Source organism: Mustela nivalis (genome assembly GCF_964662115.1).
Source record: "Mustela nivalis genome assembly, chromosome: 4".
Classification (NCBI taxonomy): domain Eukaryota; kingdom Metazoa; phylum Chordata; class Mammalia; order Carnivora; family Mustelidae; genus Mustela; species Mustela nivalis.
The window spans coordinates 148,237,771-148,309,140 of NC_139023.1; the positions used below are offsets into that span (position 1 = coordinate 148,237,771).

The 71,370-nt window shown below is 46.4% G+C and overlaps 1 protein-coding gene and 2 long non-coding RNA genes across 4 annotated transcripts in view; 2 read left to right on the top strand and 1 right to left on the bottom strand.

Annotated features, from left to right (window-relative positions):
- LOC309862692 overlaps nucleotides 1–2,555 on the top strand; it is a 10,658-nt gene extending 8,103 nt beyond the window's left edge. Inside the window, exon 3 of the long non-coding RNA XR_014310656.1 lies at nucleotides 146–2,555. This is a non-coding gene — a long non-coding RNA (uncharacterized lncRNA). The remainder of the gene's footprint in view (nucleotides 1–145) is intronic.
- Nucleotides 2,556–5,374: 2,819 nt separating this feature from the next.
- Nucleotides 5,375–56,306, top strand: SCARA3 (scavenger receptor class A member 3). Of its 2 annotated transcripts, none has more exons than XM_082726836.1 (6): nucleotides 5,375–5,645; nucleotides 24,442–24,540; nucleotides 25,752–25,871; nucleotides 29,389–29,487; nucleotides 30,627–31,670; nucleotides 54,411–56,306. In XM_082726836.1, exons 1-6 carry the CDS (start codon nucleotides 5,639–5,641, stop codon nucleotides 54,860–54,862), a joined length of 1,821 nt encoding a protein of 606 aa, XP_082582962.1. In that variant the 5' UTR covers nucleotides 5,375–5,638; the 3' UTR covers nucleotides 54,863–56,306. The 2 variants fall into 2 exon arrangements, with proteins under 2 accessions (XP_082582962.1, XP_082582963.1); XM_082726837.1 differs by having other exon boundaries at nucleotides 24,484–24,540.
- A 10,545-nt stretch (nucleotides 56,307–66,851) lies between these two features.
- Nucleotides 66,852–70,435, bottom strand: LOC309862693. The gene is made up of 2 exons (XR_014310657.1): nucleotides 70,301–70,435; nucleotides 66,852–68,212 (listed from the first exon to the last, which is right to left on the bottom strand). It is a non-coding gene; the product is annotated as an uncharacterized lncRNA (long non-coding RNA).
- Nucleotides 70,436–71,370: the final 935 nt, after the last annotated feature.

Below are 71,370 nucleotides of genomic sequence, written 5' to 3' on the forward strand. Positions count from 1 at the left end.
GGTCTCACCAGCATCCACATTTCCCCCTTTCCTGGTGGTGACTGGGCTAAGGGATATTTCCCTGTCCCCTTGCCTTCGGTTGAGGTCATATGACTGAGTTCTGGTGGCTGGAATGGGGCTGATAGTGAGTGTGCGCCTCTTCTAGGTCCGTGCCGTGCTCACCTCTAACCCACAATCCTCCCATCTCTTCCCATTCTCCATCAACCTGGGATGCTGCTTACTGAAGATGGCAACAACACAGGACAGAAGAAGACGTTTGTAAGAACCAGCTAACCTGCAGCGGATTGTGAAATTCATGAGAAATGAACTACTGCTGTCTGTCCTTGAAGTCTTGAAGTTACTTATCGGAGCTAGTGCTACTTGCTCTAACTACTACAGAAACTCTTGAAATGGGATGCCACAATAACAAAAACATAAATATGTGGCATTGCTTAGCAACATGCTAAAGGGCATTTGTTGGATAGAATCAAAGTGTATGTTCTCTGCTATTGGTTGTATTTGGCAAAGCAATCTAAGAAAAAAGATGGGCTCAGCAGAAGTGGATGGTTTGCAAAGAGAAATTAAGGGGAATAGAGAGAGTTTAGAAAATTTAAACCTAATAGGGAAGAAAACACCAAGGGCTTCTCAATCCCAAGTGGCAGAAAAGCCCCATCAAGACCCAGCCTTGGTGAAAAGATCAGATTTAAGGATATGACATTCCCAGTCAAGTCTTGTAGCATCCAAGTAGCATCCTGCCCCTTGGGAGATAGAAAGAAGCACAGGGGACAGAAACAAGGAAATAAAGCAGGTTTGGAAACTATGTCTAGGAAAAACTCTAGGTGTGGTCACTAGCCCATGGAATCGACTAGAAGTAAATGATAAGACTTTGCTAAAATTTGAGCGACTTTGATCATATACAAACAGACACCCAAAAACCCAAAACCAACCGAATACATAAAAACCCATATGCCCAGACTTTCACCTTTTATCTCCACTATTAGAGCGGTAAAATAACCCTGCTCCAGAAGGAAGTGTGCTGGGAGAACTGAACAACTTCAGGGAAGACTCAGCCCCCAGCACCCACTTCAGATGTATACAAAACAGATAGTGGGCCAGGAAAAGCTTTCTAAAGAGCATAGCCTAGGGTGTAATAAGCAAGAGAGATCCTCCAGAGAGCTGAACAAGGCCCTAAACAAAGACCTGCCCCCATCCCAGGGTTAGGGGCCTTTACAGAATCTGGGAGGGTTTCAAAATATCCAAAGACCTTTAGCTACTCTGTCTCTCTCTCTCTTCCCTTTTCCAAATGGGTGTTTTTACTTGGTTATCTGATCCATGCTGCTCCATGTGAGACTGGAGCTACGTCAGATCTAAGGAAATACAGAATCACAGGGAGGCCCTGGACTGTGAGCTGCTGGGATGTGGGGTTGAACCTCACACCACCCCCGGTGGGGAGAATGAGCTTTATGTGTGAAGGCAAGGAAGCAAACCAGTATTTGGTGGCTGCGGGGGTGAACTGTGCAGAGAATGCCAGAGCCCACTGATCTTGCTTCATTCTCCATCCATAGCCCATGGCTCACTCTGTTTTCAACCCCTTGCTGTTAGGCAGGCTCTGGCCAGTGAAATATGGGTCAAAGTGCTTTACACCAGCCCAACCCATAAAATCCTCCGATGCAGGGCCCTCCATCCTTTCTTTCCTTTTGCAACAACCTTAGAGCCCCATGTTGAAGACAGTGGTAAAACAAGATGGGAGGTCCCTGGGTCCCTGAGTCACAATGTGGAAGAGAACTGCCCAACCCATCCAGGACTGTGATGTGAGTGAGAAATAAACTTTTGTTGTATTAAGATAGTGGGATATAGGGGTTGTCACAGCAGCAAGTGTTACTTACATTGACTAGTGTCAGGATAGGGAATGCCTATATTTATTTAGAAAATATACCAAATAAGAGAAGCTACCAGAGAAAGAGAAGTCAAAGAAGCTTAGAAGAACCAGGAGTATGTAGGATCAGAGAAACCAGGGAAGAAAAGAGCTTCAAGAAGAAACTGCTAATGGTGTTTGTGATGGTTAATTTTACATGTCAACTTCGCTAGGCCATGGTACTCAGGCATTTGTTCAAGCATTATTTTGTTGTTGTTGTTGTTCAAACATTATTTTAGATGAAGGTGTTTTTTCAGTTGAGATTAACATTCAAGTCAGTAGACTTTGACTCAATCAGATTCTCCTCCATCCTGTGGCGGGCCTTATCTAGTCAGTTGAAGACCTTAATAGAAAATAGAAACTGACCTCCCCCAAAGAAAGAGAATTCTGTCAGTAGACTGCCTTTGGACTTAGACTGCAACATTAACTCTTCCTGGGTCTCCAGTCTCCTGGTTATTTGTTCTGTTTCTTTGGAGAACCCCGACTAATACAGTGTTAAGTCTACAAAATGATTGAAGAGGATACAAGTTTCAAAAAGGCTATTATTGGGGAGCCTGGGTGGCTCAGTGGGTTAAAGCCTCTGCCTTGAGCTCAGGTCATGATACCAGGGTCCTGGGATCAAGCCCCGCATAGAGCTTTCTCCTCAGCAGGGAGTCTGCTTCTCCCACTCTCTCTGCCTGCCTCTCTGCCTCCTTGTGATCTCTCTCTCTCTCTGTGTGTCAAATAAATAAATAAAATCTTTAAAAAAAAAAAAAAGGCTATTATTCTGGCAACTAAGAGGAAGGAAGCAATTTTAACAAACTTTGGGGCTTGGAGCTACAACCAAAGAAGGAAAAGTGGAAGCAATGTCCTAATGCTGGTGAAGAACAGGATGGGAGAGGAAGCTCTCAAAGGCACAGAGGGAGGAATTGAGCTTTAGGAGAAAGAGATGTTTAGTGCCTGAAGTAGAAAAGACAAAAGCAAGTTCTGGGGGAGCTCCCTGGGGAATTCTGTTCTAAGCAAACCACAGCACTGCTCAAGAAATGATGTGGGACTCTAGCTTCTTTAATACAAATGGTTCCAGCATTAGTGATCTGGTTTGTTTTGTTGTTGTTGTTTTGTTGTTGTTGTTGTTGTTGTTTTCCCCTCTAAATGACCTCTGCCCTATAGCAATTTCCTTTGGCTTCTAACAGAGTTATGACTCATGTGTCCCAGTCAAATGTACCCACCCCTAGCCCCAGTTTTAAACAGTATTAAGCATTTCTCTCTATCCCACCCCACCACACCTGCCTGTGCCATCTGTGCCTCTGAGCACATGTCCCAGCCTGAGCTCCTTCCTGATAGCCCCTCATCTTCTGGACTGTTGAGGCAAGGCTGGGGTGGGGGAGCTAAGAGTTTCTTTCAGTTGACCCTGGGTCCATACCTCTGGCTGTTTTTGGCAGGTACTTGAAATTGAAGCTGAAGGCTTTCACCCAAGGGGTTGTGTACTCTCCAGGAAATCTCTGTCTCCTCCCTTCTTGATCTGTGGTCTGTGATCATCTTGTAGTCTCATCTTTCTGCTTTCCCTTTGAACTATTTCAGAGCTGTGACCCCTCCTGCCTGCCAACTCCTCTCCAGCACTTTCCTGCCACTCCGCAGGGCTGAGCCCCATCTCCCCTGTGTCCTTTTGGAACTGGGGCTCATCCCCTGAACATCTTCAGGGCTGGAGTCCAGCCCTGCTCACCCAGGGCCCATTTGCAGCCAGACACAGGCTTATTTCATTTCTTTGCTGATGCATTTGCAAATCATAACAATACCATAGGCTATACACATCTTCTGAGTCCAAAGGGTCAGGGACAGGGGTGGGGGTACTCCCTCACATCAGGGTTAGGACCTTTTTGTCACTAAACATCTTGGATCAAGCCAACTAAAGAAAGCATGGAGAAGACCTAAGGTCATTTGCTTGTTCTTCTTGTGGATAAATATCTGAGTGCCTTCTGTGAGATGCAGTGTGGTAGCTATACACACAAGTGCCTGGGTTCAAGTCCCAAGATCTCCACTTCCTAGCTACGTTCCTTACAGTAAGCACGTGATTAATCTCTCCTTGTCTCATTTCCTCCACTGAGAAGTGAAGATAGTAGTTGTGTTTGTCTCCTAAAGCCACTGGGAAGGTGAAATACATTAACACACAGGTAACCTACAAATCCTACAAAGGATTCCTTTGATGGGACTACCCCCCTGGTATTTACAAAGCAGCTCTCCTGGTCCATGCCACAATCCCAGGAGGCTGAGGTGGACTCGGAATCCAGACTCAAGGAGTACAGCGTGAACTACTACAAGGCAGGCAACAGCCTCTCTGAACCTCAGTCTCCACTTCTGTACAATGGGCACCATTGTTCCTGGCTTCAGCTCTAGAGGCTGTAGTGAGCTATCTTGAGAAAATGGATAGAATGTGCTTTATATGTGCTTTATAAACTGAAACTTGTCCCTCCTCCGGGGGTGGGGCCTATTAGAGATAGATGAACATCACCCTTTCTGATGGGCTGGGATTCCTGAATGGTAACTAGGGCACCTTGTCGGCTCCTGGCTTAGAAGAAAGTGTCTCTGCTTGAGCCCTACCTCCTTTACTCTAAGGGCCAAACGGGGGTCGGCATGGAAGTGTGGGGATGTGGGGAAAGGCTAGGCGGGGTTGCCCCCACGCTGGGGTCCCCTCTCTCCCTGCACTACGCTGTTGTAGTGTTCATCACACCTCAGCACCCTGACTTGTTTCATTGCTGGCTTTCCGCACCAGAGGCAACCTCACAGAGTATCCCTCACCCTCCCAGAGCTGGGGCCAGAAGCTGGTGCATGGAAGGTGGCCAGGGTATGTTCCATTAATGAAGAATGATATGTGAGGACCCCCAGAGGAGAGCCTCAGACAAGAGTCACAACTCCTGACTCGAGGTCACTCTTCCTCCGATGTCACTGTACAAAACCACAGAATCTGGGAGCGCCCGGGGCCCAATTCTCTCCTTGCAGAAAACCGAGGTTTGGAGACCGGGAGTGGCCGCTCAAAGTCACTCACCCAGCGCGTGGGTGACCAACCTTGCTGGCCTCCCCGGGACTGAGGGGATGGCGGGGATGCGGAATTTCAGGGCTGAGGCGGGGACAGTCCCCGGCAACCCGGGGCTGGAAGCCGGGGACCCTGCGTTGCCCCAGTCCATCTGCCTCTCAGGCGGGTGAGGAGACCGTCCGGGGCTGAGACTTGCTCCCAGCCACGAGGCGGCCCCCAGGGCGGGCGGCGGCTGCCAGGGGAGTGGAGGGGTCCCCCGCGCGCTCCCCGGGGCTCCACGGCCTCAGGGCGGGCGGGCGAGCTGGCGGGCCCGGCGTTGGGGACCCGCGGCGGCACAAAGAGGCCCGGCCGCGGCAGTTTTGAACCTCCCGAGGAAGTGGATCTGGGCCGGGGCCCAGGGCGTGACGGGGAGGGCGGGAGCGCGCCCGCGAGCGAGGGGGAGGTGGGAGGCGCGGAGCGCGGGGCGCGGGGCGGCCGCAGACCTCGCCGGCCTCCAGCGGGAAGCGCGCGCGCGGGCGGCGGCGGCAGCAGGATGGGCGGCCCGGGGCCCCTCGGCGGCGACCCCGCGGACCCTCCCCTCGGCGCGCCGCCTCCGCAGCCGGGCGCTCGAGCGGGCGGCGTGTAGGGAGGCGAGCGGGCGCCAGCCGAGGAGCCGCCGGCTTCACCCCACCCCTGGCCACTCCGCAGCTCGAGCCGCCGCCCCGGGGCGCTCCCGAGGCCCCGCAGGAGGGACCATGAAAGGTAAGCCCGGCGCGCGCGAGGGCCGAGGAGAACCCCCGTTGGCCCCCCGCACCCCCACCCCACCCCGGCGGCGAGGCTGCGGAGGGGACGAAGCTCCCGGAGCGAGCTCTGGGCTCTCGCGCCCTTCTGATCCTCCCGCGGACGGCGTTGATGAACAGGACGGAGGGAGCCCTGATGTTTAGAGGAGGGGGAGAGTTCACACGCAGCCCCCTTCACAGTTCTCTTCTCACTCTGCGTTGCTTTATCCCCCCAAATAGTTGTAAATTCCAGAGAAGTTTCTGATCCCTTTAACCGGGTCAGTGCAAAAAGATGCCACCAGCCCAACTTTCTGGCCGTGTTAAAGCCCCATCCAGGCGACCCATCTCAGAGGCTCCTGCAGCCCCTACCTAGACTTCTGCGCCCGGGGCCAGGCGTAGGACTCTCCTCCAGGAGCTTCAGTCCTTTCCTCAGGAGAGACCTGTTGTGTCCAAGTCCTTCAGCCCAGACCTTGCCCTACCAGACCCCTGAACCTTGGCTGACCCACCCGGTGACCTCCCAGGGACACAGCACCTGGGGAGGGCCCCTGGTCCAGGCCTGAGCTTTCCAGAGGGCACTGGGTCATCTCCACCATAGCCCTTGCAACCAGGTCCTGGGATGGACACAAGAACAGGACTCGGTCCCAGGTGCTCATACCTGGGCCTGGCTTTCTGGAGGCCCCGGAAAGAACACACTTTGTCTTAACACTCATTTCCAAGCTAGGGGAGCAGCAGGAATTGGAATCATCCTACGGGACAGGATGATTTAGGTTTTGAATGCTCTCTTCTGTGCTTGTTAATAATTCCTCCCTAGCGCCTCTCTCAGGCAGGTGCTGAGCTCCTGGCAGTAAGAACCTCCCTACTCCTTTGACTTGTTGAATGTGGGGACTGAAAAAGACCTTGGAGATCATCTAAAGGGCTTTAAACTCTACTCTCGGGTGTTGTTGAAGAAGCAGCTCTGTTGGTGTCCTTTACATAGATGGGGATGAAGAAAGGGTTCACAGGCAAACCTCGGACAGAATACAGCCAACATGTTGTATAGTTGAAGAAACTGAGACCAAACAGGTGGAAGCGGCTTCATGGGTATGCAAACCTGTGCCCCCCAACAGGTCCCCGCACTCGGAAGGCCTCGTACTAGGTTTAATGTCTTGAAATTCGTAAAAACTTTTAAAGAGGGTCCTCTCATGCTTTTGTTTTGCACTGGGCTCTACCAGTTATGTTTCTGGTCCTACGGCTAGAAGAAGGAACTTGCTTAAGAGTCACAACTAGTCACGGGGACCAGAGCTCAGGGGCCCGACTTCCAGGCCAGAGCACTGGCTAACATACCCTTACCTCTCTGTCGCTTCCTTCCCTCTGGCCTCTGGCCCCTCTGTGCTTCCGGATGGCCTCACTATGTCTTGGGCTGTCTGGGATGAGACAAGCAATTTATAAGCAACCCCAGGGAGTTCCCTTGGCTGCAGAGAGCAGCCTCGCCCACAGAGCTCTTGCTCTCAGCTACCACATCTTACAGAATTGCACCCACCCCCGTTAGCTGGCCTGGGGCAGGTCATTACCCAGAAGTCTCTGGAAGGGTCTTAGACCACATCTCACCACAGGATCGGGGCCCACACTGCTCTGGACCTTAATGATGATGGTAAGATGCTACACGTACTCAGAATGGTTTGGCTTCACCAACATTCTTGACAAACACTGTAAGAGAAAATCTAGTGAGGGAAAGACGAGACAGAAGTCCTCTGAAATGGTGGAGACATCCTGCTCCCATTGAGGAGGGAGTTAGGAGCACATGACCTGCTTTCTGAAACCCAGCAAGGCAATTCCAGTCTTCTGAGTGGAAGAGGAACAAGCTGGTATGGATGACTATTTGGTGGAGAAAGGGCTGGCTGGAAGTCTGTGGGCTCCCTCCTGGCATTCCTAGGGTCTGCTCCCCTCACCTCCTTTTCCCCATTCTCAACAACAGCCTCACCAACCAGGTGGGGCCAAATTCCTGTTCATTGAGGCCTTTGGGGCAGCTCTCGTGTTTTTTTCCTCCAGCCTCCGGGAAACCTTCTGTGATCTCTTGTAACACCCCAGGGGCATAGGCTGCAGAGCTTCGGGGGAAGACAAGGCTTGATTTCCAGTACACCTCTCTACGGGGTCTTCCCTCATCCTCCCTAGGAGCCAGGAGGAGCGACCACCTCTACCTGACATGGAAAAAGCAGGGCAGACAGCAAATATTTGGCCTTTGGATCATGGAGTTTGAAGAAGCAGGACTAGATTTCACCCACACGGAAAAAGTAAAGTGCCCAGCAAAGCAGGGCGGCCCTTCCAGGCTGGCCCTTCCCCAAGGGGAACCGGCTTCCAAGCCTCCTCCAAAGGCCCACCAATCTGAGAAGTACATCTGTTGGCCAACATTCACCTCCCCCCTCAAAGCCAAACACGGTGATGTTATGCTTTGTGGGGGAGAGGGGTGTTGGTGGGGACGGCACTTAAGGAAACGCGTGTGCTGAGGAGCACAGCCACCAGTGGCCAGGAGCCAGGCCTCCTCTGCCAGCCAAGCTGTTTCCACCCGAGGGCCCCTCCTGCCTGCTTGCTTGCCTGCCTGCCTGCCTGCCTCTGGCCAGGCCTCCCAGGCAGCCGCATTTTTCCATGCAGGCCGGTACCTGGCCCCAGGTGTCCCTTCTCGCACCCGAGGGCATAGAGCTGCCACCAGCCCATCTTGGAGCTTCCCACTGGCTTGTCTGAGACGTTAACAGCCACCTGTGGGATGCTGTGCACATCTGTGGTGAAAGCCCTCCCAGCTCTGTCAAGCCCCCACCCCCACACGCTGTAGGAACAGCCTGGTCCCCTGGGATTGGAGAGTCGAAGACCTGGGCTCTAATTCCTGGCCCCATGTGAGGCTCTGGTCAAAGTGTTTCCCTCTCTGGGCCCCGTTCTCCTCCTGCGTGGTCCCTGAGGCCCCTCATGTCCTGACGTAATGTGACCCAGCCCCCAGGAACTCTAAGCCTGAGGACCATTTGGGGAGCGGAAGTGACTCGGTGGAGAGATGGTTGGAAGCAGGCCCACCGCACGAGCAGATCTGTGCCCCTGGGAGACTTGTCCTCAGCTGCCATATACCGGGCAGAGCCACACCCTGCTGTTCTCCCAGCGTAGGAGGAACAGCCCCTCCCTACAGAATCAGAGACCAGTGCCCACACTCCATGGACAAAAGTGTGGACAGGCAGAGAAAGGGCTGCAGAGTACAGCCATGTGATCTCAGGAAAATCTACCACGTGCAGCTTAGCAGAGGAGATTGTCTCCAATCACAAGTGGGTAGACTGTGCCCCCTTTGAAAGCCTGACCCCCATCCTCAGACCATGGCTGCTAGAAGGAACCTGATTCTAAAAGAAAAGGAGCTGATGTGGTAGGGTGTAAAGAGGCATTAAACAGCTCACTTTTTTGGGGGGACCTGAGGGCTCGGATGATGGGGATTAGTTCCAAACCCTCGGGCACACACACACACACACACACACATGCACGTGCACATGTGTGTGGACGCACTGCTGACCTTCCCCTCCAGCTGGGGTCATTTTGATACTCGAAGACTCACATCCCAAAGCTAATTTGAGAGAAAAAAGAATTCTGCTTCTCAGTAGGTGTTCGCTGGAATAGCTTAGCAAGTTTCCTGGAGGACAGGCAGCTGTGCTAGGTGTGAGGCCTGCGAGTCCAGCAGTGGGACGGACCGGGCTCCTCATCACTCACATAGACGCTGCCCGTGTTTGCTTATGTTTCGGTTAGCAGGTGCATGGGTGTGTACATGTGTTGTGAGCGCTGAAGCCCAAGGTTAGAGGGAGCCCTCTCACCCACCAGCTTTATAAGCTCGTAGCTATAATGGAGTCATTGATGCTCTCCGGCCACCTCCTCAGCAAGTACATTGGATCATCTTTAATGCTCGTTCCAGCTCTAACATCCTCCTCTGTGGTTTCTCCTTCTGATAGGGTGCGCTTATTTATTTATTTTATTTGAGTCATGTTGACACACACTGTTAACTTAGTTTCAGGCTTAGGACAGAGCTGTGCTCACCAAAAAGTGTAACAGCCATGTCACCCTGCAGCACTGTTACAATATCATCAGCTCTGTTCCTTGTGCTGTGTCTTTTCTGCTCAGGACTTACTCACTCTGTAACTGAAAGCCCGTATCTTCTACTCCCCTTCACCCATTTTGCCAGCCCCCCCCACCTCCCTTCTGGCAACCATCTGTCTCTTCTCTGTATTTATAGATCTGATTCTGTTCTTTGTTTATTCATTTGGTTGTTTTTTTCCCCTAGATTCCATGTATAAGTGAAATCATATGGTATTTGTCTTTCTCAGTCTGCCTTCCTTCACTTAGCATAATATTCTCTGGTTTCATCCATGTTGTTGCAAGTGGCAAGGTTGCACCCTTTTTTGTGGCCACATAATAGTCCACTCTATATACTGGGTATATATACATTTCTATCTATCCAGCTATCTATTGATCTGTATCTATTTTTCTCTCTGAATAAGACTGTGGAACCCACAGAGTAGTGTTAGAATGAGAGGTGAATGAATATGGTGACCCTGGCTGCCTTCTTCTCGCCTCACTCTCTCCCGGTGGCTGTCACTTAGGAGGTATCCACTACATCCGCCAGTGTGTAAATCTTAGTCCCCCATTACGCTGAAATCCTTAAAGAGGAACATCATGGGATTCCCAGAACCTAATGTTGGTCTCCAGTAAAGACTTGTGCTTCTATTTCACATTTACTGACCATCTGCCGTATGTCAGAGTTTGTATGTCTATCTGTACCTAAGGGCCAAGGAAGATGCAAAGAAGGGCTCCACATCCTTTCTCTTAAGGAGCTTACCCTTTGCTGGAACTGGTTCTTTCCCTCTCTCCCGCCTTTGCTGCTCCTCTTCTGGATGACCCTGGTAGCAGCTGTGGAGCCTCTGGTTTTTAGGGGGCACCCATTCCTGAACAGTCTCACCCAGCCGTGTGGATTTGACATATGGGGAGAGGCTGGTGTAGCCAGCTTTACAACACTGGGCTCTGGACACCTATTACAAAGAGGATAACACCTCTCGCTAGAGACCTGCAGAGACCTCCTTCAAGGCTCAGATGAGATACCTTCACGTCCACCTGAACCCTAAGCTAAGCTATTCTATATTCTGGGATGTTGCCCCATACTCCAGTGGTTTCTGCCCTGAGGCAGACAAGACAGACACACTTAAGAGGAAAACCAGATAATGAAGGGAGAAGAAGATACCAATCAGATGACAGGTCTATACAGTGGATTCGGTAGGAATCCTGTGGAGAAAGAGCATTAGAAGTTGGCGCACCTTGGAGAGGATTTCAGGAAGAGTTGAAGGGTAGACATAGACTTGTTACATTTAATCATTTTATAGTACATATGCTTTAGGAAAATTTTTGAAAAATTTAGTAACACGGGAAAGAAAAAGTATTTATGTGAATTCCTACTCCTCAAAAAACAAAAAAAAAAAAACAAAAAAAAAAAACATTTGACAAGATTTGGAAGAGCATTCTTCCAGAAATCTTTCTGGGTGTGTTTGCACACAGATTTTTTTTTTTTTTTCATATGGATAAGTCTATACTTTCCATGTTATTCAGTATATGTATTTTTTTTAAAGGTTTTGCCCATTTGTCAGAGAGAGAGGGAGAGCAAGCACAAACCAGGGGAGCAGCAGGCAGAGGGAGAAGCAGGCTCCCCACTGCGCAAGGAGCCAGATGTGGGACTCAATCCCAGGACCCTGGATCATGACCTGAGCTGAAGTCATCAGATGTCCAACTGACTGAGCCCCCCAAGCATCCCTCTTTATATGTTCTTTAAAAAATTCAACAATAGAACATAGATATCGTCCCTGGGCCAAAAATAGAGATCTGCACTATTTTTTAAATGGTTGCATAATAGTCCATATATGCCTTTCGATCATTTATTTAACCAACCCCTTCTTGATGGGCATTTGAGTCATTTACGTTTTTCCTTGGATTTAGCATAGCATGCAGTGATAATTCTTACACATCCATCTTTGTCTCATGGTGTAAGTATCCCCTGAGGAAGAAGCTCCTAGAAGAGGGTTTGGGGAGTCCAAAGGCACGCTCATCTGAAGTTTGGAAACAGAGTGCCACACTGTTCCACAGGCACAGCAGGCCCTTCATTCCCATGGGGTCTGAGGTGTAACACCTGAAGGTGGAGAATTTTGATCTTTTCAGGAAAGGAGGAAGTGAGTTCATCTTTGGGGAATAGCGGGCTGAGAAGAGGAGGGGTGGTGGCGACGATCCAGGGGCCAGGACTTGGCTGAAGGCAACTCCACACCACTCTCAGCTCCCCAAAGGGCTCCTCTCCAACCCTGCTGGGTTTCCCCTGGGCAGTGCAGAGAAAACAGGCTGAGGGGCTGAAGGCGCAAGGGCCGGAAGAGAAAGGTAACGGCTCCAGCAAGCTGAAGCTTATCCCGGGGGGCTCCACTGATGGCAGGATGGAGTAAGGAGTAAAAAGGCTTAGTGCAGCGGGGAGTGGGAAGAGCAGTGGGAATGGTCCTGGAGACCCTGCAGATGGACCGGCAGGGAGCTTTCTGCTGCAGAGGCTGAGCTGTGTTTGCAGCAGAGAGGAGACCCATAGATCCTGCGTCTAGGAGCCCCAAGGTCCAGAGAACCAAGGGACTTTCAACAAATGTTTTCTCCATTAAAGTTGATGGGAGGAGACAGGATAAAAAAGTAATCCAGCCCAGGCAATGGGCTTATCCAGAACAGTGTTCCCCGAAGCTGGTGCATTTCATTCCTAAGGTCATAATAGCCAACTCAATACCTGAATACCGGTTCCACGGGATTTATTTTTTTTTTTTTTTTAAGAATGTCAGGAAGTTCTACAATCAAATGTTTAAGAAACATAAAAATAAACACAGATTGAAGCAGGCTTTTTTTTTGGTGGGACTTGTCTATATCTTCACTATATTAATGTGAGTTTCTAAGATGGTAAATAGTGTATGCAGCATTTTCTAGACTTACTTGATCAAAGAACTTTTTTTTTCACAAAGAGTAATTTGGAATTCCAAAGTGTTGCATAGGACATAGTTTGAAAAATAGGTTTCTTTTCCTTCCTTCCTTCCTTCCTTCCTTCCTTCCTTCCTTCCTTTCTTTTGTGTGTGATGGGGAGGGACAGAGGGTGAGAGAGAGAGAGAAAGAGAATCCCAAGGAGGTCCCACACCAAGCGCAGAGCTCAACAATGGGCTCGATCTCACAACCCTCAGATCGTGACCTAAGCCGAAATCAAGAGTTGGATGCTTAACTGACCGAGCCACCCAGACACCCTGAAAAATGGATTTCATGAAAGTTGGAAATCGGTCCTGAGCATAAGTGGCACTGAGAAAGGACAATAAATGATAGTAACAATTCCAGTAGGATTGAAAAAGAACCCCAATAAAAATGACAGCTACCATTTATCAGTATTCACTGTGTGCCAGGTACTTGTCATTTGTCACCTCGTTGGGTTTCCACAACAGCTTGTGAGTCTAGTTTGCACATGAAGCTGAGAGAGGGAAGAGGGTCCCCATGAGAAAGAGAACAGGGACTTCAAACAGTGAAACACGGGGAGAGTGAGGGGTTCAAAGATCCAGAAATGTCAACAGAGACCAAGGAACTGGTGATCTCCCCCATTCCCATGGGATTTGGGGGTTCAAGGGGAGGAGCTACTGTCTGCATAAAGGAGGACCAATATGTATGTGATGGTGGGGGAGGGTTGGGTGTCTTGCATGGAGTGGATAACGAGGGTCGTCTTCTCGACTGGAGGTTACAACACCCTTTGAAGTGGTGTCTAGAAATGGGGTGGGCATTTGAAATTATCACAGTGACCAGGGATGGCTGCTGACATTTAGGATGCCAAAGTCTGCACAGCGTGGGTAAATGCTGTCTAACGAAGAATTGCGCCCCCCAGAGGCTGAGTGCTCCCTCCGGAAACACAGAGGGTGAGAAAGGGGAGGAAGGTCACTGGGAACAGAGAGGGCTTAGGAGAAAGGGCCAGTTTCCCCTCAGCCTTTGTGGTGACCAGGAGCACAGTGGAAGGCAGGCTGTGTGCTGGCTCAGAGGATTCAGACGGAGGTGGCAGGAGGAGAGAGAAAACCTGTCCCAGAGCATTGAATGGGAGTTTAGGAACGAAGGAGCAGAAAGGAGGTGATTGTTACAAGGAAGCAGATCATGACCACTGGAAGAGCAGGAGAATTGAAAGGGAAGGACCAGATCCATTAGAGCAGAGAGGGGCAGACTGATTCCCCCCAGACTGTAGATGTGTCCACAGAGGAAGCCTGTGGGGTGGGGGCAATGGCGGGAGGGTTCTAATGAAAACAATTTTGCAACCTTAATTATAGGATTCTGAAATCTTAAACTATAGCTATTTTGTAACTTTAAATATAGCATTGGCTCCTGAGAAGACTCTGAAATCTTTATTTTTGCCGACCCAATTGACTGTTTTGAAAACCCACTCTGTGAACTCCATAGAAGATAATCATCAAAATATGTTCCTTGAAGTTCCCAAAGAAAGCCCTTTTATTCAGTTCCTCGAATCTCTCCCCCTTGCTGACTCTGACGGAAGATTGCAGTCCCAGAAAGGCTGAGGAGTGAATTAACTCCATATTTTTGGTCAACCGAGAGAAAGCCGGCATCGGCAACCACAGGCCAGTTCACAGGTCCGGGCAGTTTTCCACCTCCCCCGGGGGAAGGGAACTAAGTTCAACCCCGACAGAGTCAGCAGTCACACCTAACAATGTGCCAAGACACGCACCTTTGATCACACTTTCTACGTGGCTCTGTGGGAGCAGAAGCTTAAAAAAAAAAGTGGTTTCTCTTGTGGCTATCCTTCTGATATCTGAGTCGGCTATTATGACCTTAGGAATGAAAGGAACAAATGCTCTTTCCAGTCTTCAGTGAGTCTGAGCTTGCAACTTTGGCTTTCGAAGGCTGTTGGATTGTTTGTTTGTTTGTTTGTTTGTTTTAAGCACACTGCCTGGACTTTGAGTAGAGAGCACTAGATGAAGCCTGGTGGTGCCTTTGGTATATCTTTCACAGGCCTGGCTTCTTTATCACGTGACCGGCATATTCCCTTGTGACAGATGTAAATCCTTGGCACCTCTGGACCGGGGGAGGCAGAAACTGGCTTAGATGTTTGCTAACTGGAACAGCTTGCTGTCCCAAGTTTGCTGTGAGAGAGGGGCCTTCCCAAAGACTTACCATCCAGGCATTGTCATCGCTTCTCCAGTGTCCTTTGCCAAGCCTACCCTTCTTGTCACAATTTATCCTGGAGTCAGCAATACGGGAACGGGAAGGAAAGAAAGAACACGATGGAGTCTATTTCCCTTTCTGGACACGCAGTCTCCCTTCAGGTGTCCATGGCTTGCAATACGGCCTCTCCTTCAGCCACTGCAGACACTTGGCAGCCCACCATGTCTGACATTCAGGTCCCCTCAGTTTTCGCTATTACCAGACATACTCAGTTGTCACGGATAACATGTATGGCACAGGGAAGAGTCGCAGCCTTATTTTAGAGGGCTGTAAGATGCTGCTGGTATTCTAAGATTTTTAATTGGGACACCACTGGGAAAAAATACCCATGCCCCTCTAAGAGAGGCCTTTTAGCTTTAGGAGAGGAATATCCTATCCCTTGTTCTAGTTCTGAGAGAGACAGGGAAAGCAGACCCGACATTCTCCTGTGCATTCCGGCTTCTGCTTCGTTCTTTTTCAATTCAAACACTAGGTTCCGCCTGCTTTTAAGCCTTTGCATCCTCAAAGCGTTTGCACTCCCCAGCACTCCCTAGTCATAGAGAACTAAGAATAGACCAAATTTAAACCATATTTGAAGTCATTAATATTTATTTTTTAATAAAAATGACCTCTTAATCGAGACAGCGGAAGTTGAGAATTAACTAGGGATGCAGACCTTCTCATAGAGTCAGCAAACCTCATCTTTCTTGAACACCCACTCCATGATCAGCCCAGGGCTGACCAAGGCTGGAGGAAGATTTCAGACCTCAAGGAGATGTAAACAGATGTCAGGCCTGGATGGAGAAGGCTGTATGCGGCCCTGTGAGCCCTGTGTACGTGCGCTTGGATCTGCCTTCAGATCCCCGGACTTTCAGGAACCACAAATGGGCTCTGCAGCTTGTCAGCTCCTTCCCACACTCCCTATCTCTGAGAACTGGAAAGCTGGTATATCCAACACTAAGTCAGATCTCAGCACAAGGCATGGGAGACCGAGAGGGGGAGGAAAGTCGCTTCCTGTCTCTATCCACTCCACTTGGCCCTGCTTGAGGAAGGAGTACAGACTCCTGTCTAATCAATCATGCTCTGATCAATCACAGCCTCTGGATCCTGAAGCCAAGATTTTCTCAGTGCTTTCCGTCTGTTTCTTCTTCTGTCCCCAACCGGAATAATCTTGGTGTAATGTGAATATAATGAGCCTGTACTCGCAAAGGGTTTGGCTTTTAAAAGCCTCCCAAATGCTTTGGATTATGTTCCCATTAACATGAACAGGGGTAAAGTGGAGAGTTGCTAGAGCACTCCAGACATAGGTAAATTAGGGGTCCCCAAGGCCCATGGCTCAGGGCCAGTGAACAGGAAGTCCAAAGGATTAGAGAAAGGAGGAGACCGCTTTGGGGATCAGGGAGGGCGTGAGCTACGGAGCTGAGATGTCAACAGAAGGAACAGTGCCAAATGCTTGTGAACCCCTCATCTGCAGAGAGCCAAGTTCCGGGCTGGCAACTGTCATTTCCCTGCCTGTGGGCTGCAAAGTACCGGAACGGGGTCTTTCTTAATTCCCACTCACTAACGATTGCCAATTTGGGGGGGGGGGGCTCAGTGGGAGAGCAGAGTGATGACAAAGCTGTGTGCTTTTGTTGGGGGGCGGTGTTTGCTGAAGGTCAGTGTCAGCCTCGCTTGATTTAAGTCCTCCCAGCTCCCTTGCAAAGGCTACAAAGAGCGAAGTGATGAAATTGGCCTTGGAGCCAGAACAGGGAGGAGGCCGAGTCCCGAGGGACTGCAGAGAAGCACCATCAAGGGGTGGGGAGAAATGAGAAACAGGGGCAGGAAGGCCTAGAAGGCATTTCTGCTCCAGCAGATGGAAGGAATACTTCCCCCGGGGACCACGGCTGCGGTCCATCCGACAGCACACAGCTTGGTTCCGGCTGAGATCATCTGGGGCTGGGTGGGCACGGCTGCTTAGGGTGAGGTGTTGGTCAGAGGGGAGCGCAGAAGGCACCAAGGGATCTGAGCTTACGGCTTATGTTTATGGGAAAGGGATGGGAACCCTGATAACCCCCCCAGGCATAGTTACCCTCATAAACAATTGGCAGATTGACAACAGGATGGCAGCCTGAGACACAGAGAGGGGCTGCAAAGATTGATTTCTCGGGTTATTGATGAGGGGATCTGCCTCATAGTGGTACCTGCCATATAGACCTCCTTCTCCCACTCCCAAGACCCCAGACCGCACACACACACTCACGAGAGCCCACTAGCTCCATCAGAGAGTGGCTCCCTGCCGTCCATTATTGGGGAGAGGAAAACAGCCAGAATTCAGGAGGTTTTGCCAGTGACTGGCTCTGTGACTAGCCAGGCATGAAAACATAACCCCCTGCCCTCAACTCAGTTTCCTCACCTGTAAAATGGGGAGAATGACTTCCCACCCTGTTCCTCTCTCAGGCTAGCCATAAGGACCAAAGGCAATAATGGATATGAGCCCAGCTCTCCACCCTGTCCCATAGATTGACTCCATCTTTGAAAGTGGGACACTAACCTTGGTCTCTTGACCAAGCTTCCCGTGGATCCCACATCAAGCATAGACCAGCTTAGGACTGGGAAGCATAGTGTAAAATCATAGATTGATTTACAATTGTATTTGTTGAGCAATTTCTCAGTGTCATCCACTGCCCTCGGGTCTTTGGGTAAAGCAGAGAACAAGACAGGCACATTCCCTGCCCTCAGATTTAAACACTGGGGAAAAGAGCTGCCGAATAAATAATAAGAGATAGATTGCCTTCTACAGCAGGAGGACACAGACCATGCCCAAGTTATCTCTAACAAGGGATGGGTCCAGTTGGGAAGCTCAAGGAAGGCCACTGAGGAAGTGACGTCTAAGCTGTGACCTAGAGGACAAGCAGAAGGCATTCTTGGCAATGATGATGGCATCTTTAACTTGGGTTTATCTTCATCCCTTACCTCCTGAGCTCATTCTCGGCTCCTTTACTTACCTAGGGTCCTTGCCCACTTTGCCTCTTGGCCCCCTTTTTGATCAGTGGTCACAACTGCACAGCGTTTGGAAAATGAGGTCTCCAGGCCACTCAGCCTGCCTCAAGGTCATGGCCAGAGCCCATGAGCCCCCATCGCATGCTCAGTTAGCACCAGCCCCCTGCACTTCTAGCCACTCACTCGTTACAGAAGCCAGGTTTCTTGGCACCTGTGGGACCTTTGCTCTTTTCTCTGAGAAGGCAGTAGGCATGGCAGAAAAGATTTCCGAATTCAGATCTCAGCTTCACTGCACATTCTGTGTGCTGTTAAGCAACATTCTTAACTTTTCTGAACTTCAGTCTTTTTGTGCATAGAAGTGATACTTTAAAGATTTTACTTATTTGTTAGATAGAGAAGGAGAGATAGTGGAAGAGGGAACACAAGTAGGGGGAGTGGGAGAGGGAGAAGCAGGCTTCCCGCTGAGGAGGGAGCCCAAGACCCCACGTGGGGCTTGATCCCAGGGCCCTGGAATCATGACATGAGTGAGCCAAAGGCAGACGCTTAATGATTGAGCCACCAAGGCACCCCTTAGACTCTAAAGTGTATAGGATTGTTGTGAAGATTGCCACAAGACAGGCCCCCAATTTTGAACACATTAAAAAAGGGAAGAAAGAAAAACAGAACTTCATGCTTTTACCCTTAGGGTCCCCAGCTTAAAACATGCTTAGGTTATGAAGCTTATGTAGTAAATACCAAGCGAATGGCCAAATGCATAGCTGAAGTTGAAAGAAAACTGAGGAAGTTCTGAAGACCAAGAAAAAAAATCCCAATTAGGAGCTGAAACCCGCGGGTCAACAAAAACAGAATCTGGGTGTCCGGAACCTAGAGTCTTGGGAGTAGGAGGAACAAGGCTGTGAATGGCACAAAGAGGGGGACAGTGGACCTGAAGACCCCCACAAGAAAGCCTGCCACATTGTGTCACCCCGTGAAACCCTGGAATAGCCAATATTTTGTTGGTTTGTGTGTTTTCCCCCAGTCTTTTCTGATGGATCAATGCCCATACCTCTGACTAAACCTTTTGAAGCTCCCCCACATCTAATCTGCTTCTTGGAAAAAAGGGAAGGAGAGGAGCAAGAGGTTGGAGGAAGGGGGATGTACCTGCCAGAGAGCGACTAGGAAACTGGATGTCTCCAGAGAGTCCAGAGAGTGGAAAGTGCTGTGCCAGCTAAATGCAGGCTTGCCCTCACATGGGCCCGGAGTCCAGTTTACATTCCTTGTGCATACTTAGGCAACCCAATTTAATCACTCAAACTGCTGTGGTCCCAGACTGGTAGTTCCCCTGGCACCTGGCAAAAGTCAAGGAAATCCGCCTCTGTTGTACAACCACCAAAATGGGTTCTGAATCAAATACCAAGAAGATGTATGGTGTGGTCTTGTACATTTTGGCTACATTTTCCCTGAATTTCTGTCTTAGATACGGTTGCCTTTCCTGATGAAGAATATCAGTGGCCATTTGTTTCCGCTGAAGTAGTCAGTTGGTCATGAACTTCCTAGTCTGGATGGTTACTGTGTTGTTCATGATGGTGGCGGAGTTCTAAACAGATGGGGAGGAAAAAAGGAAGGGATGTTTCTTGTAGTAGTCCTGGGGTTGGAAAATCAGCACTTTGCAGCCATCACAGTAAAGAATCATAAACAGATACTACCTTTAGGGTAAATTTTTATGAAGAGCAGTACACACGTGTCTCCTTACAGATGACTTATTAGTCTGAGGGAAGGGGAAAACCCTAGTAATTACTTCATGGAGAAACCAGGCAACACCTCAGCCAGGTGATCAAAATGAACATCACCTCTGCGTGCCTCCAGATGTGACAGCTGGAGCAGGACACACCATTGTGTGTGCAGTTTATTGGCCAAGAACACATAACCCCAATCCAATCAGGAGCAAGCATGAGAAGAACATAAAGTGAGGATGGTTACCTTAAAAAGTATGTGGGAAGGGGCTGTCCTTTCCAAAAATATCAGTCATGAAAGTCAATAAAGGTGAAAGAGACAAGACAACGAAATGCGACACATTGACTTTAGATTGGCTCCTGTGCCAGAGAGTAAAGGAAATCTGCAGAGACGAGCGTTGGCCGACGGTAACACTGTAGGTTAGATAAAGTATAAAAGCAAATTCGTGATAAGCAGATATATGCGTGTTGTCTTATTTTTGCTTCTTTCTTAAAAAAAGGTAGCATATTACATATGCTTCTCTGCACTTTGCTGTTTTTATTTAATATGCCCTCGAAATGACTGTCAGTGAATAGAGATTTCCTTATTCATTTGTATAGCTGCAGAGAGTCCCACTGTGTATGTATAACTATAGTATATTAACCAATTGCCCATAGTTGAACATTTAGGTAGTTCTTGCAATACAAGACAGTTTTTGCAATTTCAAATAATCCCGCCACGAATAGCTGTGTTATATATGTTTTCAGATTGTTGGAGGTGTATGTTATGGATAAATTCATGGAAGTGTGATTGTGGGGTTGAAGGGCAAATGTATATGTTAAATTCCCCTCCGCCAGGTGTGGATCATATGCATCCCCACCCCAACTCCCCATAGCCTGGCTAGTGGAGTATATTGTCAACCTCTGCATTATTGCCAATCTGACAGGTGAGAATGATTTCACATCATAGTTTTAAATTGCATTTACTGTGGAGCATCTGGGTGGCTCAGTCACTTAAGTGTCTGACTCTTGATGTCGGCTCAGATCATGATCTCAGGGTCGTGAGACTGAGCCCCACGTCAGGTTCTGTGCTCATCATGGAGCATCCTTAAGATTCTCTCACTCCCTCTCCCTCTGTTCCTCCCCCACCTCTAAAAAAAAATAAATAAAAATTCTTTAAAAATCAAAAATCTCATTTATCTTGTGAATAAAGTTGAACATCTTTTCATTTGTTTAGGGGACCTCTTTCTTAAAAAAAAAAAAGATTTTGTTTATTTATTTGAGAGAGAGCACACGAGTTGGGGGACAGAGGGAGAAGGAGAGGGAGGAGCAGGCTCCCCTCTGAGCGGGGAGCCCAACGTGGGGCTCATTCCCAGGACCCTGAAATCATGACCTGAGCTCAAGTCAGATGCTTAATCAACTGAGCCACCCAGGAACACCTCATTTGTTTTTATTTCTTAAATGCCACATACAAATGAAAACATATGGCATTTGTCTTTCTCTGGTAGACTTATTTCTCTTAGCATTATACTCTCTGGTCTATCCATGTTGCTACAAAGGGCAGGATTTCATTCTTTTTATGGCTGAATAATATTCCATGATATGTATATCACATCTTCTTTATTCATTCATCTCTCAATGGATGTTTGAGCTGTTTCCATAATTTGGCTATTGTAAATAATGCTGTAATAAATATCAGGATGCATGTATCCCCTTGAGTTAGTGTTTTTCTATATTGGGGGTAAATACCCAGTAATGTGATTACTGGAGCATAAGGTCATAGCATAATTGTATTTTTTTTTCTTTTTTTTAACAACTTAATTTAATTTTATTTTTTTTAGTGTTTGGAGATTCATTGTTTATGCACCACACTCAGTGCTCCATGCAATATGTGCCCTCCTTAATACCCACCACCAGGCTCACCCAACCCGGCACTCCCTTCCCTCCAAAACCCTCAGTTTGTTTCTCAGAGTCCACAGACTCTCATGGTTTGTCTCCTCCTCCGATTTCCCCCAACTCCCTTCTCCTCTCCCATCTCCCAGTGTCCTCTGTGTTATTCCTTATGCTCCACAAGTAAGTGAGACCATATGATAACTCTCTCTGCTTGACTTATTTCACTCAACATAATCTCCTCCAGTCCCGTCCATGTTGATACAAAAGTTGGGTACTCATCCTTTCTGATGGAGGCATAATACTCCATAGCATATATGGACCATATCTTCTTTAGCCATTCACAGTTGAAAGACATCTTGGCTCTTTCCACAGTTGGGCGATTTTTGAGGAAATTCCATACTCTTCCACAGTGACTGCAACAGTTTGCATTCCCATCAACAGGGCACAAGTGGTCCGTTTTCTCCACATCTTCCCCAACACTTGTTACCTCTTGTCTTCTTGATAATAGCCATTCCAACAGGTATGAGGTGATATTTCATTGTGGTTTTGACTTGCATTTCCCTGCTGATGAGTGATGTTGAGCATCTTTTCTTGTGTCTAATGTCCGTCTGGATGTCTCCTTTGGAGAAGTGTCTGTTTATGTGTTCTGCCCATTTTTAATTGCATTATTCATATTTTGGGTATTGAGTACATTCTTTATACATTATACATTACATACTTATACATTATAAGTACATACTTGATACATTCTTTATGCATTTTGGATACTAGCCCTTTATCTTATATGTCATTTGCAAATATCTTCTCCCATTCTGTAGGTTGTTTTCTACTTTTGTTGATTGTTTCCTTCGCCATGCAGAAGTTTTTATTTCGATGTAGTCCCAATAATTTATTTTTGCTGTTGTTTTCCTTGCCTCAGGAGACAAATCTAGAAAGATGTGTTATGGCCAATGTCAGAGAAATTATTGCCTGGGCTCTCTTCTAGGATTTTTATGATTTCAGATCTCACAGTTAAGTCTTTAATCCGTTTTGAATGTATTTTTGTGTATGGCATAAGAAAGTGGTCCAGTTTCATTCTTTTACAAGAGCTGTCCAGTTTTCCCAATACCATTTGTTGATGTGACTCTTTTTCCCATTGCGTATTCTTTCCTCCTTTGTCAAAAATTAATTGACCATATAATTGTAGGTTTATTTCTGGGTTTTCTGTTCTGTTCCTTTGATCTATGTGTCTGTTTTTGTGCCAGTACCATACTGCCTTGATTACTATAGCTTTGTGATAATCCCAGTTTTGTTTTTCTTTTCAAGATTGCTTTGACTATTCGGGGTCTTTCATGGTTTCATACAAATTTTAGGATTGTTAATTTTAGTTCTGTGAAAAATGCTCTTGGTATTTTGATAAGGATTGCATTAAAAGTGTAGATTGCTTTGGCTGGTATAGACATTTTAACAATATTTGTTCTTCCAATCCATGAACATGGAAGGTCTTTCCATTTCTTTGTGTCTTCCTCAATTTTTTCCAACAGGGTTTTAGGGTTTTCAGAGTATCGGCCTTTCACCTCTTTGGTTAGGTTCATTCCCAGGTATCCTCCTACATTTACAATTGTAAATGGGATTGATTCCTTAATTTCTCTTCCTGCTGCTTCATTATTAGTGTATAGAAATGCAGCAGGGGTGCCTGGGTGGCTTGTGATCTCAGCTCAGGTTTCAATCTCAGGGTCATGAGTTCAAGTTCCAGTCTGTGTGGAGCCTACATTTAAAAAAAAATGCAGTAGATTTCTATACATTGATTTTGTAACCTGTGACTACTGAATTCATTCCATATTAGCACTTTATCTATAATATGTACTGTCAATATTTTCTCCCAGTTTGCCAATGACTTTTTTTGGTCATGCAAAAGCATTTTCATGCAGTCAAATGAATCTCTTTTTTTTCTTTTATTGCCTCTGGATTTTGAGGCATAATTTTATTTTATTTTGTTTTATTTTATTTTATTTTATTTATTTGAGAGAGAAAGAGCACAAGCAGGGGAAGAGGCTGAGGTAGAGAGAGAAGCAGGCTCCCCGCTGAGCAGGGACTCCCTCCTCCAATGTGCGGCTCAATCCCAGGACCCCAAGATCATGACTTGAGCCAAAGGCAGACTCTTAACCCACTGAGCCACCCAGGCATCCTGAGGCATACTTGTAAAAAAATCCCCTCGACAGATATCTCCCAGGAATTCGGTTGTCATGATCAGCTTGCACATACCCCAAACCCCCACACACTTCCCAGGACAAAAGTAGCACAATTCTTAAGCACCCACTTGGAAATTTGGCTCCCTTTGCCTATTTTGGGCATCCTTCTCCTCATCATTTACAAAAGACCAGGTCTTGTAAGGAGGAGGAGTTATGAGGTATCCAAGAGCACTCTTCTGAATGGGGGATTCCATCACTAGGTCTTATTCAGGGAACACATGAGACCTCCTCCCATGGTCCCTTCTGCACCATCAGGTCCCAGATGAGGCAGTGTGTGAGGTGGAGGTCTGGGATTGGCTCCTACCGTCTTCACTCCTGCTCCCTCCTCTCGGCAGCTCCCAGCTGGGCTGGATGCAGGGTCTTGCAGATTCACCCCTGACCCTGCAGCAAAGGAATTCTGCTTGCGTTACCACGAGCCAGCAAACAGAAGGATGCTGGGCTGGATAAAACAACCAGCTCTTATTCTTTCTCACTCCACCCTGAGGGTTTGAGCAAGGTGCAGAGACTATGCAATTGAGCTGGCCTCTGTATCTTTACCAGCTTGTGTGAGATCATAAAATCTCCTTACCCACAGGCATTGGGACATCTCAGATCCTCAGTCTCTTGTTCTTATCTCTTTTCCCTTCTCCTCTGCTTACTGTCTGGTCACCTGGAGTTCCAGAGGGCTGATTTGGGGATTGCGGCAGCTGGAGAGGGGTGGGTGTGGCTCCAGGTTCCCACACTGGGTCTGACAGCCCTGGCTCCATCACAGTGAGGTCGGCCACTGGCGATGGAGATGCGTTGTGTGTTACAGAAGAGGAGCTGGCTGGTGACGATGAGGACATGCCGACCTTCCCATGCACACAAGAAGGTAAGGGCCCTGCGGGCTGCCCCTGACCTCCTTGTCCCCATCCCCAGGCTGGTGACTTATCTCTCCCCATGGCTTCAGAATCATGATTGTTCTTTCCCCACTACTCCATGGAGGGTGGAAGGGCAGATTTGCATGGGTCTCGGGTGAGGGTACCATGCACAGATTTGCATGGGTACAGATGATGTCAAAGTTGACACAAGTGACATCTGTCTTCAGGGCTCCTTCTGAGACCAGTCAGGGACCTCTGCCATCTCCCCAGGGCCTGTCCTCTAACTGGACCAGAACTGTCCCCTTCATCATATCCCTTATCACCCAAGTGGCTCATCCCCTTGGCCTACAGGACTCAGCTTGGCACTTGGATAATCTCAGAAACCAATGCCACCTGAACCGTTACGTAGAGGAGGGCATCTCAGTGGGTTTTGGTGTGGATTAACACAGCTGTTCTCAGCTGGCACTGCGTATTGTAACCACCCCAGGAAGCCTGTGACCAGCCTTCAGAAATCCTCATTCCTTTTGGTCTGGAGTATGAAAGGGGCATCTGGAGTTTTCAACGTTCCCAGTACTCATAATGTGCAGCCGAAGTCGAATCTGCCTTAGAAATATCACAACAATTTCACAGTGTCATTCCCACTGGACCTTGGCCACATGCAAGAGTAGTCAAGAACACCTGGCTTCCTTCTTCTTCCATATTAGGGGCCCCAGCTGGTGGACTGCAACCATTCGTTCCATTTCCAGGAGTACTCCTTGTCACCTGACAAGTTTGGGGATTGAAGGGTTTCTTAGGGTGTGCAACTGGTTGGTCCCATACTGAGGAATTCCCACAGGAGGAGATTTTTCAAAGCTAAAGCCCAGAAAACCCTAGGTACACTGAGACACATTGGTCACCCAAGGATAAAACAAGGCTGGCTGCCCCATGTTGTGGACCACGATAAGGCCAATGTGTCAGGAAGAGGTATTTCCTTACACCCTGGGCTCATTGACATTACCCTCAGAGAGAATGGTGGCAGGGGGGCGTTCTTTGAAGACCCCGACTCTGGTCTCTTCTATTGCTAAAACCTAGAGAGAACATGGTGAGATGGGCAGGCATGAGGATGGAGAACATCTCCCTTTCTGAGACTGGTTTGAGATGGGATGAGACCGTTCAGAGCAGAGACATGAACCTGACCCTCGACCTGCAGCCTCAGTCACTGGTTTCCTTTGTCCCCCAACAGGCCGGCCGGGGCCCCGCTGCAGCCGCTGCCAGAAGAACCTGTCTTTGCACACATCGGTGCGAATTCTTTACCTCTTCCTGGCCCTGCTCCTGGTGGCCGTGGCCGTGCTGGCCTCTCTAGGTGAGTGCAGGCGCCCCGCAGCCCCGGGGTGGTCCAGCATCCTTCTGACAGGGGAATCTTCATACTCGATTCAGACTTCAAGGACCAGCCTCTGATTTCCGGTCAGTAAGTAGCTGTGTGCATTTGAGCAAGGCATTCCCCTCTCGAGACTTCTGTTTTCCTTCTGGTAAGAGGAGAGGACAGGACCAGTCCAGTGGTTCCCAGTTTCAGCTGCATGTTAGAATTACCTGCGAATTTTTAAAAAATATCGGGTGTTTGGTAAGTATATCCAGGGCTGAGATCCTTGCACCGGGCATTTTTGAAGCCTCTTCCATGGTCTTTGTGAGCGTTTCTCGAAGTGAGGTTGGATGCCTGCCTGCATCAAGATCACCCCCAGTATTTGTTAAAATGCAAATCCCTGAGTCTCACTGGGACCTTGCTTGTTAGAACAGAGTCCTGCCAGTGAAGGCCAGGGACCTGGAGTGTGGTGGCTGTCATACATGCCCATTGTACAACCATGGGAGCTAACCCAGACGATAGCTCACGGCCAGGTTCAGTCAGCCTCTGCCTTCTGGATGCTAACAGATTATGTTACATGGAGGGAACCAAATTGGCTGTCCACCATTCTGAAGTAGCAAATTGGACATCAGGGAAATTCCCCAGTCTTTTTCTGGCCAGGCCTCACGGGGCCTCAGCTCTCTGCACCCGCAGGACCATGAATAAAGCTCCAGCAGCCACAGGCTTGAGCCCAGAGAGGAACACAGGCACCGACGCCCTTCAGCGGGTATGGGCGGTGATGGGGTGCCCACCAGGTGCCAGGCATTGTCACCTACATGACATCTACAAATCATCTCAACGAGCCCTGAAATGGAAGGCCGGCCTCATTCCATGTATCTGGGAAGGTGAAAGGATTTGCCCCAAGTGTTTGGGCTATCTTTCACCCAGAGTGAATGAGCAGAAGATCATAATAACTGGGGGGTAAGGAGAGCATTTGCAGAATCCAGGGAGAAAGATGAGCTTCCTTTTTGTTTTTGCCTCCAGCCTGGTTGTCCCAAGTCCCTAGAGCAGAACTGGCACATCCTGACCTGGTTGGCAGGTGCTCAGTAATACTCGTCAAATAGAGACTAGAGATTTGGGAGTATATATGCAGACAGTTGTAGTCAAGGTATTATGGTCGGGACTGAGGATAAAGTCTGGAGGTTGAGTAGAATCTGTCTTCCTCAAAGGTACTTGGAAGTTCAACTTACTCCTTTAATCGGGTACCTGTTGCATGCATACTATAAGCCGAGAACTGCATTAGGCATGGGGCTTATACTGCTTCATAAAACATGGGCCCTGTTTATGGAGCTCATAATCTAGAGCAAGGTTTGGCAGACTGCCTGTAAAGGTTTCGGTAGTAAATTTTTTAGGATTTACGGGCCACACATGGTCTTTGTCAAAACCACTCTGCCGTTGTAAAGCAAAAGCAGCCAGACACAATATGTATGTACTAAATGGAGATGGCTTTGTTCCAACAAAGTGACCTTGGGTCAGATGCGACATATAGATCCTGCTTTGCCAGCCCTTAGCCTAGACCAATAATCTATGAACCTTTTTTGACTGTGTACCCATTGGTAAAAAGTTTGATTTAAAATGTATCAAAAAAGTAGATGGGTTGATGAACAGATAAAAAGGTAAAATGGCAGATGTACAATGAAGTGAATACAAGTAAAATGTTAATTATAGAATGTAGTTAGTAGACACACGACTTCCAGTTGTACAAGTAAGACAGTCACTGTCCAAGCTTTGATTCCTCTGCTTGAAAATGTTTATACTTAAATATTTGAAAAGAAAAAAAAAACAATCATCTTACACTTGTGAAATACGCCTATTTATTTATAAATTACACATATGTTCTCTTTATAGTATACGTTATAAGACAATTTTGAAAAGATGAGAAAAAAAAAATCTAAAAAATAAGGAAAATGGTAAACAAAAAATATGTAATTATGGATCATGAAACGCTCAGTGAAGTGAACAGGGTGAATTATATGAATGAACTTGGCTATTGGCTTGGGGGTAGACTTTACAAAGCATTAGGATATGAATCAAAGTCATTCAGAGTCTCTACACCTCTGTTCCCCGCCATCTATATAAGAAATTTTAATTTGGGGGAGACTCAAATGGAATAATAAATACTATAAACTCTAGGTGCTGGTGAAATAGAAGGGCACTGAACTGTTCCTAGGGTCTCTCACTATATCACTGCTGCTAATTAAGTCTCAGCAGTTCTGAGATATACAATGTTAATGAAAGCCCAGAGATTCAAAACAAAATGGAATCATGGAATTTTGGAGCTGAGAAGAACATTGGAAGTCATCTAGCTTCATACTTTCCTTTTACAGATGATTCAGTTGAGCTGCAGAAAAATTAACTGCCTTGCCTGAAGACACCCAAAAGATCTGAGGCAAATGTGGACCAGAAATTATATTCCCCAGCTTTCTTGGTAGATCTGTTTCTACCCCCACACTTACTTTCATAGGCTCTGTGGGAAACATCCATCTACTCCGTCCTCTCCTCTTACCTCCCTGTCTAGCCAGGCACTTGCTAGAGAAAGCCAGGGATCCTGTTGATGCCCAGATGTTCTCTAAACCCAGGCTAGCACTGACCCCTAAGAAGCTGGTATAAACCAGTAAAACCTTTCCTAGGGGTCACTTTGGCAACATGTGTCCAACTCCTTAACCCATTAATTCTGCTTCAAGCAATTTATCCTATGAGAATAACCATATACATAAAACCATCAAATATAAGGATTATTTCTAGGAATAACTGTTACTCATATATACCCACCAAGTTTTATTTGTAGACTCAGAAGTGTCCGCCAAGCACAAGGGACTTTTATACAATTGCTGAGTCATTTATACAGAGTATGATACAGGCATTAAAAGTAATGATCCTAAAGTGATTTAAACCTCAATAGGAAAATGTCCATGACATTATATCAGTGAAGAAAATTGGAAGAAAATAGATGAAATAGTCCAAACATTCCGGGTTCCTGTTGTTGTTTTCTAAAAAAGTATACATAAATCTATGTAGCTACAGAATGGTTATAGAGATAAGAGTCCAACAGATACACGAAGATATTGATGGCTATTGTCTCTCAGTCGTAGGATTAAGAATAACTTTTATACTCTTTTTGTATTTTCTTCTTAATTTTCCTTATTCTATTCTATCCTGTGGTCAGACCTAGTTTTAAATGTGGAGGTGGATACACGCGTGCGCACACACACACACACACATACATATATACACACGAGTATATATATCCATACATAGAAACACTTAAGGGAGCTATTTAGATGTAGATCTGTGTTTTTAAGGAATGTGTGACAAACTCTGGCCATAAGAAGCATCTTCCCTTCCCACCACTGAAAAGCCCCATAAAAGGGTGAATGGTTTTGGTGGCAGAGAGGTTGATAAAAACACCTTCTCGACAAATGACTGCTGTTTCTCTGAGCTAAGACCCTGCCCCATCTTCTCATCTGTATTTCCCATACAGTTTTCAGGAAAGTGGACTCTCTCTCAGAAGACATCTCCCTGGCCCAGGCCATTTATGACAAGAAACTTTTGTCTATGCAGGAAAACCTCCAAGGACTGGGTAAGTGTCCCATGTCCAGATGTGCACATGAGTATGATGGAATACCAGTAATAATGGGGGAGGGCTGAGTGCTCCCTCGGGCCATGGTGGCCTGAAATAGGACATCCTTCACCAACCTTTGAGACACAAGGGAAAAGACAGCTATGACTCCCTGCCTCCTTGTCCATTCAAAGAGGACTGCTGCCCTGAGATCCACCCAGGTCTGGAGCCAAGTGTTCTATGTGGTACAGATCTAGCCCGAGCCTACAGGTAGAGAAGGAACCCAAAGAAAGTCCGTTCCTCAGTCATTCTCATGTATCTGAGATTATGATTATTTTAAAAAGATTTATGTATTTATTTGAGAAAGAAAGAAAGCACTAGTGCATGCAGGCGAGGGACAGAGAGAAGGAAAGAGAGACAAGCAGACTCCCTGCTGAGCAGGGAACCCAATGCAGGGCTGCATCCCAGGACCCTGAGATCATGACCTGAGCCAAAATCAAGAGTCAGATGCTTAACCAACTGAGCCACCCAGCCACCCTGAAATTATTTTTAAGATCTTCCATAGCTTCTTGACAAGTCTACCCTACCCTACCATATGCTACCAAGTCATGATTCTATCTCCTGCTTTAACCAGGGATCTTCTCGTTCCAAGACTGAGACAGAAGGAGCCACAATAGAAAGGGTAGAGGAGGTCAACCATGACAGAAAGATAAAGTACTAGCTGAGTGATAAATTTGGCAAACCTCTTCTCTGTGCCTCATTTCTCATCTGTCACAGGGAGAAATAATCCCCGTACCATCTTTCCCCCATAAGTTCATCGATAATAAGTACAAAAATATTTGGAGAAATTTTAAGATAAAATGTAAATGGGTGGTTCTTGGCAACCTTAGAAAAGTTATGAAGCAATATTCTCAAGAATTCAGTGGCGAGATGGAAAAAATGTCCCCAGTTCTATATTTTATGTCATAGTAAAGACATTTGGTAAAATAATATTTCATAGAGATGGTAAGGCTTTTTCAAAAGGTTTTCATAGCAGGCTTAGGATAGGAAGAGGGATCAGGAAGCCACTTGACAATCCATTATGCTCTGAAATATATAAAGAAGCAACTTTCGTCCCATGATCCTTCAGCAACTTAAAATGTTGTCCCTTTCCCCTGAAGATCTGAAAGCCCCAAACAACTGTTCTTTCTGCCACGAGGCTGGGCAGCTGGAGCAAGAAATCAGAAAACTGCAGGAGGAGCTGGAGGGAATTCAGAAGATGCTCCTGGCCCAGGAGGTACAGCTGGACCAGACCTCTCAGACCCACGAGCTGCTCTCCACCACCAGCAGTCAGATCTCCCAGGAGATGGGCAGCTGTTCCTTTTCCATCCACCAGGTCAACCAGTCTCTGGGGCTCTTTCTTGCCCAGGTGAGAGGCTGGCAGGCCACCACGGCCGGCCTGGACCTCTCTCTGAAGGACCTTACCCAGGACTGCTATGACGTCAAGGCTACAGTCCACCAGATCAACTTCACTGTGGGGCAGACCTCAGAGTGGATCCACGGGATCCAGCGCAAGACTGATGAGGAGACCCTGACCCTCCAGAAGATGGTCACCGACTGGCAGAACTATACCCGGCTCTTCAGCGGCCTGCGCACCATCTCAGCCAAGACCGGAGAAGCGGTCAAGAACATCCAGGCCACCCTGGGGGTCTCCTCGCAGCGCATCAGCCAGAATGCTGAGAGCGCGCACGACTTGGTGCTGCAGGTCATGGGCCTGCAGCTGCAGCTGGATAACATCTCGTCCTTCCTGGACGACCACGAGGAGAACATGCACGATCTGCAGTACCACACCCGCTATGCCCAGAACCGCACTGTGGAGAGGTTCGAGACGCTGGAAGGACGCATGGCTTCACACGAGATCGAGATCAGCACCATCTTCACCAACATCAATGCCACCGACAACCACGTGCACAGCATGCTCAAGTACCTGGATGACGTGCGGCTCTCCTGCACGCTGGGCTTCCACACGCACGCCGAGGAGCTCTACTACCTGAACAAGTCTGTCTCTCTCATGCTGGGCACCACAGACCTGCTCCGGGAGCGTTTCAGCCTGCTCAGTGCGCGGCTGGACTTCAACATCCGCAACCTCTCCATGATCGTGGAGGAGATGAAGGCTGTGGACACGCAGCATGGAGAAATCCTTCGCAACGTGACCATCGTAAGAGGTAAGAGCCAGACCTGGACCACATCTGCTACAGAGCTCCCAGAGGGCCGTGGTAATCTCGCCTGACACAGAAGTTTCCAGCAAAAATCTCGGTAGGCTCATACAATCCGGTAGCAAATGCCTAGCGCAACTGGAAGCTTTAAAAAACACAGTAAGTCCCCCCACCCCGCCGTTATCTGTGGTTTCATGCTCCTAATGACCTCCTCTGAAGGTCAGTGGTAGCCTAATGCTACATCGCAGTGGCTGAGTCCTTCACCGCTATTCTTCTCATCACTTAGGCATTTTATCACCTCAGGGCATCACAAGAAGGGCAAATGCAGTATTGGAGATATTTTGAGAGGAGACAATATTCATGTAATGCCTATCTTATGTATTAAACTTTATCATAGGAAAGTATATATAGGAAAAAGCAGGCTGTGTAGGGGGTTCTTGGAACATAGCCATCGCAGATAAGGGAAGACTACTGTACTTACAAACCTCTTCGTAAAGATGCTGGGGCTCCTAACTTTGCCTGCCATACAAAACTGGATTTTCATATGTGGATTTGTTTGATCTGGTCTACACAGAGAAATAGGCAGCCCTCGTCTTGGAAACTCTGTTTTCTCATTTTCTCCCTTCCCACCCGATCGCAGGGGCGTACAGCCACCTGTCCCTCGGGATGCCCATCACTCTGATGTTATCTTATACTCTCATCTCACCCCTAAATTAGCCAGAGTTCTCCAGAAAAACAGAACCTATGAGAGAGAGAGAGAGAAACTATTTTAAAAATTGGCTCATGTAATGAAGGAGGCCAGCAAGTCCAAAATCTGCTCAGCTAATGTCCCGGTTTGAGTCGGAAGGCCAGAAGCTGCTGTAGAACAGGAGGAAGTGTTGGGACAGTGTGAAGACTACCAGGCAGGAGAATTCTCTGTTACTTACGGAAGGGTCAGTCTTTGGTTTTATTTAGGTCTTCAACTGCTTAGATGAGGCCCAGCACATTAGGAGAGCAATCTATTTTACTCAGTACCAGTTTAAAATGTTAGTCTCATCCAACACCCCTGCAGACACAACCAGAATAATGTTTGACCAAATGTCTGGCCACTCTGTGGTCCAGTCCTGTTGACACATAAAATTAACCTCCACAGATCAACTTGGCACCCATGCACATATCCTTAAATCATACTTAATCTCCAAATAGGGATACTAAGAAGGTTACAATTCTGCCTAATACTCATGATGTGAGTATCCTGTGTACAACCAAAACCACACTAACCCTTTCCCCAGAAAAGAAGGTAAAGTCCTTGAGAGATATTTACTTTTCCCTTTGATATCTCATAATTTAAATACTATGACATAAAGTTAACAATATTTAAATCCTGTGGTATAAAGTCAATTTATTTTATGTTTTATGTTACATGATAAGAGGATAAGAAAGGGAAGAAAGCAAAAATACTTGCTCTATGCATTTATATTTATATATTTATAACAGGCCAAGGAGGAAATACTCTTGACAAGGAGTACATGGTCATGACTGTTATTTATAACGTCCTTCTTCTATGACCCATGTGTATTTTCTTTGTCCTCAGCAAGGCCCTCAGCTGGTTGTTCTTTACCTGGTAAGGTGATCCAAACCTTCATTCCCGATCTAAGGTCCTACCTAGATTGGACTGGACTATTGTAGTTTTCCATTGTATTTATTTCAGGACCTTCTGTGGGATCTTCTGAATTCCAGACATGCTCTTCCTTACCTCCATTGTAGAGTAGTGGTCCATTTTCTCCTTGGTAGTCAGGATCAGCCACCCCAATCAGCACAATATCTTCTTCCTTGACTACTAATTCAGAAGTCTGAGAAGCCCAAACTGACCAGGCAGCAGTCTTAACTTCCAGTTCAATGGAGTCATTGTTGTATCCCTGGCAGAAACATTCCTTCCTTTCGAGCTAAGATCTCTAAGCCAGCAGAGCATAAGGTTGTGGGAATAAGAAGCAAACATTTTGCTGGTAGGTCACCAGGGGTGATAGTGGGTGGTATCTTTCTCATCTCCACCCCTTGATCCCAGTTCCAGTGAATCTTTGCTATCAGAGAAATAGCACCATATATATTGGACACTAATTCAGACCGTATACAGCCCTGCAAGATATTGCCACCTAGCTAGCTCAGGAACTGAGTGTTCAAAGGACAATTCAATCTTCTGTCAAGCCAGCTGTTTCAGGGTGGTAAGGACCATGGTCACACCAGTGAATTCCATGATCATGGGTCCGTTGTTGTACTTCATTTGCTGTAAAGTGGTTTCCTTGATCAGAAGCAATGCTACATTGGAATATCAGGGAATACCATGATGACGGATAATGCATTCTGTATGGCATTTTTTGGCACAAGCACTTCATGCAGGGAGGGCAAATGCATATCCAGAGTAAGTTCCTATTCCAGCAGGGAAAAAACATTGCCCCTTCCATGATGGAAGCAGTCCAGTGTAATTAACCTGTCAGCTCGTAGCTGGCTGATCACCCTGTAGAATGGGGCCATACTGGGGATTTGCTGGTGGTCTCTGCTGTTGGCAAATTAGGGACTTGGTGGGAGCCATGGCCAGGCTGGCCTTGGTGACTGGAGGGCCATGTTGCTGACCCTGTGCACAAAATCCATCCCTGCCACCAGCACCACTTTGTTCATGAGCCCATTGGGGGATGACAGGGGTGACTGGAGAAGAAGGCTGACTAGATACTGTGACTATCTCACATTATAGGTCATGCTATATCCACTTGATTGTTAGAATCCACCCCTGCTGAGCTCACCCTTTGGAGAATATTCACAGAGGACACAAATGTCTTCATCCTTCAGCGAGGATTATTCACATAACTCTTCCCCAAATTTTCTTGTCACCAGTTTTCCAGTCGTGTTTCTTCTAAGTCCCTGACCATCCAGCCAAAGCATTGGCCACAGTTGTAAACTAGGCCAGAATCTTCTCTTCCTTCACCAGCTGGTCATAGGGAACTCCCCATAATTCCATAGGTGCAGGCTGGGAGAGAGATGGTAGTATAGTAGAAGTAGGGACCATGGCTATTGGGCCACTTTATCCTGTAACTTAACTTGTGCATTCAGGGCCTGCTCAGGCCTGATTACATATATACCACTTCCATTGGATGACGGAATGTGTCTCTGTATGCCCAGCTTTGTAACTCAGTGGGTCAGGAAGTACCCAGTTCAGATGGGCAACTCGGGTGTCATGGTAACTTGGTGGCCCATGGCTAGCATCTGGTCTCTACCCAAACCCTAACACAGCCCAAGAGCTTTTTCTCGACAGGAGAATAGTGTGACCCACGGAGGATGGCATGGCTTTGCTCCAAAATCCGAAGGATCTATAGTGTAGTTCATTTATAGGGGTCTCCCAAAGGCCCCATACAGCATCCCTACCATCACTGCCATGTTAAACACCATTGGGTCTGCAGGATCATATGGCCCAAGGGGCAAAGCAGCTTACCCCATAGCCCAGACCTGTTGCAGAGCCTTCTCTTGTCCTGGGTGCCACGCAAAGCCAGCACCTTTTCAAGTCACTCAGTAAATGGGCTGGAGTAACACACCCAAGTGAGGAAGATGTGTACATTGCCCCCACTAGGCATGCCTCTTTTTTCATTGTAGGAGGGGCCAAATGAAAGTTTAATCTTCACCTTAGAAGGGATATCTCAACATGCCCACATCTCTGGACCACTAAGAATTTTACTAAGGTAGAAAGCCCTTGAAATTTTTTTTTAAATTTATTTGAGAGAGACAGAGGAAGCATGAGCAGAGAGAGGGAGAAACAGGCTCCTCACTGAGCAGGGTTCGATCCCAGGACCCTGAAATCATGATGTGAGCGCAAGGCAGATACTAAACCGACTGAGCCATTCAGGTGCCTCAAAGACACTTGAATTTTTGTCATATTTATATCCCCCCTGACACATAAATGTCTTGCAAAGAGCAAGCTACTACTTACTCACTCACTAGGTTCAACTGGTATGATATCATCAGTGTCATGGAAAGGAGATCAAGTTCCCTGTGAACTGAAGTATGACATAGAACTGGAGCAGTGAGATCCCCTGAGGCCAGACAGTGAAGGTGTATTGCTGGTCTTGTCAGCCGGAAGCAGACTGCTTCTAGAGGGCCTTATGAACAGGTATGGAAAAACAACAACAACAACAACAACAAAACAATTCCCAAATCAATAGCTGCATCCCAGGGATGTGTTAATTTTCTCAGGCCATGAAACTGCATCTGGTACAGCAGCCACCAGTTGGAATCAACCTTGTTCGGCTTATGAAAATTCACTGTCGCCAAGGTCCACCTGTCCTCTGCACTGGCCAAGTCAGCAAATTTCAAGTTCTTGGTGGGGGCACTCACCTCTGCAGTCCCTCCAGGAATGCAGGATTGCATTGGTTTTAGTATTTTCCTAGGTAGAGGCAGTGCCTCTTGGCCTTTCCACCATAATATCCCTTACTCCATGGATCAAGGAACCAATGTGAGGTTCTGCCAGATTCTCAGCATGTCTGTTCCAGTTATGCAATGCAGAACCACGGAAACAACCACAGGATGGATTCAGGGGTCCACTGGACTTCCTGTGAGATGGACCTCAGTTAAAACCCCATTGATCACCTGACCTCCATAAGCCCCCAGCTCAGACTGGAGGGCCACAGGGGGATTGGGGTCTCCCGGAATCAGTGTCCATTCAGAGCTAGTGTGTGGTCGTTCCCCAAAAGGCTGATTATTTCCTTTTCCCTAGTGCACAGTTATCTTGGTAAAAAACTATAGGTCCTTTTGGGAAAGGCTGGGAAAATTAATATAAATATTTGGTGTGTACTGGGGTCCTTCCTCAAGGGTACCCAGCTTCCCTTTCATCTAAGTCATTTTGGGTTTGTAAACTGCCTCAAGTCTGAGGAGAAGCCATGACTGTTTTTAAAATTCAGATAGACTTTTGTTCACTTGACCTAGAATTTCTCTGCTTATTCAGAATAAGTAAGAATTTAGTAGGCTTCCTATCTATTTCACCTCTAGGCACACTATGACCAACTAGCCAATACCATGGGTCTGTGCATGTCAGCCTATCCCCATCACTGCACTGACTCTGCTATCTATTATGGTACCCAGGCTCTCCTTGCCTTAGGCAGTTGAGTGCCACAATTAGGTATTTGCCACCCCAGGATCCAATTACTGTCATTGTGGTTTGTTTCCCAGTTTGGAGACTGCAGTTCTCCCTGCAAAGTCTGGCCTACAAAGAATGATCATAGAGCTCTTCAAGGATTCTAAGACTCTCCTCACAGGTTTATTTCTCATAGTCATGGTGAAAGTCATGTCTTCTGGATCTTCCCAGGGTGGGTGAGTGGGTCTCAGAGGATAAACCCACTCCAAAATCCCACCCTCCCTGTCTTTGGATCCCTTTCTTTACATGAAATCAAGGCAGACCCAGTATTTTTCACTCACTCCCTGTGGGTCTTTTTGCCCATGCTTCAGCCAATGAAACAAACAAACTGTTAGACTCTTTGTAACTCCCCAAGATGCAACATTATTTAGAAAATCTCTGCTTAGTCAGCCCCTGTGAATGAATTTTGCCTGATCCAACATTATGTTTCTTCCACCATTATCCCACACCTTTAGTATTCACTACCACAAGTAGTCCCCAGATATCTATCTGTACGAATTAGAAAACTCAGGTAATTCTTTTGGAGTATAGCACACCTCCTTGTGGGCCATTACTTTACCTCATTGTTAGGGTCCTGCTGAGAACTGAGTCTAGTTATAGGTCTAGAAGCAAAGAGGGATGGGGAGGTGGGTTCTCAGGAGAATCGGCATTGTCTTGCTTGGCAATGGGGGAGGCCACTGTCCTCTCCTCAGGCAAGGCAGGTTCAGACACAGGTTGAGAGGTCATTTTTTAAAAGATTTATTTGTTTATTATTTATATATATAGAGAGAGTACAGTGGGGAGAGGCAGAGGGAGAGGGAGAATCTCGAGCAGACTCCCCTGCTGAGTATGGAGTCCAATGAGGGGCTGAGTCCCACAATCCTGAGATCATGATCTGAGTCAAAAATCAAGAGTCAGATGCTTAACTGAGTAGCCCAGGTGCCTCAGGAAGTCACTTATACTGAGGGTGGAGAAACTGCTTCCACTGCCAAAGATGACTTATCATAATTTAGGGGTCCAGTGTCCCCAGATCCATTAGGGTCTTCCCATATACCCCCAATCCAACTTTCAGGATCTCATTCCTTCCCAGTCAAAGCCTTTATTTTAACAGTAGACTCCCCGGGAAGCTGGGAATTCGACCTGCATTGTAATTCAGCCAGTCACAGGATAAGGTATGTTAGATTTTCAACAATTTCATCCCTTTAGCTACAGGAGATAAGGGCAGACATAGATTGCAGGTCATTTATGTAACACTTGCGCTGGGAATTTGAATCCCAAGCCCAACCTTTTCTTTCCCCACTTTGTCCAGTAACACTAGGAGCAACCAATCCTCATTATACTCATTATTTTGATAAAAAGTGTTTGAAAGTATCATACACATGGGCACCCAGACCCTTGCCTCTCATAAGTGGTTCATGAGGAGTCCCCAGTACTTTTCATTTCTCTATTATCACATATGCCTTGGACCATTAGACTGCCTTTACTACTTAGAAATAAAGTCATTAGCATCTTTAAATCTTAGATTAGAGAGTCAATTCCAGAAACCCCAGATCAACTTAGAAAACTCATGTTTAATATTGTGTTCCTTTAAAAATCACTCTTGGTACCAAAATCTATATTGGCCTGGGTTCTCTGGAGAAACAGAACCAACCAACAGGATAAATATATCCTGTGTCCATTAAGATCGCTGAAAAGAGATATTGATTTACTATAAGGAATTGAAGGAGTTGGCTCACACATTATAGAAGCAAGGAAAGCCCAAAATCTGCAGTGTGAGTCAGCAAACAGGAGACCTGAAGAGCCAATGGTTGCATTATATTCTGAGTCCAAAAATCTGAGACCCAGGAGAGCTGATGGTGTCATTGCAGTCTGAAGGCTGGCAGGGTCAAGAGCCAAGAAAAGCCAGTGTTTCAGTTCAAACCCAAAGGCAGGAAAGAGCAGATGTCCCAGTTTGAAGTAGTCAGACAGGTGGAGTTCCCTTTTAGCCTTTCTGTTCCATTAAGGCCTTCAACTGATTGAATGAGACCCACCCACATTGGGGATTTATTCAGTCTACTGATTCAAATTTTAATCTCATCCAAAGACACCCTCACAGGCATACCCAGAATAACGTTTGACCAAATATCTGGGCACTTCATGGCCTAGTCAATTTGACATATGACATTAATATGAGAAAGAGGGAAGAATAAGTTAGGTATAATAGAGTCAGCAGAAGGTGAGCAGAAGAGTTCCAGGTGGAGGGAGCAATACATGCAAAGGTCCTGGGGAAAGCGTAGGGCATATACATTATTTTCTTTAATGCCCAGGATCTCTGAAACTGTGAACCCAAAAAGCCCGCAGTGAAGAACTAGATGCCACATGAGGTCTAGCCAGGCTCACACACCTATCAAGGAATGGAAACAAGATTCAAATTCAAGGAAGTTGAGATCCAAAGTCGCAAGCTGTCTTGAATGGCCTTCTCCTTTCCTTCTCCCCAGGCTGTTCCGTGTCTTTGCTGTGGGCTTTTCCTGTCTACTCCCCATCAGTTTCCCCAGCAAGGGGCTGACCTCATCTTCCCCTCAGGGTACCTCCATCCCCACCTTACCCCTAGATTCCATATCAAAGGAGGTTTCCCTGGCCCACTCCTTCAGTTCACTTGAAATGCTCTATGGCTTCTGCTTATGAGAAGTTCATTGTGAAATGAGGACTGTATTCATCTGCTCAGGCTGCTGATGCAAAGTATTTACTGACTAGGAGGCTTAAAGAACAGAAATGTATTGTCTCACAGTTCTGGAGGCCAGAGTCTGATATCAAGGTTGGTCCCTTCAGAGGGCTCTGAGCCTCTATTCTAGGCCTTGGCTTGTAGGTGGCCAGCTTCACCCTGGGTCTCTTCATCTTCTCTCTGTGTATGTCTTTCTCAGTTTCCAGTTTTCCCTTTTCAGAAAGATACCAGTCATATTGGATTTGGGGTTACCTAGTGGCCGCATTTAAAATTGATTCAGTGAAGACTCTGTCTCCAAGGAAAGTCTTATTCCAAGGTACTGGAATATGAATTTTGAGGGGACCCAATTCAATCCCTAACAAATACTATTACTTTTTCATTCTACTTCTTCACAGCAGTAGACCCAACAGTTTTTGTCTTGCAAAAGAGTCCAAAAGAACTCCTAATCGGGATTCTTTTACATTAGGAATCTGGATGGCTATACCCAGGTTCCCTGAACCCTTCCTGAGGAAGCATGTGTCTTGATGGGAAGAATGTTCAACCTGCAAATATAACTAGTCTTGCCTGTAGATAAAAGAATTAGTTAGCTACTGAGATATGGCAGTTCCAGAATTTATGGTTTGCAGTTTGGGGGCCAAACACCTAGGGAGCTCCAAGGATGAAGAAGGCTAGAAGCCTCAGGAAGAAGGGAGGGTCCCATGATCCTAGACAGCTCTGTTCTCTCTGCAGAGCACAGACTTGGAACCAGCCTCTATTTTGCTTTAACATTTAATCTCAAACATATATTGCCCTTATTTTATATTAGTGAGCACTTCTACTGACACTAGGGTTTTGTTTTTTTTATTTACTCTAGTTTGGTGGTGTTGGGTGGGGGTAGGTCTTGTTTGCCTGCTGTCATATTTTTGCAACAAAGCCGGGTACTGAGTGTTTCTTGGGTAACGGAAATCTTCCCTCAGTATTTTACCTAAAATATGTATCTCTAGGATACAACCTCTAGGATGCGTTTTTCCAGCAAAGGCCTTACTAGGTAGTTCTTGTGGTTCATTCTCTGGTCATTTTGTATTTTCGTTGGATTGAGCCCAAGAACAAGTGGAATACAAAGCTTTCCCAATGTCAAAGCACATTCACACACTTTGTTTCATTTCAGCCTCAAAACCACCTTTGTATAGTAGACAGACAACATCAAGGAGTCAGTGTCTTTATTTTACAGAAAGGGGACCTGAGACTGGGGAAGGTGAAGGCACGAACTCAAGGGCACCCTATGATTTTAAAGACTGACCCCTTGTCGTGGCTCTGAGATGCACATGTCCAGTGTCCAGCCTGAAGAAGAGGCACTGAGAGCATGAGCTTGAGGATACCAAAAAAGACTTTCCTCTCAGGTCCTGCCTAGGTGTAGAGGTGCGGGCTGGAGAGTGAAGAAAGGGGTGATGATACTCAAAGTGTTGGAGGGGAGCCTCATTCTAAGTATTATCCAGTTAGAGTCATGGGAGTTTATATCTGCTCGTGTCCTGATAATGGCAGCGTTCTCATCCAAGCACCTCATCTTAGTGGGCGAGAAAGGTGGCACATTTGTTTCAGCCACTTCCAACTCTTGTTCCTGCACGTCTGTCTACATTCCTCTTGGTTTGTTAAAGCAGCAGCACATGTAAATACTTTCTCATCAGCAAGAGAATTTCAGGTACAAAATGTACATCCCTTCCTAAAGGAACTTGTTTCTCATTCTTTCCTGCACAGACAGGTGCTGCCAGCCTCTCATGTTGGAACTGGCAGTGAGGTCTCCCCCTGGCTGGAGCTCGGCTGCTCTCTAGAATACAGGGGGTAAGACAGCAGGGACCACGGCCAGCGGGGAGGTGCTGAGTGCGGACTGAAGGGCTGGACTCTTAAATGATGTGGGAGAGGAGTCTGACTTTTAAGTTTGCTCTGAGTCTGTAGACAGAATCACTTCATCGTCCCAAGCCTCTGTTGTTTGTTTTTGTTCTTCATCTGTAAGGGAAAGGATAAGACCAGCTCGTCTTTGAGACCCTTTTAGCTCCATTTGCTCAACAGAAAGCCTGTGATACTTCCGTAGTCTTTGTCCCTCCCATAAGATTGTTCCCTCTTCCTATTCTGTAGGATGATTTCTGTGTCTGTGATAGTGTCTGTGCTGGGACTGTCGCTAGGGAACTGGAGACAGGAAACCATCATTGCTTAGTAGATGAGTGACCTTGGACAAGGCTCTTGGCTACATTCAATACAGTTTCCCTCATCTACAAATAGGAACATTAATACCTGCCTTACTTATATGCTGTGGGGTAGCCATGAGTATCATTGCCAGCAATGGGTATGAACAAGTTTTTGTAAACTGTAAAAATGTGTCCCAATTTCAGGATGATTCTGAATCTAATTTGCTTGTTGATGGGCTCCTTGTCTCAATGACCCAAAACCCAGCAGAATGCCTGCCCTTGGAAGGCACTCAGGAAGCATTTGCTCAGTGAATGCATAATGAAAGCATAAACAAGGCTAGAAGCTAAGGGGGGGGGCAAGGAAGGTGACACTTGGCCTATTTTTTTCTTTTTTGAGAGAGAGAGAGAGAGAGAGAGAATGCATGCACTCAAGTGCAGAGGGGCGGAGGGAGCGAATCTTAAGCAGGCTCCACACCCAGCACAGAGCCCAACACGGGGCTCAGTGTCACCACCCTAAGATCAGGGCCTGAGCTGAAATCAAGTCAGACACCTAACCAACCGTGCCACCCAGCTGCTCTGACACTTGACCTATTTCTGACACACTCGTGCTTACTATGCATAGTCCTGGAGGACTGTTTACTAGGTCCCTACCACCTTATTGGTCTTAAACTCTGTTTATTGTCTCCCCAGCACCACTGAATGAAGCTGAACGTTCTATTTGAATTCTCTGCCCCTTCTCAATTCTTTACGGCAATTGCACACACAGCCTCCTTTCCTCCTGAATCTTGGCAGTCCTGAACTCCAGCCCTGAAGAGGCTGTTGAAAACCCAGCTTAGCTTCTCAGCCTGACAGCTGCAGCCTTCTGTCTGCCTTCTCAGGGGCTCTGCCCACATGAATCACTAATCAACAAATGCCTTGAGAAGCAGCGTGGCCAAGAGGGCCAGGCTTTCAGGGGTCTCCCTTCTCCTTGTGATTTGGCCTTTGGTCTCTCTCCGAAGACGTCAGAAGGATGTCTTGCTACTTGATCTGATGATCTGATGATTCAGATTGTTCTCCATGGGAGAAGTTCGGTCTGCTGCCATCTACTGTGTCACCGAAGTAGAAGTCCATTGTCATTGGTCATTTTTCCCGTGTTCCTCAGGTGACAACAGCCAACATCGAAAGCCCCTGACCCAAGCTAACATATTCACTGAATGGAGGGAAGCCTGAGGTGCAAGGAGGGACAGACACTTACCCAGTCATCTGATTTGTTAATATCAGACCTGGGGCCCAAACCCAGGTCCCCCAAAGGCGAGGCCAGTGCTCCTTCCATGGCACCAGCCTTCCAAGAGACGCCCTTCCCGTTTCTACTTCTTTCTGTCCTTGTAGGCTGGCCTGCGGCTTTGGACCGTGAGAGGTACTGTGGGCCCTTCCTGCCCACGCGCTACCCCACCCATGGGTGGGCCGTGTTGAGTGCTGACAGACTTGCTGCTTCTGTGCACACGCGTGCGCACACACACACACACACACTCTCTCTCTCTCTCTCACACACACACCCCTCCTTCTCCTCTGGGTTCCCGGTGCAGACCAGGAGCAGACCACCTACTTGTCCCAGACATGCAGTCAGTTGTGGCTCTATCCTAATGGGCCAGGATGGCCTAATTATAGTCTCTGGCTTCCTGGGTAATTATGGGCCTCCCCAGAACTCCAGGGTGCCCCATGCCTCTCCCCCCAACTCTGCACCTCAGCCACTGCTCCTCGGTTTCCTCCTTTGCTTTAAATGTCCCTCCACTGCCCAGAGCAGGATCCAGCCCCCCACTCCTCTGCCCTTAGCCCTACTCATACTAGGATCTGATTATGGGCTGTGTCAGGGGCACCCTGTCCTGCAGAGTGCCTCGGTCAGCCTCTGTCCACATTCCTGGCTCCTAAGCTCACCACCAAGCTATGGTTGTTTACTTCCTCCCGGCTAGACCCAGGGCCGCCGGCTCTCCCCGCTGACTGCATGATTCATGGCTGGCCCAGGAGGGACTCGCAAGGGCTCGGCTCACCTTCAGGTTCCCCTTCCCCACTTTGTGGGGACCCTCCCTCTCCTCTGGGCAGCACCAGGCAGGAGGCCCCAACAGGGGGAGGCCAGGGGGAACTGGGGGCTGAGGAAAGGGCCAGGAGCCCCCAGCCACAGTGTGATGAGGACCAGAGGCAGCAGGGTCGGGGGAGGGAGCATGGGTTTCAGGGTTTCAGGTCTGGCTTTGAATCCTATCTTTACCCCCTTCCTGCTGATGACTTTAGGCAAGCAGCCAGCCTCTGCACCCCTGTTCCTCATCTCTAGAATGGGACAGCAAGCTCAGTGTGCAGCGCTGACACGGGAGAGGCTTGGCAGACACACGTTCGCTCCTCGCATGGTCCTTCCCTTTTCCAAGAGAAGGCAGGTCACGGACATGTTAGAGTGAGCCGGGGCTGGGTGTCATAGGCACACGGACACAAGGCCGGCTCCATCCACTGGCCCTGATGAGGGCAGCGAGGGAGGCCTGGGAAGTTGTCCCAGATGAGGCCACCCTGCCTGATGTCCTCAAGGGGACTGTCTAGGGCATCCTTCTGTGTTCTCAGAGACAGGGTCAGTGGGTACAGCCACCACCAGGGGTGTGGAGAGGGAGGTGCCTCTTTCCCCTGAAGACCTCCTTCCACTCAGGCTGGGGGCTGCTGCCTCCTGGGGCAGCGAGGTGGGCACACAACACACCTTCTCTCCAGGCTCGTGGGTGCCCAACCTGCTCCATCCAGGGAAGGCTCCAGGAGCTCCCCCCGGAAGAGGAGGCTGCGGGGGTTGGTGGGCAGAAGAGAGAGCCTTTACCCTCTGCCTTCTCTCCCTTATGACTGGCATAGAGACCCTGAGAAGCCTTTGCAGCCAGCTGCTCCCAACCTTGAGCAAGAGATGAGGAGGACCCGATGAAGACAGTGGGGGAGGCGAGGCTGCGGTCCCCAGACGGAGTGAGGGGGCTCCTACTGGAGAGAGTGAGGGGGCTCCTGCTGGACCTGGAGACTGCTCAAAGCAGGGTGACCTTGTCGAGAGGAGGCTGCTCTTGCTTCTCCTGGCTTATGGCTGGAAACAGGGAGTGTGGAGCCCTCCATCTGGGAACAAGAGTGGAAGGCACAGCCATGGCTAGAAGTCAAGCAGGTGAGGAACCAGGAAGCTGTGTTCCCAGAGCAAGCAGACACTGATCCCAAAGAAGCAGGCCGGGGAACAGGGACAGAGGCAGGAAGAGGGGTCTTGGCGGAGCTCCAGGGGCCCTTCGGAACTGTCATGGGTGACTCTCAATTTTCTAGATGAGAGCTGAGCTCCCGAGTGGGCAGAACTTGCCCATCATAACTCCAGGGCCCTCTGACTCCCAGCCGCCCACCCAGCCTCCAGGGGCCTCTCCACCTCCTAAGTGCTCTGCTTTTCCAGCCTCAGCAGGCTCACATGCCGAGTCCAGAACCGGGGTGAAGACTGACCAGCGCCATGATTTTGCCAGCTCCTAGCAAGTCCTGCCAGGCAGCGGGGGGGGGGGGGGGGGTAGGGTCCCCAACATGGGTCCCTCCCTGTCCCAGGTGGTTCAGGCTGCCCCGTTACGGGCTGCAGGACAGGGAGAGGGGCTGAGCGGGGGAGGAGGGCCTCTACAAACCTGCCTCCGGGCTGCTTCCAGGCCAGGTGCCCCCTCCAGAGCCAGCCAGCCTCACCCCGGTCCCTGCCAGTGGGGTGACAGAATCCTGGCCTGTGCAGCTGGCAGGCCACGTGAGCCAAGCCCACACAGGGCACATCGCCTGTGAGGGGGAAAGTGGGCATGGGCAGGCGGGGGCAGAGAATGGCTGGAAGGTTTTTATTGGCCTTCATGGGGCTGACTCTGTCTGGGCTCCAGTTTCCAGTTTAGATCCCAGTTTAGATCTGAAAGAGGGTGGTGTCACTGACACTCTGTTCCCCAGAAACCGTCGGGGAAGCAGACACAAAGGGAGTTGGCGGCGGGGAGCTTGGGCAGCAGGTAGCATCAGCCAGGATTCACAGCCACGGTGTCTTCATCAGCTGGGGAGGAGGCCCTGGCGCCACAGACCTGGGTCATAGCCATGGGCAGGGCTCCCAGCTGCAGGATCCCTCCTCCCTGAGAGGCCCACCTGGGTTCTGGTTTCCGCTCAGGGGCCCCTGAGAATGCTGCTTCACCTCTCTGGGCTTTTTCATTGCCTCCTCTGTAAAATGGAATTGGACTGGCTCCCACCTGGCTCGAAAATGCTGGAAGTCTTTCGCAAGAGGACTGATGTAGCCGCTGCATTCTCAGGAAGAGCTGAGTCCGGGCATGAGAATTCAGCCCTCAGGCCAGCCCTGGGGGCTGCTCCCACCGCCCCTACCCAGCGTCCTTTGCAGAGACCACTGAAGAAAGCCGGGTCTTTGCTGGGCCTTTGTTGTATGGTCTTCATGAGGCCGGAGGATCCTCTTTCCTCCATGCTCCAGGCATTGAGAGATGCCTTGGGCAGAGTGGTGGCCAGACCGTGCTTTGTATTTTCAGGGTTGGTACAACTCTGGGAGGTGGTGACTTTCAGACCCACATTTTCAGAGGGATATTACGGTCCTCTGACCCCTGGCTTGGGAGCTAACCTGGGCTCTTTAAGGACAGACCACATCTTCATCTCGACTTTTCCCCCAGGCACTGGGCCAGAGTCATGTGGGAGCAGAGAGCCCTCAGCTGTGGGGGGGAGCTTTCCCTGCCATGTGCCAGGCTCCATGCCCAGGGCGGGAGATGTGAGCTGTGGCCCTCACTCTCTTGCTGGGGTTCCACAGTCTAGTTGAGTTCACCAGATAGGCACCAAGGGTTTGCTTTCACTGTACTGCACATTTTTTTTATTTTAATTTTTTAAATTAACATATAATGTATCTTTAGCCCCAAGGATACAGGTCTGTGAATCGCCAGGTTTGCATACTTCACAGCACTCACCATAGCACATACCTTCCCCAATATCCATAGGCCAACCACCATCTCCCTATCCCCTCCCCACAGCAACCCTCAGTTTGTGAGATTAAGAGTCTCATGGTTTGTCTCCCTCCCGATCTCATGTTGTTTCATTTATTCTTTTCCTACCCCCCAAGCCCCTGACATTGCCTCTCAACTTCCTCACATCAGGGACATCATATGATAATTGTTTTTTTCTGACTGACTTATTTCACTAAGCATAATACCCTCTAGTTCCATCCACGACATTGCAAATGGCAAGATTTCATTTCTTTTGATGGCTGCTTAGTATTCCATTGTATATATATATACCACCTCTTCTTTATCCATTCATCTGTTGATGGACATCTCGGTTCTTTCCATAGTTTGGCTATTCTGGACATTGCTGCTATAAACATTGGGGTGCATGTGCCCCTTTGGATCACTACATTTGTATCTTTAGGGTAAATACCCAGTAGTGCGAATGTTGGGTCGTAGGGTAGCTCTATTTTCAACTTTTTGAGGAACCTCCATGCTGTTTTCCAGAGTGGTTGCACCAGCTTGCACTCCCACCAACAGTGTAGGAGGGTTCCCCTTTCTCCGCATCCTCGCCAGCATCTGTCATTTCCTGATTTGTTAATTTTAGCCATTCTGACTGGTGTGAGGTGGTATCTCATTGTGGTTTTGATTTGTATTTCCCTGATGCCGAGTGATGTGGAGCATTTTTTCTTGTGTCTGTTGGCCATCTGGGTGTCTTTTTTGCAGAGATGTCTGTTCATGTCCTCTGCCCATTTCTTCTTTTTTATTTTTTTAAAGATTTTATTTATGTATTTGACAGAGAGAGACCACAAGTAGACAGAGAGGCAGGCAGAGAGAGAGAGGGAAACAGGCTCCCTGCTGAGCAGGGAGCCTGATGTGGGACTCGATCCCAGGACCTTGAGATCATGACCTGAGCCGAAGGCAGCGGTTCAACCCACTGAGCCACCCAGACACCCCCTCTGCCCATTTCTTGATTGGATTATTTGTTCTTTTGGTGTTGAGTTTGATAAGTTCTTTATAAATTTTGGATAGTAGCCCTTTATCTGATATGTTGTTTGCAAATATCTTCTCCCATTCTGTCAGTTGTCTTTTGGTTTTGTTAACTGTTTCCTTTGCTGTGCAAAAGCTTTTGATCTTGATGAAATCCCAATAGTTCATTTTTGCCCTTACTTCCCTTGCCTTTGGCGATGTCCCTAGGAAGAAGTCGCTGTGGCTGAGGTCAAAGAGGTTGCTGCCTGTGTTCCCCTCAAGGATTTTGATGGATTTCTTCCTCACATTGAGGTCCTTCATCCATTTTGAGTCTATTTTCATATGTGGTGTAAGGAGATGGTCCAGTTTCATTTTTCTGCATGTGGCTGTCCAATTTTCCCGACACCATTTGTTGAAGAGACTGTCTTTTTTCCATGGGACATTCTATCCTGCTTTGTCAAAGTTTAGTTGACCATAGAGTTGAGGTTCTATTTCTGGGCTTTCTATTATGTTCCATTGGCCTATGTGTCTGTTTTTGTGCCAGTACCATACTGTCTTGATGATGACAGCTTTGTAATAGAGCTTGAAGTATGGAATTGTGATGCCACCAACTTTGGCTTTCTTTTTAAACATTCCTTTGTCTATTTGAGGTCTTTTCTGGTTCCATATAAATTTTAGGATTATTTGTTCCATTTCTTTGAAAAAAATGGATGGTATTTTGATAGGGATTGCATTAAACATGTAGACTGCTTTAGGTAACATAGACATTTTCACAATATTTGTTCTTCTAGTCCATGAGCATGGAACATTTTCCCATTTTTTTGTGTCTTCCTCGATTTCTTTCATAAGTACTTTATAGTTTTCTGAGTATAGATTCTTTGCCTCTTTGGTTAGGTTTATTCCTAGGTATCTTATGGTTTTGGTGCAGTTGCAAATGGGATTTGCAATTAAGGACTGGCTTCTTAATTTCTCTTTCTTCTGTCTTGTTGTTGGTGTAGAGAAATGCAACTGATTTCTGTGCATTGATTTTATATCCTGGCCCTTTACTGAATTCCTGTACAAGTTCTAGCAGATTTGGATTGGAGTCTTTTGGGGTTTCCACATAAAGTATCATATCATCTGCAAAGAGTGATAGTTTGACTTCTTCTTTGCTGATTTGGATGCCTTTAATTTCTGACTGCTGAGGCTAGGACTTCTAGTACTATGTTAAATAGCAGTTGTACTAGTGGATATCCCTGCCGTGTTTCTGACCTCAGTGGAAAAGCTCTTAGTTTTTCTCCATTGAGAATGATATTCGGGGGCGCCTGGATGGCTCAGTGGGTTGAGCCGCTGCCTTCGGCTCGGGTCATGATCTTGGGGTCCTGGGATCGAGTCCCGCATCGGGCTCTCTGCTCAGTGGGGAGCCTGCTTCCCTCTCTCTCTCTACCTGCCTCTCTGTCTACTTGTGATCTCTCTCTGTCAAATAAATAAATAAAATCTTAAAAAAAAAAAAAAGAGAGAGAATGATATTCGCTGTGCGTTTTTCATAGATGGCTTTGATGATATTGAGGTACTTATTCTCTATCTCTACACTTTGAAGAGTTTTGATCAAGAAAGGATGCTGTACTTTGTCACATGCTTTTTCAGCATCTATTGAGAGTATCATACGGTTCTTGTTCTTTCTTTTATTAATGTATTGTATCACATTGATTTATTTGCGGATGTTGAACCAAACTTGCAGCCCTGGAATAAATCTCGCTTGATCATGGTGAATAATCCTTTTAATGTACTGTTGGATCCTCTTGACTAGTATTTTGGTGAGAATTTTTGCATCTGTGTTCATCAAGGATATTGGTCTGTAATTCTCTTTTTTGATGGGATCTTTGTTTTGTTTTGGGATCAAGGTAATGCTGGCCTCATAAATTGGGTTTGGAAGTTTTCCTTCCATTTCTATTTTTTGGAACAGTTTCAGGAGAATAGGAATTAATTCCTCTCTAAATGTTTGGTAGAATACCCCTGGGAAGCCATCTGGCCCTGGGTTCTTGTTTGTTGGGAGATTTTTGATGACTGTTTCAATCTCCTTACTGGTTATGGGTCTGTTCAGGTTTTCTATTTCTTCCTGGTTCAGTTGTGGTAGTTTATATGTCTCTAGGAATGCATCCATTTCTTCCAGATTGTCAAATTTGCTTGCATATAATTGCTCATAATATGTTCTTATAGCTGTTATTTCTTTGGTGTTGGTTCGATTCCAGACTCCTCTTTAATTCATGACTTTATTTATATGAGTCCTTTCTCTTTTCGTTTTGATAAGTCTGCCAGGGGTTTATCAGCCTTACTAATTCTTTCAAAGAACCAGCTCCTGGTTTCATTGATTTGTTCTATTGGGTTTTTTTTTTTTGGTTTCTATTTCATTGATTTCTGCTCTAATCTTTATTATTTCTCTTCTCCTGCTGGGTTTAGGCTTTCTTTGTTGTTCTTTCTCCAGCAACTTTAGGTGCAGGGTTAGGTTGTATATTTGAGATCTTTCTTGTTTCTTGAGAAAGGCTTGTATCACTATATGTTTTCCTCTCAGGACTTCCTTTGCTGTGTCCTACAGATTTTGAACCATTGTGTTTTCATTATCATTTGTTTCCATGAATTTTTTCAATTCTTCTTTAATTTCCTGGTTGACCCATTCATTCTTGAGAAGGATGCTGGTTAGTCTCCATGTATTTGGGCTCTTTCCAAATTTCCTCTTATGATTGAGTTCTAGCTTCAGAGCATTGTGGTCTGAAAATATGCAGGGAATGATCCCAGTCTTTTGGTACCAGTTGAGACCTCATTTATGACCCAGGATGTGATCTATTCTGGAGAATGTTCCATGTGCACCAGAGAAGAATGTGTATTCCGTTGCTTTGGGATGGGATGTTCTGAATATATCTGTGATGTCCATCTGGTTTAGTGTGTCACTTAAGGCCTTTATTTCCTTGTTGATCTTTTGCTTGGACGATCTGTCCTTTTCAGTGATGGGGGGTGTTAAATTTCCCTACTATTATTGTATTATTATTGATGTGTTTCTTTGATTTTGTTATTAATTGGTTTATATAGTTGGCTGCTTCCATGTTAGGGGCATAGATTTTTAAATTGTTAAATCTTTTTGTTGGACAGACCTTTTGAGTATGATATAGTGTCCTTCCTCATCTCTTATTATTGTCTTTGGCTTAAAATCTAATTGATCTGATATAAGGATTGCCACCTCAGCTTTCTTTTGATTTAGCATGGTAAATTGTTTTCCACTCCTCACTTTAAATCTGGAGATGTCTTTGGGTCTAAAATGTGTTTCTTGTAGACAGCATATTGATGTATTTTGATTTTTTTATACATTCTGAAACCCAGTGTCTTTTGATTGGAACATTTAGTCATTTACATTCAGGGTAACTATTGAGAGATATGAAATCCATGCCATTGTATTGCCTGTAGGGTGACTATTACTGTATATTGTCTCTGTTCCTTTCTGGTCTACTACTTTTAGGCTTTCTCTTTGCTTAGAGGACCCTTTTAATATTTCCTGTAGAGCTGGTTTGGTGTTCACAAATTCTTTTAGTTTTTGTTTGCCCTGGAAGCTTTTTATCTCTTCTTCTATTTTCAATGACAGCCTAGCTAGATATAGTATTCTTGGCTGCATGTTTTTCTCATTTAGTGCTCTGAATATATCATGCCAGTTCTTTCTAGCCTGCCAGGTTTCTATGGATAAGTCTGCTGTCAATCTATTATTTTTACCATTGTATGTTACAGACTTTTTGTCCCGGGCTGCTTTCAGGATTTTCTCTTTGTCGCTAAGACTTGTAAATTTTACTATTAGGTGATGGGGTGTGGACCTATTCTTGTTGATTTGGGGGGTGGGGTCTCTACACCTTCTGGATTTTGATGCTTGTTCCCTTTGCCATATTAGGGAAATTCTCTACAATAATTCTCTCCAATATACCTTCTGCTCCCCTCTCTCTTTCCTCTTCTTCTGGAACCCCAATTATTCTAATGTCATTTCATCTTATGGTATCACTCATCTCTTGAATTCTCCCCTCATGGTCCAGTAGTTGTCTCTCTCTCTTTTGCTCAACTTCTTTATTCTCTGTCATTTGGTCTTCTATATCACTAATTCTTTCTTCTGCCTCATTTATCCTAGCAGTAAGAGCCTCCATTTTTTATTGCATCTCATTAATACCTTTTTTTATTTCAGCTTGGTTAGATTTTACTTCTTTTATTTCTCCCGAAAGGGCTTTTATTTTTCCAGACTGGGTTTCTGTAATATCTTCCATGCCTTTTTCAAGTCCAGCTAGCACCTTGAGAATCATCATTCTGAATTGTAGATCTGACATATTACCAATGTCTGTATTGATTAGGTCCCTAGCCTTTGGTACTTCCTCTTGTTCTTTTTTTTTGGGGGGGGGGGGGTTCCACCTTGTCATTTTATCCAGATAAGAATATATGAAGGAGAGAATAAAATACTAAAAGGGTGGCAAAGACCCCTGGAAAATATGTGTTAACCAAATCAGAAGAGACCCCAAATCGTGGGGGGGAAGATAAGGGGTAGAAAGAAGTTAAAAAAAATTTTTTTTAGAAAAAAGAAAATATATATATTAGACTGGTGCATAGAACAGAGTCATCCACTTAATTTTGGAAGTACTTTGGTCTCTTAGAAGAAACTACCTCCCAAAACTTTAAAGAAAGAAAAACTTATACACACACACACACACAAAATAAGGGTAAACACGATGAAGGGATGGAATATGACTATAAAGATGAAAACTTAAGAAAAATTATAAGAAAGGAGTTGTTAAGAGAAATTGGTTGGAAAGAGAAAGAAAAAGAAAGTGGAGATAATTTGCTCAGGCTGGAGACTAGAACAAAGCCCTGTGCTAGATTTAGGGTATATTTTGATCAATTAGAAGAAGTTGTATCCCAAAATTTTTTAGAAGAAAAAACCCTATGTGTATACAAAAAATAAAGTTAGATACAATGAAGGATAAAATATGACTATAATAATGAAGGTTCAAAAACATTTTTTATGAAAGGTATTGTTAAGATAAACTAGTTAAAAAAAATTAAAAGAGGAAAGAGTAAAAGTTAGAAAAATTTAGAATAAGAAAAAAATAAAATTAAAAAAATTAATTAACTTTGTAAGACTAAAAAATCATGGGGAGAAAGCCATAAATTCCATGCTTTGCTTTCTCCTCCTCTGGAATTCCACTGTTCTCCCTGATAAGTGAACTTGGTCTTGGCTGGATTTCTTGCTGATATTCTGGGGGAGGGGCCTGTTGTAGTGATTCTCAAGTGTCTTTGCCCCATGCGGAATTGCACCGCCTTTGCCAGGGGCTCGGCTAAGTAACCTGCTCAAGTTCGCTTTTGGGAGCTTTTGTTCCATGAAGGCTTTCAGTAGAGTTCTGGAGGACGGGAATGAAAATGATGGCCTCCCTATCTCCAGCCTGGAAGAATCAAGAGCTCGGGGTCCCACTCCTCAGTGTGCCCTCAGAGAGAAGCACTCAATCACTCCCATCTCCCTGGCCTCCGACCACGCTCTGAGTTCACCCAGCCTGTGACCGAGAATCTCTGTCTCTGGCACACAGCCCCGCTTGGAGTCTCCAAACCCAGCAGATCCCTGAGCTCCCAGTGGGGGTCTCCCTGGATCTTGTGGGTTCCCTGCTCAAAGAGCAGAGGCCTGACTGTGCCACGGATCACAGTTTAAGGTATCCCTGAGAGCTCACTCCTCAGCTCCATCTCTGTAGCCAGCTTCCCTGCTCTCATACCTACAAGGTCTGCAACACTCAGACACCCCTGATCTTTTTGTGACCCTGTGGTGGTTCCACCCCCACTTAGCCTCTGGAGCGACATCCCTCAGTGGAGCAAACTTTTAAAAGTCCTGATTTTGTGTTCCATTGCTCTGCCGCTTGCCGGGAGCTGGCCCCTCCCCCCGAGGTCTATCTTCCCGTCACTTTGGATTCACATCTCCACAGGTCCTACCTTTCAGAAAGTGGTCGATTTTCTGTTTCTAGAATTGCAGCTCTTCTTCTCTTTGATCTCCTGTTGGATTTGTAGGTGTTCAGAATGGTTTGATAAACTATCTAGCTGATCTCCTGCTACCTGATGTCAGCTCAGCTTGCTACTTCTCTGCCATCTTGACTCCTCTGTATTGTGACTTCTTTTTCTACTCATCACCTAGAAGATTCAGCAAGTAGTATCTCGGGAACTCAGAGAACAGGCTGGGGTGGTCAGGGTGGGCCTCCTGGAGGAGCCGTCCTTTTTCTGGGCTGTTGCACCCATGCACTCATTCTGGGAGGGGTCTGCCTCTCACACCTTGATATTTGGTTTTCTGACTGCATCTCTGGTCCCCTGACCATCATGGGCTCTGCCTAGGGTTTGATGTCCGTGGGGCAGGGGCTTGTATCCAAGACCTTGAGAAGGTATAGAAGGCCAGGCTGGCCTCCAGACCTGGACAGACAGTCCTGGACAGTCTTGGCCATTTCCCAGACCTGTCCAGGTCTCTCAGTTCCCATCCTGAGCCCTGAAGTCAGAGCAATGAATTCTCACTGTGCACCAGGTCTCAGGCTTACACACCTTGTCTCTGAATCCCTGCTTGCCTGCAGGGGAGTCTTCCTGTCCTCCTTCGCAGGTGCTGTGGAAGACATAGAGAAGTCATGGAATCAGCCAGAGCTCCCAGAGCCTGCAGCTGGCTGACCTGGCCTTGGTTTCTGGCCCACTCTCAGGCTCGTCGCTATGACCCGTGCACCACACCTACATCGTGAGAAAGCCCCGTGCTCTGCCCTCGTGTATTGACTTCTCCCTTCTTTTCTCTGACCCTAGGTGCCCCTGGCCCTCCAGGACCAAGAGGACTCAAAGGAGACATGGGCATGAAAGGACCCATTGGCAGCAGAGGACCCAAAGGAGACCCTGGCAGCTTGGGCCCACCAGGACCCCAGGGTCCTCAGGGACAGCCTGGAGACACAGGACCTGTGGGAGAAAGGGGTCCAGTTGGCCTTCGAGGTTTCCCAGGCCTCAAAGGCTCAAAGGGAAGCTTTGGAAATGGAGGCCCAAGAGGACAGCCAGGCCCCAAGGGGGATGTGGGGCCCCCAGGGTCAGAGGGATCCCCAGGGTCTCCAGGACCCCCCGGGCCTCAAGGAAAACCAGGGATTGCTGGGAAGACAGGGTCGCCGGGCCAGCGGGGGCCCATGGGGCTTAAGGGTGAACCAGGGATCCAGGGACCCCCAGGACTTCCAGGGCCCCCAGGCCCACCAGGAAGCCAGAGCCTCTACTAAAAGCCCCAGTCCCAGACACTGCTGTGCAGAATGGCAGGAAGGGCCCCAGGGCAGAGCAAGCCGCCCAGAAAGCCACACCTACAGATAGTGGTGGTAATTTGATTCCCAAAGGGGCTTCCCCCCACCGGCCTGCCCCTGCACCTATGGGCTCCCCAGTACTGACTGTACCATAGAAAGCAGCCCCTCACACGCACATGCACACCCACACGTACACACACACACCTTTCTCTGCTGGCCAGGGGAGCCAACCAGGTTTCCCAGGCTGGGCAGGAGGAGAGGGCGGGAGGACACATCCCCTGTCCTGTGACTGAGCCTGCCAAGGAGGTGACTACCTTGGGAAGAAGGTCTTGAACCTATTTCTGAATTGCTGACCCACTCAGTTTTCCAGCATCTTCAGAACCAACCTAGCTAGCAGTTCCCTGTGGCTCCCAGCGGTTGGGAAGACTCAGGAAAACCTTTGCAGAAGATGTAGTACAAACTCTAGGGACAAGAGGGCTTTGGCCACCCAAACACTCTCCTCCTGAGCATGGGAACGGAGTCCCAGGAGCTTCCCCTGCCTTACACAGACCAGAGGGTCCCCACCTGTGCTGCTGTCCTCAGGCTCTGGGCACCGTGGTCCCAGGAGTTGCACAATTTTTTCATGTCTCCAGAAAGTTCTTCCACATCATCCTTGCCCTCCTTCTCCCAGGAGCATCCCAGAAGAATGCAAGTAGGAGTCTCATCTGCATGGGAAGACTATCTAGGCCCTGGAACAGAGTGGTGCCCTGCAGCTGGGACCCTGAAGAAAGGTGGGGGTGGGGGGCAGGAGCAAGTGTAAAGAGGCTGGGGTCACTGGGCTGTGTGTGGGGCTGGCTCCCTTGCTCCGAGCCACGCTGGCCTGCTCCATTCCCCTCTGTGGGGCTGATGGAGATGAGCCCCCTCTGTGGTGGCTGACAGAGGGTCAACCCCGGCAGCTCTCCCCTCCTGCACCTGGCTCTCCTGCCCACAGCTGCCCTCTGATCTCCCCCAAAGATGACTCAGAACAGCCGAGGCCTCTCTGCTTGAGCAGCAGGACTGGACTCGAAGACAGAAGGGCCTGAATGTCCACAGGGGACTCACTTTGACATCACCCCTCACCCCCTTCCTGTGCACAGGCACAGAAGGGAGCTCTGGGACATCCCCCCAGCCTGGTCCCGAGGCTAAACTGGTTGTCAAGCTGCCCTCCTTTGGGTTTGACAGATTCCCGCCACTCCTGGGCTGGGGGCATGGAGCTGTCTCCTCCCCGGCCCCGACTCAGACTCCAGCTCCTTCCTTCCTTCCAAAAACCTCACAATGCCACCTCCCTTCTCGTCATAGGTGTGCAACTGGCTTGCACTCCCGCCAGCCCCCACTGCCATGTAATCCTGTCTACCTATGATATCATGAGACATAGTATTACTGACTCAGTAAAGATCTCTTTCCAGAAGGGAGGTGTCTTCTGGTCCTTTCTGCCCCCAAAGGGGCATTAATGCTTTCAGGAGCTCTGCCTCACCTGTCCTGGAAAGAGAACCAGTGGACGAGGAGGTCCCCCAGATACTCAGTGTGGAGTTTGGGTCTCCCCCTCTGCCCCTCCATCTAGAAATACTGAGTTCTACCAGGAGCTCACGGTTGTCCCGTTGGGGCCAGGGACCCAGAGGATGTGGGGGAATTACCCACAATGAGTAGGAGCCCAGTGGGCTGAAATGGACCAGGCCAAAATGGGTCCTGGACATCTAAGGGATACCTTCCCGAGGCTTCCCTCTCCTGCCTCTAAGACTGGCAGATAAAAGAGAAAAGGAGGAAGAGACCAGGCTAGACCCCCAAAGGCCTGACTTTCCAGGAACCCCAGGAAACAGAAGACAATGGGGTACCCCGAGAATCAGCCACGCCTGCCCCAGGAGGCTGGAGTGTGTGAGGGGAGCTCGGCCCTCGGGGGCTGGCTTGGAAAGCACAAGTCTAAGTCCATCTAGGCTGCTACCAAAAAAAAAACCACAGACTGCTGACTTACAAACAACAGACATCTATTTCTCACGGTTCTGGAGGCTAAAAGTTCATGATCAAGGTACTGGCAGGCTTAGAGTCTGGTGAGGCCCTGCTTCCTGGCTCATAGCTGGTCACATGCTCACTGAGCCCTCACAGGGAAGGAAGGGGGAGGGAGCTCTCCGGAGTCATTAATTCCATTCATAAGGGCTCCACCCTCAAGACCCAGACACTTTCTAAAAGCTCCATCTCCTAATACCTCCACACTGGAGGTTAGGGTTTCAATAGATAAATTTTGGGGAGGCACAATTGTCTGTGGTAAGTAACACAATGTATTCATTTGCTAGTGAAACACGGCCTCGTGTAAGTCCTATGCCCTGTTTTGCTTTTGTATTTTGCGTTTTTGTATTTTTGTATTTTCTCCAGAGAAACAAAACCAATAGACTATCCAGTAGTCCCCTGCTATCTGTGAAGGATATGTTCCCAGACCTGCAGTGGGTGCCTAAAACCACAGATAGTCCTAGACCCTATATATATTTTGCTTTTTTTCCCCAAATATACATACCTATGATAAAGTTTAATTTATAAATTAGGCACAGTTCAGAGGTTCACAACAATAATAAATAGAACAATTATAACAATATGCTATAATAAAATTCTAAGATTATGTGGTCTCTTTTTCTCTCTCTCAAAATATCCCATTATACTGTACTCACCCTTCTTCTTGTAGGGATGCGAGATGGTAGGGATGCCCACGTGATGGAATGAAGTGAGGTGAGGGACCTAGGCGTCATGACCTAAGTGTTGGGCTACTATTGGCCAGAAGGAGGATGGTGAGCTTCTAGTTCCATGATCTTCTTTCTGCAGGCTACAGACTCAGGAACATCAGTGGTGTAGTTCTAGTCTGAGTCCAAAGACCAGGGAACCAGGAGAGTCTGTAGTGTAAATTCCAGTCCAAGGCAGGGGAAGAACCACGTCCCAACTCACACAGTCAAGCAGAGATAAAATTCTCCCTTTCTTCACCTTTTTGTTCTACTCTCTCACCCTCAACAGATGGGATGATACCAACCCGCTTTACTGAAAGTGCTCTTTACTCAATCAACTTACTTGAATGCGAATCTCCTCTGGAAACATCCTCACAAGCACACCTAGAAATAATGTTTAGCACAGAGGCCTTGTGCTGTGGGTCTCACCTCTAGGAGGGGAGGGGGGCTCACAGTGAACAGATAGCTCTCCACCTCAAGCAGCATGTGAGGCAGGCCAAGGGTGGGAGAGGACAGGGCCCTGGGGGCAAGTGTAACAGGTAAAGCTGAGTAGACCAGGGAAGGCATCACCCAGACCATGGCACAGAGATAGTGGGCCTTGAAGGAGACAGCCGAGATGATCCAGTGGTATCATTTTACAGCCTGGGTCCCCAAGAATGCCTCCGGGAAATTCCAGCCAATCACTGTCCAGGGTGGGGTTGACAGCATGGCTGGTGGTAACCATGCTCCCCAGCATAAGCCAGGGGCCCAGGGAGCTGGAGGAGTCCAAGACTGGGGGCAAGACAATGTCCTGGAATCAAAATCCCAGCTAGATCTGCAATCAATTCCAGGAGATGAATTGGGATCCGGAATGAGAGACTACACTGCAAGGATCAAACACCGAGCAATTCGAGAACACAGAAGCAAACACGTAAGAAAAACACACGTCCTGAACAGTTGCCACCAGCATGCTTGGCCATGTGGTTTGGAGGGTGATGGGCCGGCTGGGAAACCGGGGCTCCAAAATGGCGGATCTTCCCGCCAACCCTCTCCAAGACCGCGGACTATCCCGCCACCCTCACTGCGGTCTCCACGTCACCGTCAGGAGACTGGAACTCTCCACCCAGGAGCTTCCAAATTGGAAACTGGCCATCACGGACCACCCCCGCCCCATACCCTCCGATCACCACATACCCAGTGGGCGCAAGGCTATGCCCTACCTCAACCTGATAAAAGGACCTCGCCAACTCCCTCCCGGTGCGACTTCCCAGACTCACTATCGGCACCCCCCCCCCCCTTTCTGTCAGTCGCGGAATCTCGCTCGAGGGTGCTTGCAATAAAGTTAATCTCTCGGATCCATTTGCCTCGTAGCTTCTTTTCTTACCATCACCGGTGGGAGCAACTTTACAGAGGGGGGTCAGTTTGATTTACAGGCAAGGGCAAGGCAGGCACCTGGAGCCCACCTGTGCTGTCACCCAGCATCCCCTCCCCCAGGTCCACACCTGCACTTTTCCCTGGTCACGGAAGTACTCTCAACCCTAGCAAGGTCGTAAAGGAGAAGGGATTTATGATATGGGCACAGCAGGCAAAATCGGGGCTGAATCAGGCCTGAATTAGGGCAAAACCAGCCTGGCCTCAGGCTTGCTACCCATGGGAAGCTGCCAGCATCCCATGTTTCTTCTTCACTGCAGATGGTGACCAGTCTCTCTTACTTTGTCTCCCTGGCCACTGACCCCTCCCCTCTGCTCCCCTTTGTCTCCTTTCTTCTGCCAGCCTCTCCCATTTGCATAACGGACAGTTTAATTGGGCTATTGCTCTCCACCAAAGGACTTATCCTTCAAATTCTAATTCCCAGCCCTAGGAGAGCAATCGATTTGCTAATGCTGGGGTGGGGGGAAGGTGGGATGGTCAGTAATGGGGGAGGTTCTACCCAGATCCAGGGGCTAAGACTGCACAGAGAGGGAGTCAAGTGGTAAAATTAGAGGCACAAGAGCCAGACGGACTCTGAGCAAAGCTGGCCATGAACTTTGTGGTTGGCAATAACAGAATAAGAGACTCATAACGACAAGAATCAGAGCAGACACCCGTGGAGGATTTACTATGCAACAGAAGACCATTCGAAGGACTTTACATATAAGAACACATCTGATCCTCACCACAGCTTATAATGTAGCTATTATGTTTGTATGAACATTATTATTCCCACTTTACAGATGGGGAAACTGAGGTCTGGAGAGATTAACTTCCCGAAGTCACAAAGATAATGAGTTTTTAGATGTACCTCTATTGAAACTCAGCCTTGGGCGAGAAGCACAGTTTCTCTGTGCTTCTGTTCCCTTCCCCTTAAATGAGGGTTATAATTGTATCAACTGCCTGAGGTCAGTGAGGGGGTTAAGTAAGAGGATACTGTAAAAAAACAAACAAACAAACACACAAACACACACACAAAATTCCGTTGACTAAATTTGAAAATCTAATTGGCTTAATTAAATGATTCAAGAATCAGGCAGCACCCCATCTGGCAAAGAGTGGGGCATCAAGAGGGGTTGTATCAAATGGGGAGTTTTTATAGGAAGGAGTGTGGGGCAAAAGATTATAAGCAAAAGAAAAGAAAGAATTATTTCAGGCAAAATCACCTTCCCATGGTGGGAAGGCCAAAGGATTTTACTATGCAGGTTACCTCATCTTCTGTGGGGGAAGGGAGAAGGCCCCTGTCCGCAGATGACCTCATTGGGGCTTATCAGAAAATCCCCGATTGACAGGTTGAGACTTACATTTCTAGGGGAAATTGAAACTGCAGTAAGGGGGCGCCTGAGTGGCTTAGTGGGTTAAGCCTCTGCCTTCAGCTCAGGTCATGATCTCAGAAAAGAAAGAAAAAGAAACGAAACGAAACTGCAGTGAGGTTAGGTATTAAGCCCAGGTTTCATGACCTGACCTGGCCCAAGCACTACCATTTGGGATCCATGGTTTTCTTTTTAACAATGCACTTGGCGAATTGCCTGGTACATTAGTCAACTCAGACTGCCATAAAAAAGTACCACAGGCCAGGTGGCTTAACCAATACAAATTAATTTTCTCAGGGCTCTGGAGGATAGGAAGTCCAAAGGCAAGATGCCAGCTCTTCCTGGCTTGCTGTGTCCTCACCCAGTTTAGGGGTCGGGGATGGGGAGAGAGGTGTCTGGAAGGAGACAAAGAGAGTGAGAGAGAGCCCCCTTTTCCTCTTATAAGGCAACAGCCCTAACAGATTAGGGCCCCACCTTTATGGTCTCATTTAAGTCAGTTACCCCCTAGCAGACTGTCTACAAATACGGTCACATTGGGGGTTAGGGCTTCAGCGTATGGATTTTGTGTAGACACAATCCAGTCCGTAGTACGTGGCAGTGGTGACCATGCTTTTAGCAGCCATTATCATGAGGGTCATTACACAGAGCCAGAGCCTCTGAATGGCGGTGGCACTCCCCACTGTCCTCTGCAGGCGATGGGCCAGAACTCCAGCCCCTGCAAAACCCACTCTCACATTCTCTGCATCGTTAGACCTAAAAGTGAGCTGGCGCCTCATCCAGCCCAGCCTCTCTTCGTTCCGGGACAGGAAGCCAAGGCTGCGAGAGGTGAGGAGTTTGTCACCAGCTGGGACCGGAACTCAGGTCTCTTGGGTCCTGGCCCCCCAGTTCTCACCTCTCCTGTTGGGCTACAGCTCTACTTCTTGGGCCCCTTTGCTGTTGAGCACCTCCTGAGTGACCGCAGGCTGACAGAGGCCCTCTCTGGCTTTTGGGTTCTCTGCTAGGAAACAAAAAGGGGCCCAGTCTTGACTCCATCAGGGAGGCTCCTAGAATATGCCCGATTCCTCTACCCTGCAATTCTGAGTATTGTTCCTCCTGCCCTGCTTGGCTGCTTTCCTAGAACTCGCCAGGGCTAAGGCGTTAAAGTCTGAAGCCAGACTGAGAGGTAATAGCCTACGAGGTATCAGTCACCGGGTTAGAAACCTGGCCTCCGCCATCAGTTGTTTTAATCCCGGCTGGATTTCCAAAGCCTGGAAGGCCCCTGGGTTTCCTTCTAACGGGCTTCCTGGAGGCTACAGGACTGGGATAGGTCTAAACCCCCCAGGCCTGCCCACCATTCCTCAGTGAGAGTCACCTCACTATCCCTCCAACTGGGGTAGGACATGGCTCTGAGCCGAGCTTCCAGACTTTCCTCTGGCTCCTCTCCCCTGGCAACGTGTGCTGTGCCAGCTTCACACACACCTGTCAAAACAGAGCCGGAGGCGAGGCGAGGCGAGCAGGGAGCTGACAAACACCGTCTGACCCTGCCATGCTTTCCAGCAGGGCTGGGCTGGGCTGGGCTGGGGAGGGCCGAGTGGGACACACAGGCAGGCCACTCCGTGTGCAGCCTCCCAGGGGATGGCTTGACCTGCAGAAGCACAGTTTGTTTGTTTGTTTCCCTTGCCATCACCTATGCAGTCCCTCTGTTTTCTCTTGAATGCTTCAAAGTGCAAGGCTCTGTTTTGATGTGGTAGGAGATGCACAAAGTTTCGGGCAGCGCTCTTAGAAAGGGCCATCACGCAGAAGGCCACCAAAGTGCAGACTGCTGGCCCCCACCCCCGCTTCAGAATCGCAGATGGGATGGCATCTGAGGGATGATGGGAAGAAATCCCCAGGGAGTTCCGATGCCCCAAATAAAATTTGAGAACCACAGGTGTAAGAGATATAGAAAGTGAACTATGGGTTGTTTTTTTTTTTTAATTTATGTATAACATCTCATCTAAGTCTCACAAATCAAAAGTATTTTTCATTTTATACATCAGAAAACAAGGCTCAGAAAAGTCAAATCATTCACTCAAGGCCATGCAGACGTTATGTGGATTTGAACACAGAATTTACAGAAGCCAGCTAAAGGGAGCTACTGCTTACAGAATGGTAGGATTAGAAATTTAGCTGGGCCTGTGCTTTGCAGTTGAGAAAGCTGAGATCCACAGAAACAGAGTTGTTCAAGGACCCAGCTAGCTATTGACGAAGCTGTAACAAGGCCCCAGAACTCAGGGCTGCCAGGCCTCTCTGGACCGGCTGCCTTGTCACTAAACACATCTAGGGATTAGGAAGAGCAGTGCAGGAATTAGAGATGGGCGCATGCTTTCTGCTGAGAAAGGGGGAGGCTTGCTAAGGAGGCCAGGTGCCCATCCTCAGCCAGGCCACCAGCCTCCCTATGGCCTTTTCCCTAAGCCTAAGTTGTCCAAAATGGGCACCCAACTAAATCTTCTGGGGTGAGGAAAAAACTATTAAATATTAAAATGTCTACTATTTGTGTTTCATCTATTCTAAGTCACACTGTGTTTCCATGTAATCCGATCTGACATGAAGTCAGCCAGGAAGTTTGGAATGACCAAGAATATAATCTGAAAATGAATTTATTATATTCACTATCTTTAATAATAAACAGTGCTCTCAGTGCAATTATGCCTTGAGACATTAGCCAAGAATAAAACATAAAAAAGAATTTACAAATAAATATATTTACATATATTGGGACATTTTCAAAAATTCAAAAAAATTTTTCACTAAAGGGGATGTGATAAAAATATTTGAGCCCAACTGCCCTAAGTCAGCTCTGTTGCTTCTGACATTCTCCCTTGTGATAAAGCTGAGCTCTTGACTTAGAAAGAGAGAATCTCCACGTGATGATTTTGGATCTGTAGTCCGACGGTTCCTTCTTCTGAACTTCAAGAACTTCTAAATGCCCTAGACAAGGCTGATTCCTAAGTTTACAACCTGAAATTTGCTTTGTCCCCATCATCCATCATTGTCCTTATTTCAGCTTCCTAGAGCTCCTTCTACCAGACATGGAAACATTTTTAAAAACGTAACAGGTAGTGTGGAGATCCCACTGAAGTTGTTCACTCATTCAGTGAATAGTTCCTGAGCTGTAAGTAACTGCCACATATTGTACTTTGTAAAAAAAAAAAAAAGAGAGAGAGAGAGAGAGAGAGAGAGAAAGAAAAGAAAAAAAAAAGAGGTGAGCTCCAGATTCATTTTAGCTTCCTGCCCAAGAACACTTTCCAAGGCACCTTACAGAGAAGTGTGGCCCAAACAGAGAGTAGTGGTCTCACTGGCTGGAAGTAGTAGAAGTCAGACAGCTGGAATTGGGTATGAAATAGGGCACTGGGCAGGTGGAAGTTGTGCACAGAGTTTCCTTGAATGGTGACTTAAATGTGTGAGGCAAAAATCACAGGGTTTATGAGCCAACTATGAACTGATTTTAGACACACAGTGACAAAGCCTTTCTCAATAAGTGATAGGAAAATAAACGGAAAAGCAGTAAGGATATAGAAAATTTGAACAATACTATCAACTAATTTGACCTAATAATAAGAGACCATTGCACCCAGCAACAGGTGAAAATCCATTCTTTTCAAAGGCAGATAAAAGGTGTACCAAGACAGAGCATACTGTAGCCCATAAAACAAGTATCAACAAAGTCAAAATAATTGAAACCACTCAGAGTATATTTTCTGACCACATGGGATTAAAATAGAAATGAACACAGAAGGGTATCTAAGTCTCCAAATAAATGGAAACTAAACAATACACTTTTAATTGCCCAGGAGTCAAAGAAAAATGTCACAAGAGAAATTAGAAAATATTTTGAACTTCCATGAAAATGAAAACATAATATAACAGAATTTGTGGGACATAATTAAAGCAGTGTTTTAGGGAAATCTGTATCATTAAATACTTATATTAGAAAAGAAGAACGCTCTCTGGGTGCCTAGGTGACTCAATCCCTTAAATGTTCAACTCTTGATATCAGCTCAGGTCTTGATCTCAGAGTCATCATGTCAGGCCCTGTGTTGGGCTCCACACTGGGCATGGAGCCTACTTAAAAAAGGAAAAGAAAAGAAGAAAGCTCCCAATTCAGGGACCTAAACTTTGACCTTAAGAAATTAGAAAAAGAAAAGAAAATTAAGTAAACAGAAGAAAAGAGATAATAAAGATAAAACATAAAAGAAAAAACACAAAGAAAAGTTTATAAAACAAACAAACAAAAAAACTGGTTCTTTGAGAAGATCAAGAAATGGATAAGCCTCTAGTCATATGGATCAGAACTAAGAGAAGACACAAGTGACTAATATCAGCAACAACAGTGGGGCCATCACTACAGATCCTAAAGACATTACAATAATAATGACATATTGTGAACAATTTTAAACTAACTTAAGCCAATGATATCTTAGATGAAATAAACAAATCTCTTGAAACACCTAAACTACTACAGCTCACTCAAGGAGAAACTGATAATAATAAATGTGAACAACTTTATTAAATAAACATAGTTTTAGTTAAAAAAAAAAAATTCCCACAAAGAAAACACTAACTCAGCCGGGCCAAATGATGAATTCTGCCAAACATTTAAAGAAAACAATAATACAAATTCTGCACAAACTCTTCTGGAAAATAGAAGAGGAGGAAACATTTGCTAACTCTTTCTATGTATCCAGCAACACCTTAATAACAAAACCTAGCGCATATTACAGGAAAAGAAAACATTTTAAGAAAAGAAAACTGCAGATCAATATCTTTAGAATATAGAAGGAAAATTTCTTAAATTTTACCAAATTGAATCCAACAATATATAAAAAGGGTAATATATCATGAATGTTTTATCTCAAGAAGACAAAGTTGTTTTGACTCTCAAAATTAAGATAATTCACCATGTTAATGGAAAATAAGCCAATATGTTTATCTCTATAGATGCAGGAAAAGCATTTGAAAAAATCCAAAATTCATTTATTTAAAACAAACAAACAAACCTCACACCATAGTATGAATCGAATGGCCCTTCCTCAATCTGATAAAAAAATATCCTAAGACAAAGAAACAAATAAACAAACAACCTGCAGTTAACATCATACTTAATGATAAAAGATTTAATACTTTTCCCTAAGAGCCGAAAAGAGTCAAGGATATATGCTTTTCTTACTTGGAGTTAACCATGTATTGGTGATCCATGGGACTCTCTCCCTTCCCCTCTGCCCCTTCCCTTACTTGCATTCACTCTCCCCCCCACCTCAAATAAATAAATAAATAAAATCTTAATAAAATAAAATGTATATAGGAATATAAATGACATAGAATAGCAAAAAAAAAAAATTCTTGAGAAAAGAACCAATTTGAAGGACTTACATAGTCTGATTTCAGTGATTACTTGAAGATTTGGTATTCAAGAAAGTATGGTATTGGCACAAAGATGAACAAACAAATGGAACAGAACAAAATGAGAAATTAGCTCAATATTAGTCAATTGATTTTTTTTTTTTTTTACAAAGGAGCCAAAGAAATCAATGAAAAAAAGAAATATTCTTCAAAAATGATGCTGGTATAATTGGATATTCATAGGGAGAAAATATATCTTGACCCTTAACTCACACTACACATAAAAATTAATTCAAGATAAGATGAAGACCTAAATATAAGTGTTAAAATTATAGCATTTCTAGAATAAAATACAGAAAAACACCTTCATCATATCTGGGTAACAAAAATTTCTCAGCTAGAACAAGAAAAGCATTAACCATCAAAGAAAACATTGATAAATAAAATTTCATAAAATTAAAATCTGCACATTAAGAGATCCAGTTAAGTAAACGATCAAGTATGTTACACATTGGGAGAAAATAATTGACAAATAAAATATATAAATATCTCTTGCAATTCAGTAATAAGAAGATAAATAACCCAGAAAAATGGGTGGTGTTTTAGCGAACATCACAAAAGACATTTGTGCATAAAAAGATGGTCAACATCATTAGTGATCAGGGAAATGGAAATTAAAACCACAATGAGATACCACCATAAACCTATAAGAATAGCTAACACTAAAAAGACTGACCAGGCCAACTCTTGGTGAGGATGTGGTGAGGATGAGACTTTCATACACTGCTGGAAGGAATACAAAATAATACAACCACTTTGGAAGATAGTTTGGTAGTTTCCTAAAAAGTTAGACATACACTTTTCATATGGTTCAGACATTCCACTCCTAGGAATTTATCCAAAAGAAATAAAACATAGGGGCGCCTGGGTGGCTCAGTGAGTTAAAGCCACTGCCTTCGGCTCAGGTCATGATCCCAGGGTCCTGGGATCGAGCTCTCTGCTCCACAGGGAGCCTGCTTCTACCCCTCTCTCTCTCTGCCTGCCTCTCTGCCTACTTGTGATCTCTCTCTCTCTGTCAAATAAATTTTTTTTTAAATCTTTAAAAAAAAAAAAAGAAATAAAACATATAAGAAAATACATTTATTCACGATAGGCAAAAAGTAAAGGAAATCCAAATGTCCATCATCAGGACAATGGATAAATAAGTTTGGTACATCCATACAATAGAATGTCACTCAGCAATGAAAAGGCAAATGTTAATGTTGGACACACAAAAAATGAGTGAATCTTAAAATAATTATGCTAAATGAAAGAAGCCATGCAAAAAAAGAGTACATATTGTATGATTCCATTTATATGAAATTTCAGAACAGGCAAAACAAATGAAAAATGATAGAAATAAGATTAGTGGTTACTGGGACAGAAGTGGGGGGACTAGAAAGGGCCAGGGAATTGTTCTATGTCTTGATTAGGGGTTGTGATTACACAGGTGTGTACATCTGTCAAAACTTGAGAAATCATACACTTAAAATGTTATTTTATTGCATATAAATTATACATCAGTAAAACTGATTATAAAAAACAACTAGGATACCATATTTTACTCACTAGAATCATTAAAGTTGAAGAGACTGAAATATCCAGCAATAGTGGAGTGTGAGTGGTAGAACTTCTTTGGACAACCAGTTTGGCAGTTTCTTGTAAAGGTAAACATGCACTTACTCTATGACTCAACACTTCCACCCCTAGGTATTTACCCAAGTGAGATAAAAATATATTCCACAAAAAAACTCGTACAAAAACATTCATAGCAGCTTTCATCATAATTGCCCCAAACTGGAACTAGCCCAAATATCCATCAACAGAGGAATGGGTAAATTGTTGTGTATGTTCATGCAATGGACGATGAACTATTCAAAAGAAGAAAGAGAAGAAGGGGAGGAGGATGAGGTTGAAGAAGAAGAAAGAAATCAACAACCAAAAAAAAAAAAAGAAAGAAAAGAAATACAAGCAACAACATAAAAAAAAATACTCAAAAACACTATACTGAAGAAAAGCTACACACAAAGAGCACATATGGTATGGTTCCATTTCTGTTACATTTCAGGAGAGGAAAAGCTACTTTATGATACCAGAGATCAGAACAGCTGCAGCCTCAAGGTGTGCAGGGGAAGCACAGGGTTTGATGGAGAGGCTGTAAGACAAGTTCCTGCTGTCACGGAAACGGTCTGTATGGTGAGAGCTGTGGACTTGTACAGAGAAGTACACATTTGGGGACACTCATCAAACTATACACATGAGGTGTGCATTTCACTGAAGGAATGTAAAGTAACACTGAGTTTTTAAAAATTATTGGGGAAAAAAATAGAAATTCACTTCCAAGAGCTCATGAGTCAATTATAGGGATGTCTGGCTGGCTCAGTCAGTAGAGTTCACAGCTCTTGATCTTGAGGTCATGAATTCAAGCTTCATGTTGGGTGTTGAGGCTACTTACAAAAAAAAAAAAAAAAAATTATAATAAAAATTAGGTTGAAATAGGCATAGAAAATATTTTAAAGCTATTTTATAATGAAATGTTTAAATCTCAGGAGTTGAGGTGTAGAGCCGAGGCAGTGTTTGAAGAGAAAATTGGTGGTCTTAAATACTTACATTAGAAAAAGAGGAAAGGCTAAAAGAAATGAGCTACATGTTCCACCTGAAAAGTCTGAGGTACACCAGAACACATATCAAAAGGAAAAAAGAAAATAATAAAGTTCTGAAATTAATGAAATGGGAAAAAGAAGTTTTGAATGGAGAGGACTGACCAAGCCAAAGTTGGTACTTTTTTTTTTTCTTAAAGATTTTATTTTTTTATTTTAGATAGAGAGAGAGAACACAGTGGAGCAGAAGAGATGGGAGAAAGAACAGCAGACTCTGGGCTGAGTGCGAGCCCCACGCAAGACTCGATCTTGCCACCCTGAGATCATGACCTGAGCCAAGTATAAGAGTCGAACATTCAACCAATTGAGACACCCAGGGGCCCCAAAAGTTGATTCTTTTAAAATACTAACACAAATGATAAACTGTAGGCAATGCTGATCAAGACACATGAGAGAAAGCATCAATAAAAGATTAAGAATAAAAAAGATGACATTAAAAGGAAATGTTATGAACATTTAGTGCCAGTCCCTTTGAAAACTTAAATGGACCAAACAAATTCACAGGAAAATGTAACTCATCAAAACTGACTCAGGAAATAGAAAACCTGAATATTCTGAAGCCATTAGAGACATTGAATCTGTGAGAAAGAAAAACCCACAAAGAAAACACCAGGTCCATGGGGAAAGATTTACAGGCAACTACTACCAAAACATTCAAAGATGATTCTAATCCAACACAAACTCTTCCAGAGAACAGATAAAATAGGGTTATTTCATCCTATTCCATGAGGATAGAAAAGCTCGTTACCAGAATCAGAAAAGGAAATAGAAGAATAGAAGCAGAAAAAATATTTCATAAACAAGGCATCTGCTCATGGTTTTTAAGAAATCTTATCAAAGTATGGAACTTTTTTTTTTTTTTTAAGATTTTTTTATTCATTCACTTGAGAAAGAGAGAGCACAAGCAGGGGGAGGGGCAGAGGGATGGGAGAAGCACGCTCTCTGCTGAGCAGGGAGCCTGATGCAGAGCTCAATTGCTGGACCCTGAGATCATGAGGCAGAGATGCTTAACTGACTGAGCCACCCAGGCTCCCCAGACTGGGAACTTTTAAACCGAAAATGTAGAATCAATTTAAAAAGTTCACAGCAAAAACCTTTCATAAAGTTGAAAAATGGAAGCTGTTCCCTTTAAGAGAACCAGATATCACATGCCTCCTGATATGATGTAATAGACAGTACACAGAACCACCTATTAAGTTGACTTGCCAAAACAAAGAAAGAAAAGAAAAGAAATTTGCCCCTAATTGTAATCAAGCCTCTGGATCTATCTTCCAGTTCACGGCAGCTCCAAAGAAACACCTTAATGCCATCTTCATGATCATGGGTTGTCAACCCAGAATGATTCCTTTTTCAACAAATAAATGGCATGGGAAAAGTAGAATAGAGGAGATGCTGAGATTAAAAAAAACTTAAACAATATTCAAGGGAAAGTTTATTAAAGAAAGAGACTTAAATATATCAACAAAGTGCAATGTTTGGGCTTTGGATTTTAACTCAAACAATTCAAACAAATCGCTTTATAAAGATATATTTTGAGAAAATTATGGAAATTTGAACACAGATTTGTTATTAGACCATATTCAGAAATTATTAAGTGTCATAATGTACTGTGATTACTTAAAAAAAAAAACCACACACACCTCCATATGGGGTTGCCTGGGTGGCTCAGTTGGTTATTAAGCATCTGCCTTCGGCTCAGGGCAGGATCCAGGGTCCCTGCGATGGAGCCCAAACTGGTCTCCCTGCTCAGCGGGGAGCCTCCCTCTCCCTCTGTTTCCTGCTTCCCCTGCTTGTGCGCTCTCTCTGTGTCAAATAAATACATAAAATCTTTTAAAACACAAAAACAAAAAAACTCTATATGTTCAAGATACCTACCTTGAAATATTTAGAGCTGAACTGATTTGATGTCTGGGATTTGCTTTAAAATATTCCGTGAGGTAAGACAAATAAAACTAGTGGTCAAACATTGATAATTGTAAAATTGGGTAATGGGTGTTACATGGGTACATGGTGGGTACATTATCTACTCTCTTTGTCTTTGTTGGAAACCCCCTGTAACAACTTAAAAGACAATAATGATGATGATGGTAACAATAAATGTTATTTTGAAAAAGAAAACAAAGAAGGCAAGAGGCGATCCTCCTCATTTGCCACGCTGGGGCCTCCCAGGGAGACCAGGCTGCTGGTTAAACTGTCTCCAGAACACCTCCTGGCTTTTGCTTATACCATTTCTTCCTCCTAGAATTCCCTTTTTGCTTGTCTTTCCAGATCTAAGTCCTGCCTAACTTGCACACCCAGCTCACACGCCACTATGGCAGATAGCTGTCGGAGTGACCGAACCCCCACTCCTTCTTCAATTAACAACGCCCGTCTGCCTTTTCCTTTGGATAAACACCTTTAATCACTTCATGTGGTCCAAGTAGGGTTGACCCCAGTGCCCACATTCCCTCAGAGGCAGACCAGTGACTCAGGTCTGACCAGCGGGACTACCACATTTCTGTTCGCACTCCTTGCAGGAATGGACATGTTACCCAGGCAGAAGAGTCAGTCTCCACATTTTCACTGGAAATATTAGAAAAGAGGTGCTTTCTCTTTGCAAGGTAGACAGGTCAGAAGACTGAAAGCTTGGAGTGGTTGTGGCCGTTTTCCTAAAATTGAGAGGAGATCCTGCCCAAGAAAGAAGCCACTCTAAGAAAGCAGAGACTAGGACCTGATGACAATTATAATCCCTGAACATAGCCACACCTCCTTCCCTCGATCTTTCAGTATAATCATTAATAAAATGCCCTTGCGGGCGCCTGGGTGCCTCAGTGGGTTAAGCCGCTGCCTTCGGCTCAGGTCATGATCTCAGGGTCCTGGGATTGGGTCCTGCATCAGGCTCTCTGCTCAACAGGGAACCTGCTTCCTCCTCTCTCTCTCTGCCTGCCTCTCTGCCTACTTGTGAT

Coding starts and splice junctions, on each gene's coding strand:
- SCARA3 (XM_082726836.1), top strand. Junction 25,872..29,388: donor GGCCGTGCTGGCCTCTCTAG/GTGAGTGCAGGC, acceptor TTTCCCATACAG/TTTTCAGGAAAGTGGACTCT. Junction 29,488..30,626: donor GGAAAACCTCCAAGGACTGG/GTAAGTGTCCCA, acceptor TTTCCCCTGAAG/ATCTGAAAGCCCCAAACAAC.